Raw genomic sequence first — 65821 nt, 5'->3', positions numbered from 1 at the left:
GCCACAGAATCTACACCTGTTCAGTGTACTCACAGTGCATCAAGCATCTATAATTTACGTGTGAACACTCAATATTAGAAGTTTGTTGAAGAGAGGTTGGAGTTCAAATCATGTCACTCATACAGTCATTCAACACATCTCTATCCAACACTTGCCAGGTGTCACTTGACTACAACCAAAGAGGGTACGAAACTCTAACAGCTCCACAAAGCCCCATATTGGCAGGTCCTCCAACAGGGCAGAGTGGAAAACTAGATAATTCTAGTAAAGAAAAGGAGATTCTTTACCAAAGTGTGGGCAAGGCTATAGGGAAGTCACAGAGGTAATGTAGCATCTCCAGGTTAGTTTCACTTATTTCCAACCCCAGGCCCGCCATCGGGACAAGAGGAAAGAACTGTTACAAAAGCCCAGAGGGTAAGAAATGTTTGCAGAGCGCCACGGGACAGGACCTAGGATACTCAGGACGCCACCAGCCCAACAAGGACCACAAAGGAAAGATCTGGAGAAATAAATACACCTTCCCTCTGATTCCCTGCTGGTATTTTCAATTAAGTGAACAGAGGGGCAAAGAGCAGATTGATATAAACCATACAAGTCAGCATACCCAGGCACACAGCAAGGTGGGGAAGGATGGAGAGTGTTTTGGAGGGATAGATGGAATATACCCAGCACAAACTCAGCACTCCTGAATGTAGGGTTTCCATGGGAAGTGATGTTGGGCCACAACACATGAGCCTGAACATGTAGGGTAAGTTTCCTTTTCTGGCCTCTTAATCTAAACTGCTGGGCAGCAGGACAAATTGCAGTCCACCGAGCTGCCAGCCACATGGACAAGGAGCTGGATCTGGAGTGTGAAGATGGCTGAACTTTTCTTAGAGAAAAGACCTCCTTAAATTATGCCCAGGGAAAGGAAGCAGGGGAAATCTGAGACTTAGAATTTGCTTGAGTAGAGGTTATATGTCTTACTATGTGAGGCTTCCCCCAGAATTCAAAAGGGATGATATCAGAAATTGGGTCTGGATTTCCCCTGTACTCCAGTGGTGAAGAATCCACCTGCCGGTGAGGGGACACAGGTTCAACCCCCGGTCTGGGAAGAGTCTACATGCTCTGGGGCGACTCAGCCCAAGCACTGCAACTACTGAGCCCACGCTCTAGAGCCCGAGGGCTACATCTACTGAAGGCTGTGTGCCTCGAGCCTGTGCTTCACAACAAGAGAAGCCACCGCAGTGAGAAGCCCACGCAACACAATTAGAGAGGAGACCCCACTCGCTGAAACTGGAAACATCAAAGATCCAGCACAGCCAAAAATAAATAGACTTAAAAAAGAGAGAGAGGGAGATTAGGTCTGAGATCTGAAGCCACTGACACCCTCATCATTTGCTGTCTTCACTAGCTTGGACATTACAATTTCCTCATCTTCAGCAGCATGACTTTACCACTCCAAGCAACTTCTGTCCAGGAAGATAAATGGTACAAGCCAATTTAAAAATGCTCAGTTTTTCAACAGACAGCATCAGAAGGCTATTACTCTTCAAGACTCTTTGGAATCCTCATGTTAGAACTCTGTCCTCACAGTGCTCACCGATAGGAAATGCTTGCATCATGACCCTTCTCCAGTTCTAATCAAACCACCTCACTGAGAGCCCACATTAAACCAGACTCCAACACTTCATGAACACCCCGTTTTGCCCTCCCATTGTGAAAGGCTGCAAGTCTCCATCAAGGTAGTACCTCCTTTCACCTGAGTAAGCAATAAACTCAGTTCTTTATCTCACCAACCAGGGGCTATATTGTTTCAGGGAGCCCTTCCCAAGGGACCCTCTCAAGAACCCTCACTCTGCTCCTCACCTGGCTCCCCTGCCCCTCAAATATCTGGCCTCTCTCTCCAGAGCCAAGGGCCACGCAGATGACACCACACTTATGGCAGAAAGCAAAAAGGAATTAAAGAGCCTCTTGATGAAGGTGAAAGAGGAGAATGAAAAAGCTGGCTTAAAACTCAACATTCAAAACACAAAGATCATGCCATCCGGTCCCATCACTTCATGCAAATAGATGGGGAAACAATGGAAACAGTGATAGAAAAGACGTTATTTTCTTGTAGTCCAAAATCACTGTGAATGGTGACTGCAGCCATGAAACTCAAAGACTCTGCTCCTTGGAAGAAAAGCAACGATAAACATAAACAGCATATTAAGAAGCAGAGACATTACTTGGCTGACAAAGGTCTGTACAGTCATAGCTATGGTTTTTCCAGTAGTCATGTATGGATATGAGAGTTGGACCATTAAGAAGGCTGAGCGCCGAAGAACTGATGCTTTCAAACTGTGGTGCTGGAGAAGACTCTTGAGAGTCCCTTGGACAGAAAGGAGATCAAACTAACCAATCCTAAAGGAAATTAACCCTGAACATTCATCGGAAGGACTGATGATGAAGCTTAAGTTCCAGTAATTTGGCCACCTGATGCAAAGAGCCAACTCACTGGAAAAGACCCTGATGCTGGGAAAGACTGAAGGCAGGAGGAGAACGGCATGACAGAGGATGAGATGGTTGAATAGTATCACCAACTCAAGACGTGAGTTTGAGCAAGCTCCGGGAGATGGTGATAGACAGGGAAGCCTGGCGTGCTGCAGTCCATGGGGTCGCAAAGAGTCAGACACAACTGAGAGACTGTACAATAACAACAACCAGCAGCAAAACGGCTTCTATCATTAGACGAGATCCACGTAAAAGGACCTGGCCTGCTTAGTTCCATTCATAATAAGCTTAAAAATATATCTGCAAGGATGACTGTTTTCACATTGTATGTGGAACCCAAAGGTTCATTGCTCACTTTTAGCCCACAGTGACATGAAATTTCAGCATTCCTTTGTGGATTCCAAAAGCAACTCCACTGTCACTGAACTTATTAGTGAACAATGTCATCTTTCCCCAGTGTTTCAGAGGAGGGAAGGAAGGCTGGGTTAACATTCAATGGGAGGGCATCATTTAACTCAAAAGGCCCCTCCGGGCCAGGTCTCTTTCAAAGTGCTTCCTCCTGGCTCCACCTCTTCCCTGTCTCCGACCCCAGAGTGCTCACTCCCACCCTCCTTCTGCCCCACCGTCTATCATGCAAAGTGGATTCTGACTCTAACTGGAGAACACCCAGCAATATATTTTTAGCAAAAATATTCTTTTACCACAAGGAATTACTGTACTAACTGTTAGGAAAATTTTAAGTCACCAAAAATTACATACGTGGTCAGGGCTAACCCAAACCAAAACACCAGAAACAATTTTAATATCTACCCATAGGCTGTCAATGGGCTTCCCAGATGGCTTAGTGGTAAAGAATCCCCCAGCCAATGCAGGAGACTCAGGAGATGGGGGGATTCAACCCCTGGGTCAGGAAGGTCCCCTGGAGGAGAGCATGGCAACCCACTCCAGTGTTCTTGCTTGGATAATCCCACGGACAGGGGAGCCTGGAGAGCTACAGTCCATGGGGTCGCAAAGAGTTGGACACGACTGCAGCGAATGAGCATGCAGGCTGTCAATACTATGAAATCACTGTTATCACGATAACAAGAATGACTTATATGTACTCACACGGAAGGACCTTCCAGACATACTCTTCAGTGTACAAAACAAGTTGCTTACAACTATGTATAACACAATCCCACTTATGTTAAAATTATATATATATAAAACAGGGAGGTTTGTGCACTTGCATGTGTGAGCATGAGTGTACGGAATGAGGAGGCCAACTTGCATGAAGCACTCTTCTCAGACCTGGCAAAATCAGGAATGGCTTCCCTCTGAGGAGCAGACCGCGATTCTTGTGCTGGCAGTGTCATGGGTTGAGGCGTGTCCCCCGCCCCTAAATATAGGTTGAAGCCTTCATCTCTGGTTCCTCAGAGAAGCATTTTCACTCACGAGTCTTCAGTCTGGGCAGGGCTCCAGGAGGACAGCTCACTTCTGCTCCGCTCAGCACTGCTGGGCTGGCTCAAAGGCCCGGAGCTAGAATCATCTGCAGGCTCCATCACACCTGCGGCTTGTGCCTGAACTGCAAAGACTGACTGGCTGGAGCCCGGAACAGCTGAGGGCTCCGTCGGCGTCCCTAGCTTAGTATGGCCTCATCACATGTCTCCCAGAACAGCAGCTTCAGGGCTGCCCAGACTTCTTACAAGGGGTCTCTGGGCTCCTAAAGCATGGCATAGGAGCATACCAGACACTAAATTGTAAACTTTACATGAGTGATCTTAATCAGTCTTTACAATAATCTCTGTCCCGAGAGACAGAGCCGGGCAGAAGCTGTATTACCCGTGATGACCAACCATAAGCTGGTAGTGATCCACCCCACCTCCCGGAGACCAGGCAGACCCCCAGCTCAGCAGATGAGTGTCACGTCACATTGTGAGAAGAGCATAGGCCATGGGACCCTTATGGGTGCAGCCACCTTTGTCAGCTCCAAGAGACAAGGGAGGTCATAAGATCTGCTGTTGCAGACCCAGAACCAGGGACTTCGGTGGGCAGCACAAATGGGGCAAGAAGCCAGGGTCACAAGAGCTCAGGCCCTGTAGATTGTCATTAAGATGGGGGCAGGAGGTTGATGAGGAAGAAAGGAGATGAACACCAAGTAGGGGCGTGATTAGATGACAAAGTTATAGCCAAAGTTGGAATAAAATTGGTTTTGCCTTCAGCCTGAACTGTCAGGGTAAACCTTGGGCCCAAAGACATATGAAGACTTAGCCTGTGTTCAGTAGAAACCAGCTGCTTCTTGATTCTGCTCAACTTATCACGTATCAGACGGCATGGGGAAAGCCAGAGAGGCTATGAGACAATATTAAGGTAGTTAATAAACTAAACTTCTGCTCTTTCCAAAGGAGTGTTGGTAAAGGCTTAACAACTGACTCTCCAGAAAAGAAAGAGAGAAAGGCTGATATGTAACACTTGCCTACTTCAGCGATGCAAACGCTCTCACCATGGCCAACCTGAAGCCACCAGCTGACACCCCGCATGTGTTTTAGAAGACCTGTGCACAGCAGGCTTCAGCACCCATCCTGACTCACTTTCCACATTCTTGACAGAGTTATTCTTAAAGGCCCAGCTCAGTGCCTCGCTCCTCTTCCCAGGACTTGAAAGAAACAGAACAGCTCGTTTCTATCCTTACTGGAGAAGAAGAGGGAACAAGGGCTCCCCGAGACAAGGCACAGCCACATCCTTCACCTCTCTGGGTGTCAGCATCTCGCGTGAAGTTGTGGCCTGAACCCAAGTGTCTGAGCTCCTGAGTCCAGCTTCACGTTTGCTAGCACTGCATCCCCTGGAAAGCCACAGGGAAAAACCGTGGACCGTGGCACATCAAGGAGAAACAACAAAAAGTCTGCGAAGTGTCCTTCTGCCTTTCCAACTATCCGTCCTCCTCCTCGTCACTGTGGGGTCCCAAGACAGTTGCTCCACCTTCAGCATCACTCTGTGATTCAGGCCAAAAAAAAAAGAAAGAGAGAGAGAGATGTGAGAGGCTAAAAGCGTGCACCAACTGAGCCTGACCCCTAATAAAGAGCCAGTGGGAAAGCCCCAGCCAGGACTTCCGCTCACATCCCATGGGCTAGAGCCACGTCTTGGGACCACCCCTCCCTTCAAGAGAGGTTGAGAAATGCAATTTTCAGCTGAGCACAGGTCCACCTCAAACAAAAATCGGGTTCTGTTAGGCAACCACAAGTGTTGGTCACAACGTAAATCACCTGAGGCAAGTCTGAGATACAGAGCAGAAGCACACAGTCCCTCAGATGCCAGGCTCCCAACCATGGTGACAGGATGGGCCATCTGCAAGGCCCTATGACTCCTTCTCCTCCGTCAAGAATTTAAGAAAAGGCCCTCCATAGCAGGTAGCAGGGAGCCCTGGGGTGACTCACATCCATGGGGGACTGGCATCCAGCGGCTGTTTCTAGAGAGTTCCCTCCCAAGGGCAGGTGCGTCCCTCCTCGCCACCAAGGCTGTCCACATGGGCTGGGCTGTGTGGGCCTTTCTTCTTGGCCGGGAGGCTCTCAGCCAGCACCTCAGACTTCCCCTAGAGTCCACAGCAAGCTCCAGAGATTCTCCAGAGCAGTGATCTCTGAAAGTTCGGATCTCACACTTCATCGTTAAAACACGATTCAGTTCAGTTCAGTTCAGTCACTCGGTCGTGTCCAACTCTTTGTGACCCCATGAATCGCAGCACGCCAGGCCTCCCTGTCCATCACCATCTCCTGGAGTTCACTCAAACTCACGACCATCGAGCCAGTGATGCCATCCAGCCATCTTATCCTCTGTCGTCCCTTTCTCCTCCTGCCCCCAATCCCTCCCAGCATCAGAGTCTTTTCCAATGAGTCAACTCTTCGCATGAGGTGGCCAAAGTACTGGAGTTTCAGCTTTAGCATCATTCCTTCCAAAGAAACCCCAGGGCTGATCTCCTTCAGAATGGACTGGTTGGATCTCCTTGCAGTCCAAGGGACTCTCAAGAGTCTTCTCCAACACCACAGTTCAAAAGCATCAGTTCTTTGGCACTCAGCTTTCTTCACAGTCCAACTTTCACATCCATACATGACCACTGGAAAAACCATAGCCTTGACTAGATGGACCTTTGTTGGCAAAGTAATGTCTCTGCTTTTCAATACACTATCTAGGCTGGTCATAACTTTCCTTCCAAGGAGTAAGCGTCTTTTAATTTCATGGCTGCAGTCACCATCTGCAGTGATTTTGGACTTCAAAAACATAAAGTCTGACACTGTTTCCACTGTTTCCCCATCTATTTCCCATGAAGTGATGGGACCGGATGCCATGATCTTCGTTTTCTGAATGTTGAGCTTTAAGCCAGCTTTTTCACTCTCCTCTTTCACTTTCATCAAGAGGCTTTTTAGTTCCTCTTCACTTTCTGCCATAAGGGTGGTGTCATCTGCATATCTGAGGTTATTGATATCTCTTGTGGCAATCTTGATTCCAGCTTGTGCTTCTTCCAGCTCAGCGTTTCTCAGGCATATGTATTTCTGATAGATACATAGCTACTATTTATATAATGTGTGCAGGCTATATGCATGCTAATTTGCTTCAGTTATGTCCGGCTCTTTGCAACCCCATGGACTGTAGCCCACCAGGCTCCTCTGTCCCTGGGACCCTCCAGGTAAGAATACTGGCGTGGGTTGTCATGCCCTCCTCCAGGGGATCTTCCTGACCCCAGGAAACCTGTGTCTCTTATGTCTCCTCCACCGGCAGATGGGTTCTTGACCACAGGCACCACCTGGGAAGCCCATTTATATAATGTATGTATGTAATATTTACTAACACAAAACATATGCAAAAATAGAAATCTTAAAAAGACAAGATTAAAAAAATAAATAAGGAGAAATTCTAATATTTTTCTCCCTACACCCCAGTAGTCCCTGCAACACGTCCCCTTGGGAGACCATGGCTCTACAGTTGCGTGAGAGGGCTTCCCCAGTGGCTCGATGGTAAACACCCACCTGCCAATGCAGGAGACACACCTGGCTGGATCTCTGGTTCGGGAAGATTCCACATGCCAGGGAGCAACTAAGCCCAGGCGCCACAGCTATTGAGCGCGTGCTCTAGAGCCCGAGAAGCACAACCTCTGAGCCCACATGCCGAACTACTGAAGGCCACGCACCCTGGAGTCTGTGCACCGAAACCAGAGAGGCCACAGCAGTGAGAACCCCGCGGACACAACTAGAGAAGAGCCCCCACGAGCTGCGACTAGAGGACAGCCTGCCCCACAGTGAAGAACCAGCACGGCCAAAAATACATTTTTTAAAAAAAATTTAAAAAGCTGTGTGAGAGGAAGAAGTCAGCATACGTTACACTACTTACCAGCCCTTTGGGACCTGAGTCACAACCTTCCCTTGGCTCAGAGTGCACTCTATTCTTCTCTGAGGATGTTACACGTCGGGTAGAACCCGTATCCCTTCTTGTGGCCCTACCAGCTGTCCAGGGACTTTGCCAAGAGCCCACATTCTTCTTCATCAGTGCCCAGCCCAGAGCACGGGGACACACGTGCTGACCTAGTCCCAGGAACCTCCCTTCATTTCTCAAGGGAGGTATGTGAACCAAGCTAACCTGCAACATTAAGGGAAGAGAAAAACACAGCCGTGCTCATCACGCAATGTCTCCAGCAGGTGCGCCTCAGTGTCAGCCTCTCAGCACCCCTGGGTCTCCATCCCACGCAGAGGGTCACCAGTTCACGAAGGATGCCGGGGGAAGTCAGCACACCCCTTACCTGCTGTATTCTCCCCTTCTAGTTGTTAGGCTTTAACTTCATTAACTTCTCTAGTTGGTAGACTGACAAGTTTCCTAGTTAGATTTAAAATATGTCTAAATTCTATAGTTTTTAAAGATGGGGGTGGGAGGTAGGGATGAGGACAGGGCAAACATGAAAAGAAGAGGCAGACGGGAAAAAAAGAGAGAGAAATTTTAAATAAAAGGTGAAATAGGACTTAGAACTACAATGCCCACAGGCAAAAAAAAAAAGAGCCAGGAGAAGCAGATCTCGGCCTGCACAGATCCCAGGACACACAGTGTGAGGATACACTCAGCCAAGAAAGGAGAAGGGAAAATGGATTCCTGAAAAATGAAAGGTACCAAATGAGCACCTGCTGAGTGGGGAGGCTTGGGAGATGGGAGTTTCTGGGAAGGGAGCAAAGGAAACGGAAGTCAAAGGGGAGCACATATTGGCTCATGGCACTACCTGGAACCAAAGCGTGGAAACAGGACAAGTCAAAAGACACACCAGCCAGGACGGAAGCTTGAAGGACCCAAGAAATGGCATTGTTGGCTGACCTGGGACTGTTGGTGGTGGGGGGTGTGGGTGTGCTTTGGGACCTCTCTCATACTGTTCTTGACCAGCCTGTGGCCCCCGAACTCCAGGTAACAAGATGGATGCAAAAGCTACCCCATTCCAAAGCAGCAAAGCAGTCCAACCCAGACTTAAGCTTTCCACGGGCCTCCCTTTTTACAGCCAGGGGCGGCAGCGCCACCCAGTGGCTGAGTGAAGGGCACGGTGGACCACGCGTCACCAGCATTCCTTACCCCCAGCTCCTTGAGCCCAGGTTCGGCTCAAGGGCTACCACCGCTCCTCACCCCGTGCCTTACTTGTGCGTCAGCTCTCAGGGCGATTGAACAGACCCAGAGGAGGCGGGGCGGCACTCGGCCTCCGCTGGGGCCCCCGGGAACCCCGAAGCCTAAGACACCATTGGCCTTCAGCTGGGGGCAACCGGATCTGTTCAATAGCGACAGCTAGCGGTCATCTTCAAAAGCAAGGTGCTCTGAGCCTCCAGGGCAAAGAAACGTCAGATATGTACGGGGAAACTAAGACAAGATTCTTGGCTGTGAGCGGAGGCTGGCGTATATCCAAAGCCACCCTTGGCTAAAATGGAACTGTAGCCCACCAGGCTCCTCTGTCCATGGGGATTCTCCAGGCAAGAATACTGGAGTGGGTTGCCATCTCCTCCTGCAGAGGATCTTCCCAGTCCAAGGATCGGACCCAGGTCTCCCCACACGGCGGACAGATTCTGAGCCACCAGGGAAACCCACGTGGAATGTAGGAAACCTAAACTCTTTAAAGTGATGTGCAAGGAAGGACCCTGGCCACCTGCCCAGACACAACTCAGGTCACCTGCTGGGCTTTTGATTCCCCGAGGGCACAGAACTGTTGGTCCCCTGAAGGCACCCTGCTATTCCCACTGTGCCTATGCCCAGGCCATCTCTTCTGCCCAGAATGCTCTTCACTCTCCCCATAGTCTGCTTAACTCCTGCTCACCCTTTAAGACTCAGCTCAACCGTTACCTCCTCTAGGAAAAGTTTTGTGACTTCCTCCAGAGCCCACCCCTCAAGGCTGGGATGGGTGCTTTCCCACCCGTCTCCCATGCTTCCAACAGCTCCTGTATTTGTCTGTCAGTTGAGTTCATCAACTCTAAATGTGCCTCTTTAACTGCCTCATGTAGTCCCATCCAGGGACTTGCTGTAGTTTGCTTCTCGTTGCAGCCCTAGCGCAGAACACGGACGCTGGCCTGTTGCGCTACACTTGTGTTTAGTCGCTTGGCCGTGTCCGACTGTTTTGCGACCCTATGGACGGTAGCCAGCCAGGCTCCTCTGTCCATAGCGTCTTCCAGGCAAGGATACTGGAGTGGGTTGCCATCTCCTCCCCCAGGGAATCTTCCCAACCCAGGGACGGAACCTGCATCGCCTGTGTATCCTGCATTGCAAGTGGATTCTTTACCCACTGAACACAGATCCTGGCATGTAAAAGGTATTTAATTAACATTTAAGAACTAAAGGACTCTTAGAACCTAATACTGGGAAAGATTTTAGAGGAAACGAGAGCCAAAGCAGCTTTTACAAAGCAGCTTTACATCTCAGGAACAGATGGATCTAAAAGTCATTTCTTCAGATTCCAGACCATTCCTCTTTCACCACGCCCGCCTGGCTCTTCCTCCTGATAGCACCCGGCAGCACTGAGCCATCACGCTGCGGGAAGGCCCCAGCCGCTCCGCGCCCTCCTGACTCTGCCATCTCCAGCAGCGCCTGTGCCCTCGCTGTGTTCCCTCCCGCCCACCTCCTGCAAACCTTTCTCAGAATGAAATCACTTCTTCGTGAGCAAACCCACTCCTAGATTGTTATCCTCAAGGAAGTATTTTAAAAGAAGAAAACACATAGATTCGTGCATGAAGATGCTCACTGGCAACACTGTAGTAAACGCTGTAAGTTAGAAATTACCAAAATCTCCATATAAATAAAGTTCATCCATATAAATCAAATTATCAATCATATCAGGCAAAACTAAAAAGAGTATCAACACTTTGGGATACATTTTCTTCCTTCGTGTATTAGCAAACACTTCCATATACTTACTATGCTCAGGCATTATTCTACGGTATGGATATTAACACATTTGATTGGGTTCAATAGAGATAGACGTCAAATGGCCTACCAGACACTGCTCTGGAGGAACTCTGTGAGATGCCTCAAATAATTTTCTTCCACATAGATTGAAAAGTGAAAGTGATATTCACTCAGTCGTGTTCAACTCTCTGCGCCTCATGGATGGTAGCCTGCCAGTCTCCTCTGTCCATGGAATCATCCCGGCAAGAATACTGGAGTGGGTTGCCATTCCCTTCTCCACCACAGAGATTAGCTCAACACATATTCTTAAAAGAATCCGGTCAGTTGACTTGGATGAGTTTACACTACTATGTGTAAAATAGCTAGTGAGAAGCAGCTGTGTAACACTGGGAGCTCAGTTTGGTGTTCTGTGATGATCTGGAGGGGTGGGATGGGGGTTTTGGGAGGGAGGTTCAAGAGGGAAGGGATACATGTAAACATATGACTGGTTCATGGTGTTGTAAGGCAGAAATCAATACGACACTGTAAAGCAACTATCCTCCAATTAAAAATACAATTTTTTTAAAAGTTACATATTTTAATTTTTGCCATCATTTCATGGATGGACAGGTGTCACGTGTTTATTAACCTTTTGAAGTTTGGTAGTTAACCTTTTGATAGTTTAAACATTAACCTTTTAATGTTTAATTAACCTGATTAACCTTTTGATAGTTTTAAACATTTTTCCCAGTAGATATAATTGGAAATTATATCAGATAATTTAGTGTTTCACTAAAACACTCCTTCATACTCATACAACTGCAGGTCCAAGTGAGGACTCATCGCATCCGTCAATAGGTCACAAGAGCTAAAAGAGTACTGACAGCTAACATTTATGGAGTGTTGGCTTAAAGCTCAACATTCAGAAAACGAAGATCATGGCATCCGGTCCCATCACTTCATGGGAAATAGATGGGGAAACAGTGGAAACAGTGTCAGACTTTATTTTTTGGGCTCCAAAATCACTGCAGATGGTGACTGCAGCCATGAAATTAAAAGACGCTTACTCCTTGGAAGGAAAGTTATGACCAACCTAGATAAAAGCAGAGACATTACTTTGCCAACTAAGGTCCATCTAGTCAAGGCTATGGTTTTTCCTGTGGTCATGTATGGATATGAGAGTTGGACTGTGAAGAAGGCTGAGTGCTGAAGAGTTGATGTTTCTGAACTGTGGTGTTGGGGAAGACTCTTGAGAGTCCCTTGGACTGCAAGGAGATCCAACCAGTCCATTCTGAAGGAGATCAGCCCTGGGATTTCTTTGGAAGGAAAGATGCTAAAGCTGAAACTCCAGTACTTTGGCCACCTCATGCGAAGAGTTGACTCATTGGAAAAGACTGATGCTAGGAGGGATTGGGGGCAGGAGGAGAAGGGGACGACAGAGGATGAGATGGCTGGATGACATCATGGACTCGATGGACGTGAGTCTGAGTGAACTCCAGGAGATGGTGATGAACAGGGAGGCCTGGCGTGCTGCGATTCATGGGGTCGCAAAGAGTTGGACACGACTGAGCGACTGAACTGAACTGAACTGAACATGTTAAGTGTTAGATCATGTAATCCTTGGATAATCCCATCATTACAGTCATTTTACAGAGGAGGAAACTGAGAGGTAAAGGGGTAAAGTAATTCACTACACCGAAACAGGCAGCAAAGGTGAAGCCAGGCTTACAACTCCGGCAGCCCTACCTGGAGTACCCCTGTTGCTGTATTGCCCTGGGCTGCCGTTCAGGGAAAAGTACTTCCCAGTGAGCAACAGCCCTGGAGAGGCGGTGTCAGCTGTGATACACAATCTTGTTCCCAAGTTGAACGTTACCCCAGTTCTGAATTTATCATCGCAATTATAGAAAATTATTATAACTCATGTTTTTTTTCCTTATGTCTATTAAATTGTATTAACCAGTGGTTAATCATTACCCTGAGCAATGCTAGGGAGGCATAGCTACCATCCAATAGTAAGGAAATTATTAAACAGATCGTAGAGCACCAACAACATTATGAAAGATCGTGACAACGCGAAAAAGTAAAAATGTGAAAAAAAGGTAAAAACAGGAAAACTAGTTTTAACACAGTATCAAGTAGAAAGCAAACACATAACTGTAGATCTATGACACAAAATATGTGTTTAAAAAAAAAAAGATGGGTGCATACAGGCCAAAAGTAGAAGGGAATGTGAAAAATATGAAATGAATTTGTTTGGGTTGTAAGATGAGGTCTTTCTTTTAAGGGCTATCAGATTACCACTTTTCTAAAACTGAAAAGAAAATGAAAGGAAATCGGAATGCTTTCAGACCCTTTTATCCACCAACCTGGCTTCATTACTAGTCTTCAGGTTCCTGGAATGCTCTCTGCAGAACAGGCTGACAGCAACGTAACATGTCAGCGCTCTGGTGAGACCAGCCTGGGGTGGTTTTACAGCATCAGCTCAAATATTCTTGGTTATGGATAATAGATTGTGCTGAGTATAAAACAGATCAGAAAGGTAAGGGGAGAAATGTATAGTTCAGATCATTCGCTCAGTTGTGTCCAACTCTTTGCGACCCCATGAATCGCAGCACGCCAGGCCTCCCTGTTCATCACCAACTCCCGGAGTTCACTCAAACTCATGTCCATTGAGTCGGTGATGCCATCCAGCCATCTTATCCTCTGTTGCCCCCTTCTCCTTCTGCCCCCAATCCCTCCTAGCATCAGAGTCTTTTCCAATGAGTCAACTCTTCGCATGAGGTGGCCAAAGTATTGGAGTTCAGCTTTAGCATCATTCCTTCCAAAGAAATCCCAGGACTGATCTTCAGAATGGACTGGTTGGATCTCCTTGCAGTCCAAGGGACTCTCAAGAGTCTTCTCCAACACCACAGTTCAAAAGCATCAATTCTTTGGTGCCCAACTTTCTTCACAGTCCAACTTTCACATCCATACATGACCACTGGAAAAACCATAGCCTTGACTAGACGGACCTTTGTTGGCAAAGAAACGTACAAGGTTTATAGAAAAGGCTCTGGAGCATATTATAGTTTGGAATGTCAGGCCATCTGCAAAATAATTGAGATCATTTAACTGAAGCTGTGGCCAAAAAATAATGACAGTTCAAAAGCAGAGACATTACTTTGCCAACAAAGGTCTGTCTAGTCAAGGGTATGGTTTTTCCAGTGGTCATGTATGGATGTGAGAGTTGGACTGTGAAGGAAGCTGAGCACCAAAAAATTGATGCTTTTGAACTGTGTCATTGGAGAAGACTCTTGAGAGTTCCTTGGACTGCAGGGAGATCCAACCAGTCCATTCTAAAGGAGATCGGTCCTGGGTGTTCTTTGGAAGGACTGATGCTAAAGCTGAAACTCCAGTACTTTGGCCACCTCATGTGAAGAGTTGACTCATTGGAAAAGACTCTGATGCTGGAAGGGATTGGGGGCAGGAGGAGAAGGGGAAGACAGAGGATAAGATGGCTGGATGGCATCACCAACTCGAGGAGTTGGTGATGGACAGGGAAGGCTGGCGTGCTGCAATTCATGAAGTCGCAGAGTCGGACACGACTGAGTGATTGAACTGAACTGAAACCAGGAAGGAAAACTGCCAGTTTCAGAAAGAGGATAACACTATTAAATAACCTAGTTTTATGAGAGAGCAAACGTCTCTGGAATTATAGCACTGGGGAGCGCAGCTACTCTTGCTGAGGCTCTCAGAATTCTTGGCTTAAGACAAAGGTAGGCTATTGTGAAAAAAACAATACATAAATGAAGTAAAGTAAATGAAAGCATGTTTTAAGGAACAGAAGCTTCATATTTCTATTTTTTCTTAAATGACTTTTGGTAGAGGAGCCTGGTGGGCTGCAATCCATGGGGTCGCTAAGAGTCGGACACGACTGAGCGACTTCACTTTCCATTTTCACTTTCATGCATTGAAGAAGGAAATGGCAACCCACTCCAGTGTTCTTGCCTGGAGAATCCCAGGGACGGGGGAGCCTGGTGGGCTGCCATCTATGGGGTCTCACAGAGTTGGACACAACTGAAGCGACTTAGCAGCAGCAGCAGCAGCAGCAGCTCAGTAGTTTACGTTAAGTAGATTGTTTTTTAAAAAGTGGGGTGACTTTCTAGTGATAAGCTAGGAGTTCTCAGAGTCTTGTTACTGGACAACTCCCCCTGGAGAGAGGAGGGCAGTGCTTTTTAATTGAGAAAAGGCAGTACATTTTAAAGTTCAGAACAGGGAATGACATACCTAGGGGGCAAGTCATGGTGATATTTGACTCAGGGATAAGCCTTATTTTCTACTCTGGCAGGCCTAAAGGGATATAATCTGAAGTGGATTATAAAGGGAGAAACTAAATTGCTGTAAAGATTAACACAGTTTTTCCTTCTAGTCTAGAGGTTGGTGTCTGGCAGGCCTTTCTTTTCTGGCCTACCTTCCTCTTTGCTTTTCTATCTGTCCATTCTAACACACACACACACACACACACACAAACACACACACTATCCTATCCCAGGCTTGAAGCTGTATCCTGTCTGGGCCCTTCTAGGTCAAAGCCAGTGACATGGTGCTTCTCTGGAGCCTTGGATGAGTAACTTGTTTCCTGCTCAGCACTTGAACCCACAAGAATGAATCCGCAGTTAGTTGTGTCTTAGGGTTAAGCCTTTCAGATTCCCTATAAAATAGATGAATCTCACACCAGTATTGATCATTTCTTACAGCATAACTTGGAGGTTTTATTGCAGATAAAGGTCCTCTATCAACAATGATAACAGAAAGCAACCAAAGAGGATTGAGAATTCTGTCCTGCCACGAACATGAAGTTGTAACTACTGAAGAGGCAGGCTTGCAAATGGAGGAGTTAAGAAAATATTTATTTTCTCCTGATGACTTTAGACTGTGTCATCTCTGAGAATGAGTATTTGTCCTTGGGACGTCTATATGGACATCTGATTAAACAGGTACCAGCAACAGACTTGGAAGACTAAAGAGGAGAGTCTGCACCGTGGAGGATTTGCATGCGAGCAGACAAGTATGTCCACAGGACTGATCTGCAGGACTTGGAGTTCCAAACTCCCCCCACCACACACTCCAGCCACCTTCTGCAGAATGTGGACTGCCAAGTCCACCAGGTACTATGCTATTCAATGTCCATGACCTTATTCTAAAATGAATAACTTAGACTTGAGGAATGCATTGCTGAGAAATTGTTGGAGGGTGCATGGGGTACAATTCTGAGGCAAGAACCACTTATGAACAAGGTTGCCATTTCCCAAAAAATGAATAGGATGTCATCCAGAAGGGTGGAAGTGGGGGAAAAGATTAGAACTAGCAGCTCCCATGGCGAGGGGTGGGGGGGTGGGGAGGGGGCCTATAGAGGGTTAACTTCTTAGTGCTGTTTCTTGGAGTATGGGAAAAGTCATTAATATACAGTTTAAATTTTTCTCTTTCAAAATTGGGATTCCCTTTTGTTACCCCAATCCTACTATAAAATCTGATAGTCCTACACATTCCCGTGTGATGTTGTGAAGGGTAAAGCAAAGTGTTTTCCTATCCTGTGTTTATCCCTTCAAGGGAGCCCAGAGAGGGCTCAGCATCCATCAAGGAGATCATGTTCCAAAGTTCAGGATTTGACCTTCAACAAAGGGACCTGGAAACAGTGAGGAAAAGCACAGAATGCTGACCAGGAAATGCTAGGTGATCAACTCAACAGGGGCCTGACCTACATCCTCCTCCTCACTAACCCACACCAAAGGAAGGGAACCCTCAGGCAGAGGAGGCTAAAGGTTAGACTATCTATGGATTAGACTATTAAAGTATCTACCTCTGTGTTGTGCTGTGCTTAGCCGCATCTGACTCTTTGTGACCCGATGGACAGTAGCCTGCCAGGTTCCTCTGTCCATGGGATTTCCCAGGCAAGAATACGGGAATCAGTAGCCATTCCCTTCCCCAGCAGATCTTCCCAACCCAGGGATCGAACCCAGGGCTCCTGCTTTGCAGGCAGATTCTTTACTGTCTGAGCCACCAGGGAAGCCCACCCCAGTGCATGCATAGCCCTAAAGGAGATTTCAATCTTCATACTCATTTCTTTCAGTGGAACCCAAAGAGCTGGCCCACAGGAACTCCTACTGCCATCATCTGTCCTCTCTCATGTTCTTATGCCCTAAAATCCCAGAACCTCTCACATTTCTACATCCATAACATTCTCTTATCCTGCTGTCTTGGGCTCCTCAACCCCTCTGTCCTCACTCCCATCTCCATGGGTCAGGCACAGGATCTCAGGCAGTTGTCTCTCCTCCGGAGGAAATGTCAGTCTCCATGCCTGAGAACCCATCCTCAGCACGCTTCTCTGCCTACTCCTTGTTCTTTTTCTCCTCAGAGAGTGGAGGCAGTAGTAGGCGACCAAGAAGGCTGTGATACACTCCCAGCCTGCTGCTAATTGTTACCTTATCACAGCTGCTTAAAAGGCTCATTACGTGCCTCGCATGTGAAGTCTTGGACTTCGTGGGAGCCACATAAATCATGCATTCAGACAGTGAATGGACCATTCAGACACGGTGAATTGCACAAGCCTACAAAGCTACTCAGTTAACTTGTCCCAAGCCGGTCCCCTCTCCATCATGTTACCCTGAACTTCTTGGGAATTTCCTGATTATTGCATTTGTAATAGTTCCCTTTTAAGGCACACAGACAAATTTCTTTTAGTTTTCCCCCAAATTTCCTAGTTCAGGGGACTAGGAAATTCTCATAAGATTCTGCCTGCTATTGCTCCCTTTATTCCCCAATAAATCAACAGTCATCTTTTCACCTTCCCCTATCCCCTGTCTCCGATCCCATTGCTTCAGAAAGAAGCAAATTCAGAGCTGGCCTCATTTCAAGAGTTCTGCAGAAATATCAGTACTTTAGAGGAGCAGAACCTCTTTATGATACCACGATGGAGAAGAGGTAACTAAAGGGAAGAGAAAATCCTTACACAGAAAACTACCTGATACAGACAAAAACCTACACTGGGAACCTCTTTTGTGGATGAAAAAGATCTTTTTCCCCCTTTGTAGAAACTACAAGATTTGAATCCTTTTTTTAATTTAATTGGAGTATAATTGCTTTACAATGTTGTGTTGGTTTCTACTGTACTAAAACATGAATCAGCTCTGTGTTTACATACATTCTCTCCCTCTTGAGGCTCCCTCCCCAACCCACGCCTCCATCCCACCCCTCTAGGTCATCACAGAGCACCAAGCTGAGCTCCCTCTGCTTTACAGCAGGCTCCCACTAGCTAGCTATTTTACATTTGGTAGTGTATATATACCGGAGAAGGCAATGGCACCCCACTCCAGTACTCTTGCCTGGAAAATCCCAGGGACGGGGGAGCCTGGTGGGCTGCCGTCTATGGGGTCACATAGAGACAGACACGACTGAAGTGACTTAGCAGCAGCAGCAGCAGTGTATATATATATATCAATCCCACTTTGTCAATTCGTCCCACGCTCTCCTTTCCACACTGTGTCCATAGGTTGTTCTTTATGTCTGTGTCTCTCTTCTAGCCCTGCAAGTTGCAAGGTTTGTATCTGACCCAGAGATTCATCTTTGTCTAATCCTGGAAAGGGAATTTTGATGTGAAACAGTCCGAGAGTTCAGACCAATCAAATAAGAAGAGAAAGGGCGGTTGGGGTGCCCGCCGGTGGGAGGAGCTCCTGAGCTCGGCCCTGGAGGCCTCAAGGGTTTAGGGGCCCCTCTGATCGTGCCAGAGAGCAAGAGAGAGGAACTGGGGTGAGCAAGTGCTGTGGCTTTGTCTGTTTCCTGTTTCAGCAAGGCTGCTGTGCAAAAAGAAAGACAGTACCAGGAAGGGAAATGCTCAGGGGGCCCCGAGCCATGGATTGAGATCTTGCCCCTTTGGAGACCACAGCCGAGACCTGCCCAGGAGCTGGGATTCTTTCCTGAGCTGCTGGGGTTGGAGCCTGGGACCTCAGGTAACTGAGAAGGAGAAGGCTTCTGCATCCAGGTTGGGGACCTCCAACTCTGGGGTGGGGCGGAAGACGCTGTCTGCCAGCTTCCCTGGGCTGAATGGGGAGACCTTGTCCACTCCGGTGGTCTGAGTGTTTGATGTGGGGAACCAGGGAAGTGTCCCGTGTTGGTCTCCAGAGGCCCGGCTCCCAGCGTCCTCTGCTCCATCCATTGGATGAGACGAGCTGGGAGTCAGACGACTGAGGATGCAGGCGCCCAAGGACAGGCCGTACACTTAACAGCTCCCTCCCCACAGGGACCCCGTAGCACCCAGCTGCCTTCCCAGCGGTGTGGCTGCAGGCCCTTCGCTCCTAGCTCGTGCTGAGAGCTCTGGACTAGGAAGGTCTGACCATTCATTCACGCAGGAGGCCACTCATCACACACGCAGCCGGGAAGTAGGAGCCAAGACCGGGAAGGGCAGCGACAAAGCACTGTCCGGTGAGGGCAGCGCCCTGACCTCCACGGGGGCACCGAGGACAGCCCCCCCGGGCCAGTACCACCTCTTCCCAGAGCTCCAGCTGAGGCCTGTCAAGCTGCCAAGGGCTGCCTGGGCAGTGGCCCAGTGACCTCTCTTTGAACTACACGGGGAGCAGTTCCTTTTTCTCCCACAGCCCATCTCTGTCAGTCAGCCATCCACATGGCTGCCTGTGTTTAGCGCCGATCAGAATAGTTGAGACCTGCCGGAAAGCTGGGATGATTCTACCCAGCTGTGCCACACCAAATCCCCCTGCTGTGAGAGTCTGGGGTCCGGGAGGGTCTCCTCCTTCCCTGAGGAGCCTTTTCTACTGCCACCCCCAGCTTGGGCAACAGGTGTCAACGTCTGCCCCCCAGGAAGTAAAGCAGGGCAGCCACGTGTTTCAACGAACCTGTGCAGGCAAAGCCTGTACACTTATCTCCCCTCCCCAGCCCTCTGCTCTTCACAGCTGGAGGAGGCGGGAGTGTTCTCCCTGGCCTCCTCTATGAAGCCTGAGGGATACCCTGGAACCACACAGGGAGGGGATCTAGCGCCCCATCTTTTAAAGGTGGGAGGCAGGCAGGCCGTACACCAATTCTTCACTCTCTCCTTTGCCTTTCTGCCGGGCCTAACTGAGATGGTGACTGTTTGTAGACCACAAGGCAGCCCTTTCTCTCTGTAGCCCACACCCAGAAATCAGATGAACAGAGCAACAGTAAATATGGTCTCAACCCGGGACCAGCATCCCTTCCGTGGGGTAAACAATACCCCTCAAAGAGGAAGGGGGCGGGGGGGATTGGAGGACTGGGCATTCTGGGTCCTGGAGTGCTAGGTTACCTTGGAATCTCTGTCTTATAGCACTGAGTCTTCAATATCCAAGATCCGGAGAACGGGAGTAATAATAATGTTATTATAAAAAGCTAACATTTATTGTGTGTTATGTCCCTGACGCTTAGCATGCATTTTCTCTTTAAGCCTCATAACCTTAGGAGGCAGGTTCCCACTTTACAAATGAGGAGACAGAGACACAAAGACAATCAATAGTTTTTCAAAAACTGACCACACGAGTGGTCAGCAGCAGGGCCAGGACAGGCATCCACACAGTCTGAGCCCATGGCCAGGGGTCCTCGCTTCCCCTATCTACGGAAGAATAACCAGGGCCGATGGCCTGGGACACCACGAGCATAGCTTCTGAATATGGAGTTTACCTGCACATCCAGTCATTCTTAATGTAATAGGAATGGGCCTCTCAGATCCTTTCCTAAGCTTTAAATGGAGAAACTGGTAGGTGGGACGTGAAGGGGACCCTGCAGAGTAGGAGCGAGGAGGAAAGCCTACAGAAAGGCGAGAGGCACCCAGGGACAGGACGAGCGGACGGGCACTGACAACTTCACAGTTCTGCTGGGGTTCAGCGCTGCCCGAGACCAGAGGATGCCCCCTCCACGCCTGGAGAGTCAGGCACCAGAGAGCGGACAGGGCCTGACCACGAAAGACCCCCCCTCTCAGGGTGTGAGCCTGCCCCACCCATGACCCCCGAGAAGGAATGGCATGATCACAGAGAGAGAGCAAGAATCCTGCAGAGAGTTCCAGACTGAGCTGGGAGGTGCAGAGGTGTGCCAATGATAAGGGCAGAGAAGCTGCTACCTGTTGAGTCTGTCTGACCTATAGACAGACCCAAGGGGCCAGAGCCGGCAAATGCCTGCAGGCTGAAGCTGAGACACCCTTCTCTGATCTATGATGCAGGAACTAGGTTCCTAAGGCAGTGGGGAGTGAGGCCATGGATGGACAGAAGCAGCAGCTGTAAGGGGAAGTCCCCCTCCCTTCGTGAGTTTCTGGGCTGACTCCAGGGACCAGTGGAGACAGGGACCAGAATTTCCAGGGCTCAGAATCCAGCTCAGCCAAAGTGAAAGTTGCTCAGTCATGTCCAGCTCTTTGCGACCTGATAAGACTATGCAGTCCATGAAATTAATTCTTCAGGCCACAATACTGGAGTGGGTAGCCATTTTCTTCTCCAGGGGGATCTTTCCAAACCAGGGATCGAACCCAGGTCTCCCGCACCGCAGGTGGGTTCTTTACCAGCTGAGCCACCAGGGAAGCCCTGAGTCCAGCCCAATTTAGCCAAGCTGCCCGAGGGTTCTGGGAGAACAGACAAAGTGGCACAAGGTAGGCAAGGGAGAGTAGGAAAGAGACAGCAGGGCACAGGGCAGGAAGGAGGGGCGAGGGCTGGGGTGATGTGAGCAAGCAGGTGAGGTGTGAAGGCACAGCAAGTGTGGCCTCTACACCAAGCCCGGTTACCTAGGCACTTCTGGTTACTGAGTTTGCTTGTTTACTTCTGTTTCATTTTTGAAACACAGCCTTATTTAGGTATAACCCACGTGGTTGCAGAAGACACAATCTCTGGACTAAGGAAAGCAGGCATGCCGCCACACTTAGCCCTAACAGAGAGGGGATTCCAGAAAGCAAAGGGACCCTCTGCTTCAAGAGATACGGAGCTGAAAGCTCTGAAATGGCTTTTGGCCGGTAACGGACAGGTGCCCAGCCAATACTGATTTGGGTTGATCTGAACCTGAGAATCAGAGCTCAGTTTATTGGGCCAGGAGTGGAATGTCAAGGGACCGATGTCAGGACCCCACGCCTGGAGGCAATAGTGCAGGGTTTCCCTCCTAAACCATGCCCAGAGCTAGGCTCGAGAGCCAGCTGCTAAAGGTGCTGCTCAAGGCTGCACCTTGCAGGGTCTGGCTGTCTGTCCAGGGCTCGAGAAAAGTCACTCGCCTATTAGTACTTTAGTAACTAGGCCAAGAGAGCATAAAGATGCTGGCCTTCCTTTTAGATTGGGGAAGAGGGAGCCAATTTAACTGCTTCTCTAGAAGTTCCTGGAAAAGGCACACGTCCACATCCGCCATCCAAAGGGCTATAGGCTTTTGGTGATTTTTATCAATTATTTCTCATGTTCCCCTAACTTGGAGGCAGGCTGAGATGTTCGGTCAAGGAAGAAGTGGCAGCCAGAGGAATCTCGCCACTTTACAGAAGGGGAGGCAGAGGCCAGAGAAGAGCAGAGATTAGTCGAGAGACTGGACCCAGAAGTCCCGAATCCCCGCGTGACATCACCCCGCCTCAGTTTTCAACCCACATGTATGGGACACGGTGCTATTTCTGCCCCCTCATCTAGAGAGGTGGTCATTTTCTGCCCATCTCCTGACCCCTCCCCTTTGCCTCCCTCTTGGCACTGGGCAGACCCGGGCAGCTATTCCAGGAACTGGAAGCCAAGCAACAACAGGTGCTCGGGAGGTCATCATGATCGGCCCAGACCCCAGGCCTGCCCCTGGCTTGGCCCGGTGGGCTGAGAGCTACGAGGCTAAGAGCGAGCGCCGGCAGGAGACCCGTGAGAGCCGCCGCTGCCGCCCCAACGTGACCACTTGCCGCCTGGCGGGGAAGGCCCCGAGGACCCAGCAAAGGGAACAGCTCCGGAGAGCGCGCCAGCAGCAGTTTTTCAGACGGAGGAACCTGGAGGTGGAGGAGAAAGGCGAAGCAAAGAGCCCGCCGGCCAGGGAGCCAGGCCCCTCCAGGATAGGCCAGGCCACTGACCTCAAGGAGCCCTTGTCTTGGGCCAACAGGATCTCTTCCCCCAGACAGCAGGTGGGCCATGTTGAGGGACACACTGCCCTGGAGCGGGTGGGCTGCGGGAGCAAGGCAGCAGCAGCCTTGCTGCCTTGGGTGGGCTCAAGGTCACTGAAAGCTGATTTAAATGAAGCCCCTCCTTCCTCAGTCATCATAGAGTCTCCCTTAGCCAGTTACTTGTTCTGATGTTTTTCTTCTTGTGGATTCTTTTGGGGGCGGGGGGGGCGGGGTAAGAGGGGCTTGTTTACCTACTTTTTATTGTTGTTGTTTTGCACTTGCTTTTTAGGAAAGAGAAAAATAATTTCACAGCTAATTCCTAGTATTCATTCCAATTCAGTCTATCTAGATATATCTTCTACAGCAGTCATTCATCATCGTTCAACAAACATTCACTGCATGCTTATTGTGGGCCAGGGACACAAGCCAGATCTTCTTAATGTCCTGCTGGAATCTCACACACACACACACACACACACACACACACACACACACACACACACATTTCTTGTCTCCATTCTTCTATAAGGCAGCTGTATCACCCACCTTCTCTCGGGCCATCCCAATTCTACTAACTTCACTCACCTAAGGCCATGTCTGGTCCAGGAAACCTTAGCTGCCCTAGCTTCTTCAGGCCACCTCTGCTCTCTGTGGTCCTTATGAGGCTATAAATCCTTGAAGACTGTGTAACTCTTATAGGGCCCACCAGTCTGGCCTGGGAAGGAACAGTGTTGACCAAAAAATCTAGGGTATGTTGAAATGAGCTCAGCTAGCAAACCATCTGTGTCTTCCTATCCATGCTGTGAGCACGTGGACAGTGGGGACAGGTCCTCTAATGTCCCTGTAAGTGCCTGATATTGTCCCGTCCCCAGAGTAGTTGTTCTATCAGGCTTTCTTAGCCAGTGCATCTGTTATCCAACACAGGAGGTGCTGTTCAGAAAAAGGATCCTTGAGTCCAACTGTAAAAGAAAACCAGTGGTGTACTTTCTAAGGCAAGAAGGTTTCTGAATCTTTCATGGAAAAAAAATAATAATTTTAAGGAGGAAAAAAAAACAAAAAAACCACAGTTCCCTAAAGAACTCCTCCTGAACCTGTAAGATTATGTAAGATTAATTGAGACTTAATCTGCATGATTAGCTACCACAGGCATTCCTTAGCCTTTTCGTGTTACATTGCAAAGACAGAATTTCTTAGACTTCAGTTTTAGTTTGTAAGAAGAAAATATGTGAGACTAACTGTGGCGACTGCTACATACTCCTCCCTGTTGCTGGCCTACTTTCTCCTCAGCCATCTTCCAGCTGGCGCTGAGAGGAAGGCGGCCCTCTTCCCTGAGAGGAAGGCAGTCCCCTCTAGCATATGGAAGGCACCCTGGTAACCATCTACTCCCAACTCATCGCCACACAGACAGGAGCCTGAGACCAAGGAAAGGCAGGACCTGACCCCGGTCCCCCTCACTCCCTCCTCAGACCAGTTCTCTTTCCACAGCGTCGTGCTGGGGGCTTTGTAAGGGGCTGGGATCATGGTTTTGAGAGAAAGTAACAGGAGACTCAGCTGGTGGCTCAGCTGGTAAAGAATCCGCCTGCAGTGCGGGAGACCTGGGTTCAATCCCTGGGTTGGGAAGACCCCCTGGAGAAGGACATGGCTACCCACTCCACTATTCTTGCCTGGATAATCCTATGGACTGAGGAGTCCATGGCATCTCAAAGAGTCAGACAGGACCGACTAGTCAGACTAGGCCTTTATGCTTTTAACTGGAGACCAGGCCCGCTCCCCATCTGCCTGGCCTGAGGAGGAGCTGATCCCACTAGCCAGGACCAGTGAGGGCAGGAGCAAGGGGAAGCTTGGGGCTGTGAAGGCTAGGACGGGTTCCTTTGGTGTTCTGGACCCGAAACTTAATCACTGGCTCACCTTTCTGCAGTCAGCCGGAGAACCCTGCTCTAAGACGCTCTCTCTAGACTCGCAGCAACACCCCCCTCCCCACTTGCTTTCCAGGTGTCAGGGACCAGTTCTGAGGTCTTTGCAACCCAACACCATCCTCCTTCAGGCGCCTGGAGGGATCCAGCTGGCCACCGCCCCACCCAGGCTAGTGGCCTTCCACCACAGGCCTCTCCCATCAAGAAGGCACCCAAACACCACCGTGGTAAGAGCCTCCCACCCTCACTGGGGCCTGCAGAGAATCCTGCCACAGCTGTCTCAGCTCGCTGGCAGTGAAGAGTCCCTACACCTCCCCACTTCCCTCACTGCCTCTCCCAGGCCTCCTGAATCATCTTATCCCCTCCCTCTCAGGCACTCAGACAAAGGCAGGAGAAACACAGTCAACAATCAAGAATGATGCCAGTCAGCAAACCAAGTGAGTACCTTTCATGTTCCTGGCCCCAGCTCCCCCAGAGCCCATCCATTCCTCTCTTCTAAGCTTTCACTTGAATACCCTCCCCCAGAATTTTGTGGAGTGGAACACAAGGAACTTTCACATCCACCTTAATTAAGAAAAAGGAGGGCCTTCCCACCCTGTTGGCTCTCCAGAAGAGATGAGAGAAGGAATCTACACCCTGCCTCCTGACACGCCTGTTTCTTTAATCCACTGCCATTTTTGTTTTTCTTCTCTTCCAGTTATGGAGTTGCAGTTCTAGATAAGGTAAGAAAATCCTCATGGTGGAGGTGTAGAATCACATGGCATCTAATCTTCTTCAAGGTCCAGAATTCATTGGTAAACTTAGTTGGGATGGATGGGGCATCCTCTCCCTGGATGAGCACAGACAAGGAAGCCTGGAGGGACCCTGAGTCCAGGAAGAAAATTCACTTAGCACAAGCCAATCCTGGCTCAGATTCCATGTTCTAGGATTTCGGGAAAGCCACAATCTTCTTAAACACCCTTTTTCTTTCTCTCTAGGAAATCATCCAGCTTTCTGAGTACCTCAAAGTAAGTAGCATGAACTCTCCCCTTAGCTCCTCCATCTGTCTGCTCACGTCTCCTCCAGGTTAATTTTAACCCACTTGCATTTTGCCCCTCAGGAGGCCCTACAAAGGGAGCTGATTCTAAAACAGAAAATGGTGATTCTCCAAGACCTACTGTCTACCTTGATTCAGGCCTCTGACAGCACTTGGAAGGTAAGGGAAACCTTTGTTTGAACAAAGCTCGGGGGCTTCTATATGTGTCCATCTTGTTCTTCTTTCCATACCATTGCAGCAAGAGAAGACGCCGAAGGTAGGGTTAGACATCCAACATGTCACAGTAGATACATGGGAGAGCTTGGCTGAATCCAGGGTCGTCAGCTGAGGACCATGCTGCCACTCACCCAGGGAAGACCCAGCATCAAAAAAAGGCCCTCCTTTTTTTAATTTGTTGGAAGAAACAAAAGACGGTCTCAATACAGTTCCTGTTACTGACTGTGGTAAATATCAACTGTTTTTGTATGGAATTCATATCAATATTAACGTTCAGCCACCACGCACCTACTTCTCGCCCCAGACATGAATGTGAAAGCAGGAAGGGACCTAGCGATTATCTAGTCTTAATTTTCTCATTTTGCCCATGAGGAAACCGTCAGGGAAGTCAGGTGACTTGCTAAAGTCACAGTGCTAGTCAGAGGCAGAACTGGAACTAAATTGAGACCTCCTGATTTTAGTTCATTCATTCAACAAACATCCACAGATCACGTTCTCTGCACTGAGCACTGGAAATAATGAGATTAATCAGACAGGGTTCCTGCTTTTAGAAAGCTTGTGGCTTTCTCAGGGAGACAAGAGATATGAGAAATAAAAGAAGCGCTTTCAGGATATGGTAGAATACAAGGGGAGAACCAGGGAAGTACTCACAGTTGTATTTCAAGGCACTGACTATCCATATTGTATTTTCTAGGCAAATGTAACAACAAGATCTATATTCTGGTCAGGGGATACGGCACAGGCAAAGAACCAGAGGCATGATATAGTCTCCAGCTTTTTATGATCAGGACACCTCTATATTCTTTTAAAAAAGTATTAACATCCAGGGGCTTCCCTGGTGGTCCACTGGTTAAGAGTCTGCACTTCCAGTGAAAAACGGTACAGTTTCAAAGCCTGGTTGGGGAGCTAAGACCCCACATGTAGCGTTATTATTGAAAAATAATATTAAAATCCAAAGAATTTTTTCATTTACCATTTAGCAGTGAAAACAGGAATTTTAAAATATGCACTAAGTTTAAAATAACAGTAGACAGACTACATGGGAACTTAAATTATAGACTGTTTGGAAAATATTTTTAAATAGTGAGAGAAGCGGCACTGCTTTATACTTATGCGAGTATTTTTAATGTCTGAACAGAGGACAGCTAGACTCCCATGTTTGCATCTGCATTCAATCTGTTGTTAATACATTGTTTTGTTAAAATATATGAGGAAAATCTAACCTTACACAGAAATACAGTTGGAAAAGGGAAGACCTTGCAGATCCTGGATTCCCGGGGGTCCTTGGACGCCACACTGAAATTCCTAGACTGCAGTGTTCAAGCAGTTTGATGCGACCAGAGCAGAAAGCCACAGGTGTACAGATAGAACACACAGGCCTCACAGGCCTCTGTGAGCATCTGATCGTCCACACAGATGGTGTGCTTAGAAAGCCAGCCCACCCGGGACAGGAAGGCGTGGGACAAAACTGCGAAGCCTGCAGTGACGTCAGAGACCTCCAAGGCTCAGCCAGCCCTCTTCCCGTCGGTCACTGTACCTGGCTTTGGGTGTCTGTATTCAGGGCTCCTGCTGCTTAAGGAAGTGGTTTTCGTAGCAGAGTAGTTCCCTGAGACAGACAGCTGTGCATGCCAGGTGCTTTCCGGGGCTGAACTAAACTGAGACTGTCTCATTCGTTTATTCAACAGACGTCTGATAAGTCCCGACTATGTGCTGGGTTGGGTGTGGCAGGCACAGAAGGCAGTAGATTTCCCACAGCAGCCAGCAAGAGAAAGACAAGTCATAAATAAACCCAACTGCCGCGTGCGCAAGCTGTAACAGCACTTTCTACCAAGGGACCCAGTCAGAAGAGAAGGGAGCGATTCTTCTGCCTGTGGAGGAACAGGGTAGGCTTCAGAGGCAAGGGGCCACTTCAGTTGCGTCTAGAAGGACTGAAGAGTTTACAGCTACAGACTGAAAGTCGCTCACTCATGTCCGAGTCTGCGATCCCGTGGACTACACAGTCCATGGAATTCTCCAGGCTATAATACTGGAGTGGGAAACCGTTCCTTTCTCCAGGGGATCTTCCCAACCCAGAGATCGAACCCAGGTCTCCTGCATTGCAGGCCGATTCTTTACCGGCTGAGCCACGAGGGAAGCCCAACAAAGACAGAAGCAGGAATGATGAAGGGGGAGAGAAAGCAGAAAGGATAAGGGTGCTTACGATAAAGCAATCTAAATGACTACAGGCCTGGGAGTAACAGAGCGTGGGGCAGGGCCGAGGGTGACGGAAATGAAGGGATTGTGTCAGAGGAGCTTCAGAGAGAGGACCTCTCTAGTATTACGGCTCTTAAATATTTTCTGCTGAATAGGGTATGTCGAACTTAAATAGTCATGGATTCCCTTTTAAAGGACAAGTGTGTGTGTGTGTGTGTGTGTGTGTCTGTGTGTGTCTGTGTGTCTGTGTGTGTGTGTCTGTGTGTGTGTGTCATGAGAATGCATCCTACACTTTAGCAATGTCCGCCCCATCCTGAGAAGGAGCTTGTGCAGTAGGTGTGGAGCTGTGCTCGCTTAGCAGCATATGTACCAGGGACTTCCCCTGCAGGTCCGGTGGTTAAGACTTTGTGCTGCTAAGGCAGGGGGGCGAGGGCTCGATCCCTGGTCAGGGAAGCAAGACCCCACACGGCCAATAAATAAGTAACACAGCCGCTGAACTGAGTTGAAAGCGATGGATCAGCTCTGCATTTTAAATGGTTCTCTGACAACAGCGAGCACTCGGGCTCCGAGGGGGTGCAGGGGTGGGGAAAGCTCTCCTAATATCCCAGGTAGGATACAAGACTTGGAAAGCAGTTTCTGCTCCACTCCACACTCCAACAGCAGGGGAGGGTGCAGGGCTTCCTCCAGGGCTGTGGTTTACTCCCTTCCTCCTTCCTCCCCAACTAATACTCACTCTTCTTGTCTTCTTCCTCCCCACCAACCCTCAGCTTCCTGTTTTTAAGAAAAATCACCTCAGATTTTCAGTTAACTGCTCTTGCTTCCCCCCAAACAATTCACCCCCTTTCTTCAGCAGAAAGAAAGTCTCAGACTGCAGTACTGGGGAAAAGTAACGAGAAGCGTGTGGCCAGAACAGGGTCTCTGACATTCAGCTACATTCAGGCCTTCGTTTCCATTTGGCCTCCCTAATTTAAATGCCCAGCTTCACAGGTAGCTCCCTGCAAACTCTGTTAGAACACTAGGGACCAGCTCCCTCTAGTGCCTCCAGCCTCCAAGCTGACGCTGGGCCTTTTGGATGCGACAGGCCCTGGGGCACTGCAGCGACTCCTGAGCTGGGTCCAAGCTTCAAAGCAGAAATGGTTCGGGTGGTAGAGAAAGCGAGCCCACAGTATTGGGCAATACAGGCCCGGAGCAGGGCACGCTTGGGTTTTTAGTTCTGCAAACTGAAACTGAGATCTTCAGATGACAGTGCAGCGGGGGATTGGCCCTAAGCAACCTCTGCTGGAACACAGAGACGAGAAGTGGGCTGGTGCTTCTGCGGTGAGGTGGTGGTATTTCTGGAGAGCAGGTCAGAGGCAGGGGAAGCCAAGCAGAAGCAGCAGGAGCTGAAGCCCGCAGACCGGCACCCAGGTGCGTATGGCCTCCACCTCGTTCCCTTCTACACCCGGGGCTACTCTGCTCTCTGAAACCCAGGTTCCTGGGATGCAAAGCCCACAGTTGGCCTGTAAAAAGTGCTTTTCCCCCATACTGTTACCACTGGGCTTCATACAGGGAAACCTAGGGCTCAGACCAGGAAATTGCACACCCCATTTGCAACAACTTGGCTGCAACTTTCCTGCCTGACTTGGGGAGTCAAGGAAGGCAGAGCTGAGGGCCAGAGATGTGTTCAAACCTCAGACTTGGGTGGCCCTTCATCCCCACCAAAGAAGCTAGCCTGAATTGTCTTCTATTGCAACGTGAATGGAAAAGTAATCTGGGGTGTGGCTAACATACAAACGCAGCTGGAAGAGGCAAAAAATATTGGATTAAAACCATACTAAGAAAGGAGAAAGGAGCTACCCAGAAAGAGTAGGAGCCTGGGGGAAATGTAAGAATATCGCCACGGACTTGTTTTCTTCCCAAACTATTGCAAGATAAACCTTCAAGCTCAGTGGGTTTGACTGCATCCTGCACAGTAAGAGTTTGTTGCTCAGTCACTCAGTCGTGTCTGACTCTGCGATCCCACGGACTGCAGCACACCAGGCTTCCCTGTCCTTCACTGTCTCTCAGAGTTTGCACAAACTCGTGTCCACTGGGTAGAGAAAAACAGTCTGACAACCTGAAGTGTGGAGAAGGAGCTGGGGTGCCGAGTGGAGGGAGTCGATTTCAGGACCCTCGGATTAACAATGAACAGGCCACTGAGGGGAGTGACTTTTCCTAGTCCCTCCAAAGCCAGGAACAGTGGAAGTCTTTGTCCATCTCTTTTATTGGTCCCAAAGCCCTGTGGTTTATTGTAGATGCCAAATCCCTGACTCTCAGCTCTCACACGAGACGTTTCAAAAAACAGTAATAGCAGAAGGCAGTTTGAAAAATTATTTTTGGCAAAGCCTTCTTGCTTTTGCAAGACCCAGCTGAGGAATACAGGAAGCAAAACGGCGGTGGTGCGGCGGGGGGTGGGGGGGGGGTCGCCCCTTGGCTCCCTGGGTTAGAGGAATCAGCCAAAAGATCAAAACAGGAGCTGTGAGATACCACTTCCTGCCCCTCCCCCACAGGTGCCCTGAAACTCGCTGAGGGGACAGACCACAGAAGTCTCCTCTGGCAAGTAACAGACCAAAAATGGTCCGAGAGCGGGAAATGGCCAAGCCGCACGGCTGAGGGGCCCTGGCGACTCAGGCCTGAGGAGAAATGCAATTTCTAGACCTCACAAGTGTCCCACCGGGCCTGGCTGGAACAGCCCAGGGAAAGGCTATGAAAACCAGTTACCCCTAACGAGACCCACGGCCTTTTCTCTGGGAAATTGGCATCCACGGCATGCCCCCTCCTCTCTACACACACACACACACACAGACACACACACACACATACCACACCCCCACCCCTCTTAAATCATACTGTTAGCTGCTCAGCAGAAATACTGAGAAACAGAAACAGGTAACGGGCCTTCCCGCCTGCCTTTCTCCGCGCTGGCCCTTGAGATTAGCATCCCTCTTGGTGTGTCCAACATGCCACCAGACAGATCCAGCTCGTCAACAAATAAAGTGTGGCTTTCTTGGAATTCCTCTTACCATTGGAACCACACAGGCGTACAAAACCTGCCTTAACACCCTTTCTCCCTTTCCTGCTTTCTTAAAAGAATTTCTCATCTTCAGGGGTGTGGGTGTGGGTATGTGCGTGTGTGCATGTGTGTGTGTCCAGGAGAGGACAGTATTCACTTGCTAGGGCTGGTGTGTGTGTGGGGTGTGTGTGTTGGGGTGTGTGTGTGTGTGTGTGTGTGTGTGTGGCCAGGATAGGACAATATTCACTTGCTAGGGCTGCTATAACAAAATGTCACAGGCTGGGTGGCTTCACCGACAAGAATGTGTTTCCACAGTCCTGGAGGCTGCCAGTGCTAGATTAAGCTGTTGACAGGGCAGATTTCTTCCGAGGCCTCCCCTTGGCCTGCAGATGGCCATCTTCTCCCCGTGTCCTCACGTGGCCTGCCCCCTGTGCATCCTGAGGTTCGAATCTCCTCTTTTTCTGAGGACACCAGTCATACTGGATATGGGCCCACCCTAATGACCTCATTTTACCTGAATTACCTCTTTAAGGACCTTGTCTGCAAATAGTCACCTTCTGAGGTACTGGGGGTTAGGATGTCAACATATGAATTCTGGGGGGGGGTGGACAGGGGCGCACAATTCAGACCATGTCGGGGGTAAGGGAGGGAATGCATGTCCCCTGCGGGAGGAGAGACCCCTTTAGTCTCACTGGCCTTTAGAAGTAAAGGACAATGCACTAGACGGAGAGGAGGTGAGGAGTAGAGGTGCCTAGACAGACGGGGAGAGAGGTGATGAGGGAAGGAAAGGGGAGCTTAGCAGCTTTCCTTCAAACAGGCCCCTGCAATGATACCCTCAGCCATGTGATAGAAAACCTTGAGGTACACAGGTGACTTTGGGGAGCAGTCTGATCCTTCCTTCACCTATTCCAGAGAAAGAGGAAAAGATGCTCTTCTTTCCAAACATCCCTTGCCATCTTCCCCCCTCCCTACCTCCTAAAGGAGCTCAGTTCCACAAACACTGTTTATTATAGGCAGTAGGCTGGGAATACACAGCAAAAGTCTCTGCATGCTATATTTTGGCCCAAACTCACTAACTCACTCCATTTGTTCCAGGGCCAGCTTAATGAAGACAAATTAAAGGGCAAACTGAGATCCTTAGAAAACCAACTGTATGCCTGTACCCAGGTAAGCGTTCCGGAGGGCGCCTCTAGCTCAGGAATCTGAAATTAAGGGAGACAGTGCTTGAACCTCAAGCCTACTCTAGAAACGTCACGTGCTAGAGATTAATGCACACATCCTATTCACCCAGTTCTGGCCTTTACCATTTTCACTTTGGTCTCCAACTCACTCTATCTTCCTCTCCCTTTTTCCCGCTGTCCTTCCCTTTGCACCCTGGGAAAGGAAGCCCAGCACCAGCGCTTTGCCAGCTCCAGGGAAACCTTGAGAATACCTGGAAAAGCAGGAAGAGGCCCTTGGTAAAGATTCAGCTTATCTGGGCAGCACTCCACAGGCCCTAACTTTAGAAGAGATGAATTAGATATTACAGTGAAGTCTCGCAAAATGATTTTCATCCCATGGGCAACTTCTATCTAGCACCAATCCCTGGGAGCAAGCAAAAGACTGAGACTCCTGGCTTTCTGTGGCATTGTTATCCACTTCCAGTAATCTCTTGATTGCCCTGCTCTTGGATTATAGGAGATAGAAAAAAATAAATCAGTTTTCACACTCAAGAAATGATAGATTTCTGACAGGTTAAGAGAATGAGGTGGACTAACTAGACTGCTCCCACTTGATGTTTGGAAAATAAGGTGGCCGTGTAGTTAGAATTTTTCAGGGGAACAGTTTTTCTAGTCTATAGGTTTGCTGATTCACTGCTTTCATTTTTGCAGCATGACCTACTTTGTCAGACTCTTAACTAAATAATGCCAAACAAGCTCGTAAGAAACTGACATACAATCCGGGATGCCAGTCTACTCATGTTCAATGGGGAATAACGCTGGCCAGTGACCAGCACGGTTAAGCCCAATAACCTGGACATAGGATCTCAATCAATAACTTCTGTATCTGGCTTCTAGTGACAATTCCAAGAAAAGACCCACTCAATATTTAAATCCAGTGGAAATGATTTCATAATGAACTCTAAATTTGCATTATCTAGACTATCTCTTACCCACTTGGGTAAGCCAGAATCAACAGTAAAAGCTTCTGGCTTTCCCAAAATCACAGGGCATAAAAATGAAAACCATGGGAAGGGCAAGTGAATCTGCAAAGCTGCTCTGGTGTCTTTTTGATCTTGAAGCCAGGAGAAATTTTTAAAATGCTAGGGTATTAATGTTTAAAATTTGAGATTACTGAAGATTGTTCAGATCACTGAGGCTATAAAAACAATTTTATTTTTTAAAAAATCCTCCCTGCCTCAAAGGAGTTTACAATCCCTTAAAAGAGGCAAATAAGTCAACGGATTAGAAATATAGATACTATGTGAACACCAATAAAACTACCTAATCCATAAAGAGTTGGGGGATAGACCTGGTTAGCCAAATTTATCAGAATTTTTATGATTCTTGGGCTGAATCTTGCATAAGCAGAAGTTAACCAGGTGGAAAGGGTGGGTCAGGATACTCTAAGTAGAAGCTTTATGGGCAAAAGCAGAGGCTGAGAAGCACAGTGCTTAGGGGACCTACAAGCAGTCCAGCTTGGTTGGAGCAGCATGGAATGAAAGTCTCGGCTTATAAGTAAGAGCCATGCCAAGGAGTTTGAACTTGAACTTTAGAACACTGGAAACCAATGAGATTGAAGCAGGTTGTGACATGATCAGATAGAAGTTGTAGAAAGAAACCTCTAGCTGCAGGACTGAAAAGAGTTTAAAGGGAGGCAAGACTTGAAGATAGGGAGACTATATAACCCATATAATAGTATTACTAGAGTCTGAACTAAGGAGGTGGCAGTCGATAGAGGATACAGGCACAAGCTGTTAGAGAGGCTGACTTGACAAAGCTTGATAACCAACTGATTCCTTGGAGAAGGTGAGAGAGAAATCAAGCATGACTCCCTGCTTTTGGGTTTGGGGGACTGGGTAGATGATGCTGCTGCCCACCGAGAAAGGAGCAGGTTCAGAAAGATGATTTCCTCTGGGAAACGCTGGATGTCAAGTGCCTGTGGAAGGCCCCGGGGAGAATGCTCAGCGTGCCTGAGGCAGCTTATCATCCCCACTCACTTCTCACATCACCTGAGGGACTCTCCCTGCCCGCCTCCAGCTTGGAAGGCAGTCCACCAGATTACTGACATCTCTGCCTTGTGGGCAAGGACCGATTTCTTTTCACTTCTGCATCCCTGCTCAGGGCTTGGAACACATTAGCTCCATGTGTCTTTGTTGAATTGCATCCAATTTACAGAAATACTCCCCTTGGGGAATGAAAAAGGTGCTATTAGAGATGGAAGACCAGAAAAACAGCTATGAGCAGAAGGCCAAGGAATCACTGCAGAAGGTGCTGGAGGAGAAAATAAGTGCAGAACAGCAACTGCAGAGCACACAGGTGTGGGGATGCCCCGTGGTCCTTGGGGCTGGGAGCCTGGGGCGGTCGGGCCGCAAGGGAGCAGTGGCACGACTCCCTGGAACCCCTGACGCACCTCCCTCTCCTCTGGTCTCCCTCAGCGGTCCCTAGCTCTAGCCGAGCAGAAGTGTGAACAGTGGAAGAGCCAGTATGAGGCTCTGAAGGAGGACTGGAAGACCCTGGGCACTCAGCACAGAGAGCTGGAGAGCCAGCTCCATGTGCTTCAGTCCAAACTGCAGGTACCAGGCCCTGGGGGCAGGGAGCAGGGGAGGGAAGGCAGGATTTAGGGGAGGGAGGTGTCAATAGCAGTGACAAGAGAAGATTCTGCTCAGCTGGGAGCCCCAAATCTGGGTTTAGCGAGGATGTCTACACTGCTCATGCAAACCACCTAAGTGTTCATTGGAATGACAGCATCCAAATGCAAAGGGCTGGATTGGAATATTCCTCAGCCCACTGCCACACCCCAATCCACTCTCTGCACCCCATCCCAGGAGGGCATCCAGTTCAGAAATGCCCGCTGTTGGCACAGAACAAAAGTCACCAGTTTACTTACAGGTTGAGTATCAACTCACACATCTTGCCAATGTGTTTTTTAAGCCATTATAGTGGATTCTTGGCATCCTCAAGGGTTTCACCATTTCCAATCTGTGTTACCTTGGAGAAGTTAACTAACCACCTAAGCCTCGGTTTCCTCATCTTTAAATGAGGATAATAATAGTATTCTATCATAGGACTGTTGTGAGGATTAAGTGAGGTAATCCATGCAAAGCACTTAGCACAATGCCTTGCATATATAAGCCCTCAATAAACATTAGCTGTTGTTTTTCATCAATTTTACTTAGTTGGATTGGAATTCTGAGGACCCACCTTTACTGAAGCACGGATCTAGGCAACCTATTTGGTAAGCGACAAGTAAATCGTCTTATCACAGGAGAGAACCTCACTGGCCACTGCCTTCGCTGTTCTCTTCCTCAAATCACCTACAAGGAAACTCTCACGAAGTCCGTTTCCTTTTCAGCCTTAATTCTTTGTGAAAAATGAGCCTACCCACTCCGCCTTGAAAAAATCGATAGCCTGAGAATGAGAAGTAAAGACAAAGTGAAGTTGTCTAGAAAAGCGATGATTCGGTATTCCTGAATGTGGGCATTTATCCAAAGGAATCCCTTGTGAATATCAAAAATCTCATCCCTTACTGGTTGTTAAGCATGAGGAATAGAGCACACTGAAGAATTTTAAAACTCTTCCTATTTTTTCCACTTCCCTCAGACTCCGTCTCTGTTACTCTACAATCTCCCCAGTTTTCTTCCTCCTTGGGATCTGCCCACTGCCTCCACCCTAGCTAGCGCTGACCTGCCTGTCTGCCCCTCCTCCTCCCACCAGGGAGCAGACAGCAGAGACTCACAGATGAACCAGGCCCTGCGACTTCTGGAGAACGAGCACCAAGAGCTGCAGGCCAGGATTGAATGCCTGCAGGAGGACAGAGACCTGTGCAGCTCGGACACCCAGCACCTACAAGGTACCCATCCCCCTGGAGGCTTTGGAGGCCTCTGGGAGCCCAGAGGAAGGGGGCTTGGCTGGAAAGGGGTCAGTCTTTCATTTGTTTGTTTGGTTGACTTGGTGATTTCATTTTACTGACAAAAAGGCAGGGTTGTTTTAATCATCCAAGACCAAGACAGAAAAGATCCAGCCTATCCGTCTAAGCCAGAGCACAGTTACTCCCATAGCAGTCACGTGCCAAGACGGCATTCCTAATTTAAAGGGAAAGGTCAGCAAAAACACCAAGCATAGAGGTTTCCCAGTCAACGGCCCCTGTCAGCTGAGAGGGGACCAAATTACACACACATGCTGCTGTGCTGTGCTGGGTTACTCATTCGTATCCGACTCTTTTGCAACCCCATGGACTGTGGCCCACCAGGCTCCTCTGTCCATGGGATTCTCCAGGCAAGAGTACTGCAGCAGGGCAGAGGGGCTGGAAAAGAATACTGGAGCAGGTTGCTGTTTCCTACTCCGGTATTGTTCCGGACAACACTAGGAATGTTCCTGACCAGAGATCGAGTTGGCATCTCTTGTATCTCCTGCACTGACAGGCAGATTCTTTACCAATGGGCCACTTGGAAAACCCTATATACACAAACAACCCGTAACTCAGCCCACTGTCGATCCAGATGAAATCCAAGGCAGCAGGGTTCTGGTTTACCTCTTCAGAACTGGGACAAGCAGAAGAAAGAGCAACTTCCACTTGACACTGGTCAGAGGCCATGGGCTAGACAGCATCTGTTACTAATTTCCAGCCTCAGGGGTGAGCTCTTTACGTCTTAGGTTCTTCTATTTTGGTTTGTTTTGTTTGATTCTCAGATCAACTAAAGAGGTCAGAGGAGGAGAAACTCGCCCTGGTGACCAAAGTACAGCAGCTGCAGAGTAAGTCCCTTTCCAGATTCTCAAAGTAGCGCAGGTGGCTTTTTGGCATTCCTGGGGCTCCTGCCCCACAAAAGGCATCCAGAGAAGCAACAGGAAGCCCAGTCCTTGGCATATCCTCTACCTCTGCTTGTCCAGACCCTCTTCCTGGGCGGTGAGGTCACGGACAATTCTTCACAAGTTCCACATTAGCCTCTGGCATTTTTCGTTTGTTTCTACTTTTCTCCTCCTTGCCCACAACCACCACCTGCATTTCCCCCAGAATTGGAGATTTCAGAGTGTTTTCTAAGGTCCTTCTTATTTTATATATTCTAATTTATTATGTACGTTTGTCACACAGATCTCTGCCACTGGGAATGGTTCAGAAAATAAGCTCAGTCTGCTTCCCAATTACATGTTGAGGCCAAAGAGGAAAAGGGGTGTTTCCAAAGAAAAGCTGGCAATTTCTGAAAAGCCAGAGAATCTGAAACAATGCACAGCTCTGCTGGTTGCCTCCCACCTTAACCTCTGATGCCCCCGACAGAGAAGTTTCATGCAGAGAGCAATGAGTATAAGAAGAGCCAGGCAGCCTCAGGGGTCAGGGAGGGAGGACACCAGCAAAAGCTGGGCTCCCATACAGTCGGGGCTGAATGGGCAAGTCACTTCAAAATCATGCCTTTATTTATTCAGCGCTTATTTACTGAGCCCCTACCAAGTCCCAGGCACCGAGACACACTCTGAGGATATGGTAATGAACAGAACTGGCATGGTTTCCTCCCTAATGAAGCTTACATTCTAAATAAACACTATAGTGCAGTATGGAGTTTCTATGAACAAATACGCGTTAGGTATTAACAACTGCTATAGAGGAAAAAACACAGCAGGTTAAACAGAAAACAGTTGCTATTTCACACAGGGGCAACTGGGAATGTCCTTCTTCTAGGGTAACATTTACACAGAGATTTAAAGGTACATGGTAGGAAGAGATATAAGGAGGGTGTGTTCGTAACAAAGCACCACAAGCTGGGTGACTTAAAGAACAGACATTGGTTTTCTCATAGCTCCAGAGGCTGGAAGTCTCAGATCAAGGAAGCGGGCAGGGTTGGTTTCTTCTGAGGGCTCTGGGGGAAGGATCCATTCTAGACTGCTTTCCTTGGTTTGGAGAAGGAAATGGCCCTCTTCTCCATCCAAGAAGATGGAAATGGACACCTTCTCCATCTCTTCACGTCTTCCATCCATCCGCGTCTGGGTCCAAATTTCCCCTTCTTGTAAGGACACTAGTCAATATTAAAATAGGACTCTAATGTCCTATTTTAACTTGATTAAAAGAACCTATCTCCAAATAGGGTCACATTCTGAAGTACTGGAAATCAGGGTTTCAACATAAGAATTTGGGGTGGGGGGGAGTGACACAATTCAACTACAGATGGGAACAGAATATTTAAGGTCTCAGCAAAGTTCTGAGAAGACACTCTGCAGCAAATGCGCTAGCACAGACAAGTTCCTTGTGTTTTCCAACAGGTCTGCTTCAGAATCAATCCTTACAGCTTCAAAAACAGGAGAAACTCTTAACAAAGAAAGGTCAGCAAACTTCTTTCCACAAATTCTAAGATATTGCTCTTTCCTTGCCCTCCTAGAGGCAGAGGGATGGACTATATGACCCTGTGTCGGGGACTCTTAGGTCAGGGAGCTAAAGGAGCACTTTAAGGACTGACTCATCATTGGCTCTGAGAACACTTTAGCTAGTTAACCTCCTATCCTGAGAGGTATATAAACTATGGAAAGGATTTCTATTCCCTCTGAAAACATACATCTGTACTGAACATTTCAATAAATTGATTTTGAACTCAGGGTTTTATGTCAATTTTTACCCTTCCAAACCAGATCCAACTCCCCAGGTAGAAACTGTGTCACATACAACAGTCACCTCACTCTCAGCCCTCAAGTCTGCTGCCTCAGCTTTCTGAGAACTCACCAAACATCTGGAGAGGGCGAAAGCTCCTCCCTTACTCCCTGCATGTGGCCATTTGTTTTCTCATCACAATCACTGGGTAAAACATAAAGCAGGAAGTATTATGCCCACATAGAATGGGTAAGAAAATGAAGGTAAACGAAGGTAGCTGGTCGTACACATTAAGGCTACAGCTATGACAACAATCCAGAATTTCTGACTCCCAGTCCAGGGCTCTCTTCACCAAGATGCAGACTGCCAAGGGGCTGAACAACCAGCTTTAATAACATGAAGATGAATTCTAGGCTATGATTGCCATTCTCGCCATTTTGAAACAAGGACAGAAGGAAAATGGAGTTATACTGGAGCATCCAGCAAACCCACCAGACTAAAAGATGTGACATGCAACCAAAGAAACGAAAAAAGCATTGTCTAAAAGTATCCGGCATTACACAGGGCTAACGATGCAGAGAAAAGATACCAACCTTGCCCTCCAGGGGCTCCAATTCCAGCTCTCTGTCCAGGCTGAGCATGATCCCAATGAGAGTTCTTTAAAAATCAGAGCACTGCCAGCCACGCAGCGTGGCCAGCGACACGCTCTTCCTTGTTCCCCCAGTCCTCTTCCCTCTCCCCAGAAGGTTCTCTCGGTGTCAGGACCCTTCCTCAGAGGTGTGGGCCTCACTGTCATTGAGAATCTGGCTGCTTTTTTAGATCAGGCTTTGCCTGTGAGGAGCCCAAAGCCCTCCCATAACGAAGTGGAGCCAGAAGGTCCAGGGAAGGAGCAAGACTTGGATTTCAGAGACGAGCTCCAGAAGAAAACGCTGCAGCTTCTGGCCAAGGAAAAGGAGGTGAGGTGGTGACCTCAGACAGGAGGGACTCATCCTCCAGTGACAGGGAAACTGCTGGAAGTCAGTCAGACAGCAGGTATTTCAGAGCTGAAGTTGTGATTAGATGCCTGTAGGTATTCCTTTGCCTGTATAAACACGTCTTCACTTTCAGCTTGTCAATCTTTTCCTTCTTTATACCAATCTTTATTCGAAGTTTTACTAAAGAGGTACTTTTCAGAAAGTCAACCTAAACTCAAACACATTTAATAAAACACATTAACTCCTCAAACTCTGTTGTACAATGAGTATCTTAAAACTTTATACAGGGTTTTAGTTTTGTTTTAGTTTAGTTTTAGTTTTGTCTTTTAAATAACAAAACTCTTCCTACCTACATACTCACAGAATACATACGTCCGGAAGTATTCACACGCAACTCGTTCCCCTCAAAAGAGGCCTGCACTAAGAGCACTTCCAGGTCATCTGTGCCGTAGGAACTTCCCTTCTGTGTGTTCCTATTTAGAAAGCACTTGCACAACTATCACACACAACTATCACATGTACTTACACATATAGTACATAATATAATGTGCATTATATATGACATATAATATGCATTAATGTAAAATATGCATTTAAATGAACACATTATGGATAAGCTAGGCAAGACTGTCGAAAGCCAAACTGAAAGCTCTGACACAGGCTGGGATGGGAGGATGGCGGTGAAAATGACCAATGACTGACAAGGTAGCTTACACAGGGCCTTCTCCCCTACCGGGGCTCTGTCCCCGCCAGAACTGTGGTGATGACCTTGTGTGACACTGTGGTGTTCTCCCCCACAGTGCAGAGAACTGCATTCGGAACTAGACAACCTCAGTGACGAGTACCTCTCCTGCCTGCGTAAGCTGCAGCACTGTCGAGAAGAGCTCAGTCAGAGCCGACAGCCGCCCCCCAGAGTAAGAGTCTAACCTCCCACAGAGCCCGAGATGATGGCGGGATGCTCCCTCCCTCCCCCAAACCTTGCCCGTAAAATTGCCCAGCCCCTGCCAACATCTGACCAGCCTGCTCCGTTCAGCTTGGTTTACACTGTACTGACAGTATAGCAACCATGAATAGAAACACTGGCTCATGCCTCCAAGCCCAATTTTCATGGAACTCTTGAGCCTGAAGGGAAAAACTTACTACTCGCTAAAGTATGAAATGGTGTACTTTCAGTCTATTTTGAGCGCAGTGGCAAGAACAGAGTGAAGAAAGCAAGAGGAATATAAACAGAGAATAATATAATTTTGCTCAATTGTTCTCCACTTTTGACTTCTATCAGTTTTTAAGTACCTGGCCCCTGCTGGCTGTAGTCTGCTGGTGCACTGACCTTTGGTAAAGTGATTTTATCCCAAGAGAAGTGGCAAAGTGACAGACAGTGATATAAAAAGCTTTCTCTCCTCCACCAACCCAAGGTTTCCTACTGGGCTAGAAGGGGAAGGAGGAAGATTATTTTCACCTGTATCTTCTCTGACCAACCCATGTCCTCTTTCTCTTTTCTCCCCCTCCCTCCTCACAGAGACAATGCGGCCAATGGCTCCTGATGCTGATGGCGCTGATTGCTATAGCAGTGGCAGTGATGCTGGCCAATAAGGACAGCTTGATGCTCTAACTGGTGACAGCTGCCCTGGGTGAAAATCAGGAACAAAGAACTCAAAAAAAAAAAAAAAAAAAAAAAAAAAAACCCAAAGAACTCAGGTTTGGGTACTTTAAGGTCTGGGTTTTCCCAACACAACTAAGATTTTTGACTATTTTTTTAACCTGCTGTAAAAATAAACAAATAAATTTCACCTGATGGTCTGTCCCGAAGAACTCTGTTTATTCCTGAAGCATCCCGGTCTACTCTCCCTAGTACAGTTCAGCACAGAAATGATAAGTGGATTACAGTATTCTTCCCTAGTGTCCTCGAGATACTCACAATTGGCACTTGAAATGATTCCCAGTTGCCATCCCTGACCTACAGCTGATCATTTACCAAGCACCTTCCACACGGGAAAAGTTAAAGTCAGAGGGTCACGGCCGGCAGTGTGACTATCTCAGAAGAGATGCTGAGGTCAACAAAGTCATTTTGAGTCCTACATCGAGTTCTAAGGTCCTTCTCCCAAGTATTTAAAATGTCCCTCAAGGACAGGAACAGGCTCTCTGGCACACTAAAGGAATACAGCAAGACTGGTGGTTGACAGCACAACCATGAGATCCGGGCAGTGAACACTCGTAGTGGAATCTGGGCTAAACAGTTGTCCTCTACTTGGTTCTCGTGAAAAGTATAGGGGACAGGATAGCCCAGGAGGATCCCAAACACAGTACAGAGATTCCAGGCCGAGGAACAAAGCCTGCTGCAGGAGACTGCCAGGGATCGGTCCCTCTGTAGCCCCTGCAAATGTGTGATGATCTCCGCCACGAGGGCCTTCAAGTCCTGAAGCTGGTCCAGGGAGCAGACGGAAGGGTAAGGTTGAGAGCCAGAAACATCCACAAAGGCTACACTACCAAGCAGCACCTGCTCCAAATGTCGACGCACATGCTCAGGATGGACAATCAGGCTGTTCTCTGCAATCTCAAGGACGTGAAGCCCCTCAGTCGGGAAACCCAGGCCCCGCAGCTTCTCCAGGTAGCTCTGGATTTTGGCTGCCCCTGCAGAGCTGCAATCGTACAGCAGAGCTGGCTTCAGTCCCCTGGCCACAGCCAGCACCTCTCCAGCGAGATGAAGACAGACGGCTCTGGGAGGGCCCCGTCTCTTTCCCATGCCCAGGGTCTGCTGAGCAGCTGCCACCAGCAGCTGAGGACTTGGTGTTGACATGAGATCTGGTAGCGACAGTAAGCAGGGCCTTCTTAACTAGTCACAGTTCCCTCCCCTCAGCTGCTTCTCTGACCTCCAGACACTTGAAGAAGGGCCTAAAAACAAAGCAGGGGATAATTAACACCAGCCAGTGACACGGCAGGAAACCTGCCAACAACTTTTCCTTAAGTCTTAGAGCATCTTCCAGAGGTCATTTTCCCCTCTGCTTTGGAATGCTAACCCCGCCCAGACAAGACAGGGTCACCAGTGCTACTTGATTTACTCATTGACTTGAGTCTCCATCAGTCCCAAATTCCTGCGTCTTTCTGGCCTATCGTTAGATTTATATTGTAACTGCTGTCCACCCTAAGTTTGACTTGCTGTAATTTTACTTTCTCTGCTTCAAACTTAAGGGAGCTTGGGGCAGAGAAGAGAGAGAGCAGATTTGAGAAAAATTCTGAGCATTTCACCCAAAACTGCTTTCTGAGGAAAGCTCTGGGTTTCAAAGGCACTCTTTTTCATTTCCAACTCCTCCTTCTCTTCCAGCCAAGAGCAGCTGTAAGAAAAGCAATCTAATTAATCTGTTTAATTAAACACACACTAGAATGTGGCCTACCAACCATCTCGCTGCGTGCCTGCTCCGTCCGGTCCGACTCTTTTGACCCCATGGACTGTAGCCCGCCAGGTTCCTCTGTGCATGGGATTCTCCTAACAAGAACACTGGAGTGGCTTGCCCTGCCCTCCTCCAGGCATTGGCAGCCAACTGGGAAGCCACCAAGCATCTCACCGAGACATAAAAGTAAACAAATGAAACCAGCTAGAATTGCAAGAAGGTTGTAATTTAACTTCTGACGGTCCCGCCTTCCCCTACTAATGGACATTTTCGGACTCCGGGACGATGGGCTCACCTCAACCCCCACGCCGTTTCGTGAATATAGCATCCTGACTGGTTAAATGAGGCAGAGTTGTCTCACACATACTGATACCTACGTTCTTCTACTTCCGCTGCAGGCTCGCGGGCTCAGGAACTCCTTCCAGTTTCCAGCCCCTTGGCAGGAAGGCCGTGAGGCCCGAGCCCTCAGCAGCAACAAAACTGGAAATTCTTCTCAGCATGTGTTTGTCCTTCACTGCCTGGGGGGGGCCCAAGTCGGAGAAGTCGGCCTATTGCGCATGCCCGACACAACTCTAGCTCCGCCCCTTCCCTGACGTCACCCAGTCGGCTCCCGCGCCTCGCGTTAGAACCACCCAGCCGGAAGTGTGGGCGCCTGAGGCCCAGCCCTTTCCGGCCAGAGAGGCGTTGGCCCCACCCGTCAGCGTAGGAACGGAAAGGGGAGGAGTGAAGCAAAGCAGGCGCGTCTTGCTGGTTGTCCGCCGCCTCTCACAGCGCCCCGCCGCTTCCCCACGTTGTGTATGATTAAGTCCAGTGTCCCACCTGATCCGGAGGACAGAAGCGGAGCACGCGCGCCGGAACACCGTTTGATTTGTTTATGGAGAAATTCACTTTCCAAACGAAACATCTCAAGATTAGCGACGTGCTTTACAGATGTTTACTTAGGTGGTGCTGTGCTGCAGAGCTTTTTTCACTCTGACCTGCGTAAGCCCTGAATCTGAAAGGCTGAATTCCGAGAAGTGGGTGGACAAGTGTCCTGGCCAGGGTTCGTCATCTCTAAATAGGGCGTGAAGGGCTTGAGTGTTTTCGCTCCAAACAGCTGTGTGCTATGTATGCTTCTAGGCCCTGGAGGCATTGGCAGCTAAAGAAACAGACCAAGAAGCCCACCTTCGTGGAGCCCAGGCTGTAGGAATTCCGTTTGCTGACTTCACATGAGAAATGAGAGAGATGGAGAAGCTTTTCAATCAGGTCGTTAAGAAGAAAACGTTATTTCACTGAAAGGTTTACCAGCGATATGACCCATACCACAAAGGGGAATAATTTCTTGGGAAAAATTCATATCTAAAGAGATGGCCCAAACTTGTTGATACATGAGCACAGCAGAGGCTAAAGGGAACTGCGGGCACCTACCCTGGAAGTTTCACTCCTGGCTGTACCTTGGGTCTTCAGAAGAGAAGACCACTGTGGAGTGGAGGCGTGGCCAGCTTGGAAGGAGGACCGGCTTATAGGGCTCCCATTTTAATGTTCTTAGCTCAGAGGGAGTCAGAAGCAGAGTAGAAACTAATTTTAGAATTTTTTCCCTCCCTGCGTTTATTTTCCCGTAGTAGTTAGCAATCAATCTCTAGAAGGAGAGACTTATGTAGTTCATTCATTTATTCTAACATATTTGAGAACATACTATGTATCAGCTACTGTGCTGGGACTGGCATCACAGTCCAAGACACCCAGTCCTTACCTCCAGCAAGTTTGCAGTCATGCAGGACACAGATACTGAGCAATTACAAGGGAATTGATTATTCTGAAAGATAAGTGTAGGGTACTCTGAGGACATAGAGCCAGGGACCTAGTTATATGACAAGGGACCAGCCCACATCCAACATTTGACCCCTCATTTATACCTACAACTAGTTTTGGGGGCTTTTCCCCCAGTGAGACGCCATGACAAATCTTCATGCACCATTTCACCTCAAGGTTAGGAGGGAAGAAATGTTCTTTTTTTTGTTTTGCTTATCAATATGATGTGGTTCGTGTCCCAGACCACATTCAGGAAGTTCCAGAGTCTGCTTTTGAACAGGACGTGCAGATCCAGACTGTGGCCAACCCAATGGGGAGAAGGGTGGACAGTGAAGAAAGCAAAACGCTGGTGACAGCGCCTGAAGGCACGGAAGTAGAAAACACCAAGGGAGCATGTGGTGGAGCAACCAAAGAGATAGCGGGCTGAGTCTCCAAGAAGGGACACCTGGCAACAGCACCAGAGAGGGAACACTGAGGGAGACCAGTGGCAAGCCCTGCGCGCACTCTCCCAGCCTTCTGCAAAGGATCAACAACCAACTCTGCTACTGGGTTAAGGCCTCATAAAACCACTCATTCATTCCTCTGACATATTCATAAGCTTTTCATTACAGTCACATACTAAAAGTTCAGTCTTTCTTGGCACCTAAACACTATGCTCTACACCCTTTGCCAGCTCACATTTTCTGGGCCCTCATCCAGATAGGCAGCCTGTAAGCATCACATAGAAAAAGGGGACAGGCCCGGCCCAGATCCAACAGTTGTCCTCCCAATGTATTTACTGTGGATTTTTTTTTAACTTTGAATTATGCAGACACAGAGGCAGCCAGATGTCAATTCCAAATCCCTCACTTCACCCACTCAAATGCTCCCAAAGTATAAAATTTCTATACCTTGCATATTTCCTGGTCTCTAGAAGCCCAACTTCTGCTTTCAATTGAGCACTCAGATTTCTCTTGGTCATACTTTAGTAACGGTAGACCTACTAGGTCCCTTAGAGACCCGAAAACCACAGCTTAAGCATTCCGAATAAACAAGTACCATTGCTACTTGTAATTGAGGGGAGCTTATGGTTTTTGAAATAAAGCTAGCCCAACTTTTTAGCTAGCTCGACTTCAGTAGCAAGTAGGAGGTGGCTTTAAGGATAGCAGGGCAGACATGGACTTGCTTAATACGATATGGCCCAAAACAGGCATCAGCATTCAGGAGGATTGGGGCCTGCAACCAGAGACTAGCCTCTTGTTTTCCATTTGGGGCGTGGAGTTTAAATTATGTAGAATTTCACCGTAAAAAGAGTAAAAGGGTCAAGGACAAAGTAAAAGCGAATACCAGTTTGTGGCAGCCGCGGCTGCAATGTTCTGCACCACTCTTCGCCTTGATTGTTCAAACCCACCTACCTCCACCCAGGAGGGAAACGTGCAGGTTTGTACTACGTGAATGTTTTCCAGAAAAGCACTGCCCAGGCCTTCATGCTGCCCTTAACATATTCAACACCCTGTTTTTCCCAACTGCAAAAATGCCAAATGAGAGGAAAACATCTCCATGCACAGAGGAACTGTCATTGTCTCTTCTGTAGTCAGAGGCATTTGAGGGCCAGTCTCAGGTCTTCCTCAAAGAAGGGAAAGAAAAACAAGGGAGCTTTATCCTCTCTGAAGGCTCTCACTGAGTCATAGACTCTCATCTCTCTCTCTCACACACACACAGAGTGGTACAGACATACCTCATTTTATTACTGTGCTTTTGCTTTATTGCACTTTGCAGATACTGTGTTTTACAAATCGAAGGTTTGTGGCAACCCTGCATCAAACAAGACTAGTGGCACCATTTTCCAACAGTATTTGCTCACTTCATGACTATGTGTGATGTTTTGGTAATTCTCACAATACTTCTCTCTTTTGTTACGGTGATCTGTGATAAGTGATCTTCAATGTAACGACTGCAAAAACTTTATGACTCACTGGAGACTCAGATGATGGTTACCATTTTTTAACAATCTACTTTTAGTTAAGGTACGCACGTTTGTATTTTTAGATATACTGCTATGCTATTGCACACTTATACTGTGGCATAATGTAAACATAACTTTTATATGCCTTGGGAAACCAAAAGATCTGTATGACTTGCTTTATGGCAATATTCACCTTATTGTGGTGGTTTGGAACTAGCCTGGCAATACCGCCAAGGTATGCCTGTATTTCAGTGGTAGCAAGTTGAACACCTGACCACAGAATCCCTAACCTTTTTCTATGTCAACAGCTTCCTTTGAGAAGCTCAATTTGTGAGCTTTTACTCCACAGGCTGGGTGACTTTCAGACTTTGGCACCTATTTCTATTTAGATATCAAGTTTAGTTCCTAAGCAACCAGCTGGCACTCCTCCCTCCCTCTTCCCCCATCAGTGAACCAGCCTACTATACTAGCATAACAGGTCAAACGGAGATCAATCCTGGACAAATCAGTGCTTCAGGGGACTTTAATGAAAGCAAAAAAAAAAAAAAAAAAGGCGCAAGAACAAGGCAGAAGGGTTCTGTTCCAAGCAGTTTTGCCTTGTACAAATAGAATGAAGTCATCAAGTCAGAGTCTTAAAGCTGGCATTATTTCAGGCATCATTCTCCTTCACTTTACAGTAACAAATATGAAGCCCAGAGGTTAAATGACTGGGTTCAAGCTCATCCCACTGGAAGCAAAGCTGCAGTTAGAACCCTGTTGTCCAGACTCCAGGCTAAATCTCCTTCTATTGATACTACATTACACTACCTTGGGAGGTTTAAAGAAGAAGAGGAAAGTATGAAGCATGATTTTTTTCATAAATTAAATCAACTTTAAAAGCTAGACATACTTGGAGAGTCAGAGACTACTAATATTGTTAGAAGAAAGGCTTGAAAGCTGGTTAAATCTGAAAAGTAAAAAATATTCATATGTACAATATTGTAAAAAAAAAAAAAAGGGAAGATGGTATTCATGATTACTGGGTTGGCAGGGCAGCGGGCAGTTGCATGCTGGGGGCAGGCTGCATAGGCTGCCAGCTTTCCTGGGTTTGCAGGATGCGGTACAGCTGCTTCAGCTGAGCAACGATGTTATCCTTGATGTCTGGAGTTGAGATCTGCAGGCGGACACTGCCACTGTCAAAGGATCGTGTGAAGTCACCGGAAAACATCTCATAGATCATCCGAGCCACCACCGGAATGACCTGCTCAGGACACGGAGCACACAGGTATCCTCTGAGAAAAAAGTTCACAGAAAGAAAGAAAAACAAACCAGCAGGAGGGACCCAAGATTGAAGGAAGGACTAGTGAGGCCATAGGGACGTCCCCAACTTTAATGTCTAGACACAGAATATGCTTTCATCTCTCTGGACTATCCTGCCAAGGTTCACTTTAGAATTTGGTTCAGATGAAGGTAAAGAACCAAGAGGCAGCATCACATCACATACCTAAATAAATAGCTGCTTATTGACAAAGACTCTTACTCAGATTTCATCTGTTGCCTATCCTGTTGCACAATCCACAGCCGAACCCAAGTGGTCTTGCTGCCACTTTCCAGAATATGTCCTTAAAGTAGCTCAAAAGACTTCTAAAAGAGCTGCAAAGAGTCATATCCTATTAGGCTCTGCAAGACTCTAAAGTCAGTGAGAAAACAAAGTCTCCCGTGAATCAGTAATTTGCCTTGAGGACCCTCTATACTCCAGCCTGGTTCTACTGTACAATATACAAAACTTTGTTGCTATTCCGTCTAATGGGATTAAAATCCACACAGGCTGATGGATACCTCAACTCAGGGCTCAACCCCAGACCTACGGGCTAAAGCATTGACAAAAAGGCAAAGAGTTGTTGACAATTATCTCCTCACCTGAACCAAGATGAGTTTCCTTTCCTGGGGTTTCCCATCTGGCCATTCTTCCCCAAAGCATAAGTAGATCTCAAATGGTGGCTGCTTCTCTATCTGTCCTTTCTGGTGGGCAATGAGATCTGTAGAATATGGAAGGGCAGTTTGGTGTACTGGGTCATTCCATATCCACTCAGTAAATACCAGCTTTTATGTTATGTTGTCTGGTATAGTAGCCACTTGCCACATGTGGCTACTGCATTTTGGTTCCTTAGTCACGTTAGTAACATCTACATACTCAACAGCCACATGTGGCTAGTGACTAACATACCAAACAACACAAACATAGAAGATTTTCATCATTTCAGAGGGTTTTATCGGACACCACTTAAACTAGACTTGGGGTTCAAATCACATTGGAAGATTTACATCTCATTCCTCTCCTTAAATACACCTGCTTGAATTTGCCACTCAAATATGTCCCAAACGAGAAGACTATATGTTTAACCAATTATGATGAGTAGCGTCACCTTCTAAAGTGAAGGATAAATAAGTTGGTGGACTCTGGGGAGCAATGAAAGGCTATCTCCCTCTTCTGCCAACAAAGGTACCACAACCAACCTAAAACTGGCTTCACATATATAGCTTTGGAGTGGAACATCCTTCTGCCCCGGTCACCTTTATTTTTCAGAATCAAGGTTCTCTTCTACCTTGACTTCTTGCTGAAGAAACTGTTTCCTTAAGATCTTTGCAGAGCCAGGAGAGGCGGGGCAGGAAGGAGGAAGACATACTTGGAGGGAGCTGTTCCCACCCATCAATCCTCTGAAAAAAGACTCACCACTCAGGAACGTTTCCAGACAAAACAGTTTGACCTTCTTCTGTCTCTCAATCAGGTTGGGGGCAACAAGGGATGGGGCACATGGCCCAGACCAGTACACCTTGCACTGGCACAGCCTGATGGCATAGATGGCGTGCCCGCTGACCTCCAGAATCAGTCCTCTATCCATGACGTCTAGCAGCTTGCTGGTGAACAGCTTCTGCTTCTCATTGGTGATGTGCTCCGGCCCCGGGAACTTGACCTGTTCCAGGCTGACGGGACCAAAGAGCTCCTCCTGGTCAGGCATGGGACCCAGGTCCCCATAGAAGAGCCGGCAGCCTTGGGGGTTGCTCACGGTCATGGTCTGCCCGTACTCCTTCCCACGGTACTGAAACTTGATGTCCAGGTCAGTCACTGCAACGTAAGACGGGACAGTGAGAGTCCTGCTCCACTGCTCTGTCTGTCCATACCTAAGACTCGTGCAAGTCCATTAGGATCAAGCCACCTTTCAGCCAGCATCCAGGAAGGCCACTGGCATAGTTATCCTTCCTGCCACACAGGGAGACATCAACATATCCTGGGAGTATTCCCTCGAAAGGCTGCCTTGAAGCAAACAGTTCAAAGTCCATCTGTACTATCTAGGTTCAATCTCCACTCCCTAAGAGCTAGAATTCCTCCAACCAAAGTTTCGGGTCCTAGTCTCCCCATTTTGTACTGAGTCTTTACATCAATAGGCGTTGGAAGGAGCTGAAAAAACTAAGGCAGCATCTGGTTTGTGTTATCATTTTTGACTCACTGTTTAAAGAAACCAGAGACAATAAAAAGTACCAAGCCATCTTTCTGAAAAGTACACAGATGAGCACACACGGTCGACCTGTTCTAATAACACATCACAAAAGGACGCAGTTCACAGCAAAGTAAATTTGCACTCAGTAAATGTCTATTGAAAGCTACCGGTCTTATCAAAGCTATCAGCCTCTTGGACAAAATGATAGTCCCCCCGCCCCCCACCCCCACCGTGTGTATTGTGAAAGGGAGAGGGAGGACATTGATTCTTCACTGAGATGGATTTGTGCGCAATTCAGAAAGAGATATTCTCTGGATCCTAAAGCCCCTCGGAACCCAAGAGCCTCCTTGACCAAATCCACAGTCGTTAACCTCCCTATCCTACAACTAACCTGGTCCCCAAATACCCTAGGCAAACTGATAAACCCAGGCCTTCCACCCACCTAAGAGGTGAGTAACGCAGAGCTGCACAGCAGCCAATCAGAGCATCTCTTTGGGCAAGCAAGTATGGGCTAATGTTTCTTTACTTCTTCCCCAGTGACTCATCAGCCAGCCAGGAACCAGACACAGAGGCTGCCTGGGGGACTATTCTATACAAGGCAAAGAAATGGAGGCAGAAGGTGGGGCAGGAAATGGACTATAATAGGAGCTGAAGATCCAGTTAGGAAACCAAGGCTTACTTACTTGGGAGTGAGCTGATCCACAGCTCTGGAGAGCTATAGAAAGGCTGTATAGGTGCCTGGGGCACTTCCATCTCCAGAGGTTCTGTTTTGGGCCACACTGCTTCAGGGCTGCAGTTGCCCACACTGCAGTTGCCCACACTGCCTGGTGCTATGGGAGAACCTAAAACAGAAGGCTGTGGGTGAGCTGGCAGGGTCCCTCTCATGCATACCACCTGGGTCGGAGGCTTTAAAACCTTAAAGGTCCAAAACTAGACCACAACTCATTGTAGCAGCCCATCAATAATTTCCCCAACAAACACCAAAGAGAAACAAGGTTCTCCTGTTTCTGCTTCCTAATCTTGTTATTTCTGCATCCGACTCATAATTCTGACAACGTACATTTGCTGATGACTAACAGACAAGTGGGCTTCCCTGGTGGCTCAGAGGTTAAAGCGTCTGCCAGCAATGCGGGAGACCTGGGTTCGATCCCTGGGTCAGGAAGATCCCCTGCAGAAGGAAATGGCAACCCACTCCAGTATTCTTGCCTGGAGAATCCCATGGACGGAGTAGCCTAGTGGGCTACAGTCCACGGGGTTGCAAAGAGTCGGACACGACTGAGCAACTTCACTTCACTTCAAAAGACAAGTGAGTTTTCTCTGGGATTAAATTAGAATGGGTATGAATGTGAGGTTCCCTGTTGCAAAATTTGGGCCCAGCAATTAAATAGAAGCTGGTTGTCTTCTGTAAAATGAACTCAACTAAACTGGTTGATTAACTTTGAGTGTTAATATACAGAAATTCATTTAAAAACAAACACTTTATATGCATGAAACTTCTAAAAGGATACTCAAGAAACTGGTAAGATCTGTCTCCTCCAGGAAAGGAACTGTTTAGAGAAAGGATGGAAGGAAAATCTTTCAGCTGATTTCCTTTTTGTATCATTATGAATTTAAACCATGTAAGAGTATTATTTATTCCAAAGTATCCAATTAAAGAAACTGAGGCTCAAAAGGTCAAAGGACTTAATTTTAAGTCCCATAGTAGCAAAGTGAAAAGAACTTGAGAGAATGAAAAACCCATCCTATTTCCCTGCTATTGTCAAAGTTGGCTCACTCCAAAGTTTTCAGATTTCTCCTTCTAACCTCACCTTTTATGCATCTAATTCTTCAACAATTCTTCTTTCTCTGCCCAACAGCTCTGAAATCACAGAGGCTAATGTTTCTTTGATCCTTTGTGTACAAGTCTGGTTATATCTATGTACCCGTTTTACTTTTGTTTTTAATATATGTTCACGTTTCCATAAAGGATCCAAGGTGGCCCGTAACATAGGGCCACAAAACAGTATCTTTAATAAGACATGAAAAGAAATAGGAAATCAGGAAAATAATTTTTTTAATAGTAAAAAAAAAAGTATATATATATCCAGGAAATGAGTTGTATCCTTTTAAGGGGTGAGAAGAACAGAATGAGTCAGCCAAGGATTTGGGAAAGGATCTCACGTTTCCAAATGTCCAAATCTTAAAATTTCACTAAATGGGAATGTATCTGTGGCAATATTAGCTTGAGCGAGCTCTATGATGACTGTCTTTACTCATCACTTGGCTGCAAAGTTATAAATGACAGGGTAAGTGAAGGAAGACAAGTAGATATTTCTTGACTCTCCAAGGAAGGGGCATCATCTAGAGTAGGGTATTCCAAAATCCTAAAGGAATCATCTTGCTATACTGAATTTTTTAGGTGGCAAAATTATCTCATTTGACCCATAGCAGCCAGGTAGCACTAGTGGTAAAAAAACAAACAAACAAACAAACTTGCCTGCCAATGCAGGACACATAAGAGATTCGGGTTCAATCCCTGGATTGGGAAGATCGCCTGGAGGAGGCATGGCAACCCACTCCAGTATTCTTGTCTGGAGAATCCCATGGACAGAGGAGCCTGGTGGGCTACAGTCCATGGAGTCTCGAACACAGCCAGATGGAACTTAGAAAGGCAGTGAAAAGCTGCTCAACTGAATGCAAGTCACATGTCTAGGAGCATGTCAGTGGAAAGTTCAAGTGCAGCGGCTACAGAAGAGCAATTCACCCTGTGTTTGAGAATCCTCAGTACAACAGAAAATGCAGTACCTGCTCTGTCAAGCAGTGACCCTCAGACCTCTCAACTCATTTTTCATGGGAAGCTGAATTCAAAAGGTTAAAAAAAAAAGATAAAAGTCTCTCTAGTAGATAAATTTTATCAGAGCCTAGTATTAAGAGCTGTAGAAGCCACAAGGGTCCCATGATATAGTCTTAGCAGAGTCCCATGATACAGTCTTAGACCCTGTTAAGGGAGTAACAGAAAATTTATACCAAGACAAACAGCAGAAGAATTGGCCTACAATTCATGAAAAGGATGTCTGCACTTTGACCTGAAGGAAATCAGCAAAAGTTATAACAGCTGGTGTATTTGTATGTGTGATTGAGAATGAATTTCATTTTTTAATTTCTCTGAATTATCACTTGACTCAGAAGATGCTCTCTATGCCTAGAAGCCACCCCAATGGGATAACCAGGCCTAGGAATTCCTTTGCCTATGACCCCTACTTGCTAACAGACTGGCGACCTGGCCACAGGGTCCGGTCACTGTTCCCGGGGCAGCAGTGGATATACTGTCAACAGTTGCAAAATGAAAGCCCCTTACCTCCTCTTCCTCCTCCGCACCCCTCCATCACCCCTCTCACCATTGATGTTCAGGAAGGGGAAGGTGTCCTGAATGGGGACGTGGTGCTGTGACTGGTCCAGCTCATCTTCCTCATCTTCTTCATCCACATCATTGTCTTTCTCATCCCAAGGAGCAGACCCAGTGGATCCTTCCCGAAAAACAGACACACAAGCCCACAAGCGAGCCGCTCACTCTTCACCGTCATCCTGGTAGCTGACCCACTGTTCAAGCTAGCCACTGCCAGCACAGAGGCTCCTGGGGTTCAGCGTGCATCTCCAATGCCCTAGCCAAAGTGGGGGGACTGAAGTCGTTCACCCCGCCTTCCACCTCCTTCTCTAGAACCCTAGTGTAAGCTCTCATCCCCTCCCCTACCCAGGAGCTGCACACCCTATTCCCGTCCAGAAAACTTTTAACTTCTACTCTAAACTTACTTTGATGCATTAATATCCCTTTTAAGGACTCAAGGACCACAGCTTCTCTCCTGTGTAAACGTAATGTGAGGACAGAAACTTCCCTCATGGCAGGGCCTCCCTAGATTCACTGGAGGTCAAGTCTAAATTATCTGGCTCTTAGTTGGATCTTACCCTACAAATTCAATGACATTCAACCATCATTTATAAAGAGAACTTATCTAAAGAGAGCTTTTAGAATGTCATGTTAATTGATTCTTAGAACAGCCTTTGAAATAGGCAAGAAAGATGAGAGCCCGGGTTTTCTAATGAAAGAAACTGAGGCTCAAAAGGTCAAAGGACTTGATTCAAAGTCCCATGGTAGCGAAGTGAAAAGAACTAGGTTTAGAACTCAGACCTTCCAAGTTTTAATCCCTCCTCCTTCTAAACTATCTGGCCTCTCTTCTCAGCGTTGAGCCCAGAGAGAAGCTATTTTTACAGAACTCTATGCTCCCTCCATTTTCTAATGCTTTAGTGTTCCAACAAGTGAGTAGGAACACCTTGCTGAGTTTATATCTTTTGTTCTCTGAGCCTTTCTAGGGACAAGATTTCTTGTTCAGCAGTCATAAACATTCTAAGCGAGGCAATTTTCAAGTCAACTATCTCTTGAAGGGTCTAGCCAGGAACCCAGCACACTGTCCACCTTCTCCGCAGCAGCTGGGGCCTTACCTGGGTTAATGATCGAGCCCTGGGGCTGGGGGATGTCACACACTTGATATATCTTCACTGGGTTCATGGGCACCTCCTTGGTGCCATCATACATGAGGTTGAACTCTCTGCTCTTGTTGAGAGCACAGCGGAGCTGGGCCTTCCATTTAGCTGGGTCGGGGTCATCCACCCCTTCCTGGTACTTCCCTGTCTCCACAGCCCAGGCCTGAAGGACAGGAAACTGCAGTGAATGCCTGCTGTTACCCAGACACGCTGCAAAGCGCGCCCACCCTCCCGCAGGCAGACACAGACACACATGGCCCCGCGTGGCCGCCCCATCGTCCCAACCCCAGTATACAGAGGCTGCAGCAGGAAACACCACCTTGGAGGACCAGGCGAAGGAGGGCCGGAGTGAGATTAAACCAGATGCAAATATAATCTTGTGAAAAGAGGAGCCTTATCTCAAGCGTTGGTGCCAGTTGGTGACTACAATGGCCATAATGAAGGGCTGAAAATAAATAAACATCTGAAACAAATGTACACTAAGATACTAATGGTAACTCTGAAAGCAGGATTGCATATAATTTTTTTTGTTTTGTTTTACTTTTTTTTTTTTGACATGAGTTGCTTATATAACAAGAAAAAGGAAGATGGCGTATGATTTGAAGAGTGTGGTCTTGCTGTTCCCTCCCCTTCCATCTTCAATCTGATGCACAAATAACTGCAGAAACCAAGTGCCTTTAGGACTAAAATAGCCTGCAGGAGGGCAGGACACGCACTCTGAGAATTCAACTCGCTTCAGCGGGCGGCGGAGGGCCTCAAGTCCTAATAAACTCACACTGCCTGCCTTTCCCTACTTCCCCAAACTCCCACATTGGGAACATTTCTCTGGAAACCCCAGTGGCTGGTGGCCTGGGCCAAAACCCCTGTGGCCTCGCCGCTCTGGTTTTCAGTTTCCAGGTCTAACAGGCATCAGCGTGTCTGCTTCATGGGCTCTCCACCCTTCCCCACCGCGAACATATTCTCCATGTCCGCGCTTTCTCAGGGCTGTGTAGTACGTCCTGGTACAGAAAAGGGGGGTGTCATCTGCCAAGGACTCAAGATCGGGAAGCACATGGCAGCCTGTTCAAGCTGACCGGGCCCGTTGCTCGTCCAGTCCCACCTCCCCGCCTCTGATCCTGACTGTGGACTTCTTCCTCAAGCCCAGACGGAGTTTTTCTGCCCCGTCCTCTGAGCACTCTGGTCTCTCCCTGCAGAGCCTCACAGTCACAAGGAAGCTTCTTCCAATGGCCAACCTGAATCCTTCTCCTCCAATTCACTCATTTCTTCCTACCCTCTTCTGGGGCCAGAGGGGGCTCCCCTCCTTGCTGTGCGGTATGGAGTGAAGAGGGCTGACAAGGCTGCAGCCCTCAGCGTAGCAGGCTCCATTGCGTCCAGCCCCCGGTAGGAAAGCTCCACCTCACTGGCCCCCAGTGTCCAGAGAGTCCTATCTCCAGTTGCGCCTGGCAGTGCCTGGCGGCTGTCTCTCCCTGTTTTCTCCTCCATTTGTTTGACCTCCAGGTCCACTCACCCTCTGGCCCCACTCAGCTGGCTTGGGCAGTGCTGACTTTGGCACAGGTCTGCAAATCTCTGTGGTTCCCTGAATCCCTGCCCCTCCAGGGAGAGCAGCCAGACTAACCCAGAGCCCTTTCTGCTCACAGCACAGCCACCCCCCAGGGCCCATTCAGACTCTGTGGAGGACCTGAGGCTGATGCAACAGAGGGTGGTATCCACCACGTGACAGCCATTGTCTTCATGAACAACCCGTGTTCAAACCCATTCTGAGATTCTGGTCACCGGGCAGGTCCCTATTTCTCTTCCAAAAATGGACACAGTCTCTGCATTTTTACAGCAATTTATGAGTCCCTTTCTAGACGTTTATTTCACTCAATTCTCACAACCATCTCGTGGGACAGGCAAGACTGGTTTTATCCCGATTTTACTGAAGGGGAAGTTAAAGCCTAAAGAGATTATGTGACTTGTTCAAGACCACACATGCGAGTGACGGTAGTAGGATCTGAAGCCAGGACTCATAGTTCCTGGTCAGAAGGGGCTGTCTGATAATGGAGGGGGCAGCAGATAGGCCTGGGTTCAAATCCTGGCCCCACCACTTATTGGCTATGTGATTTGGACAAGTTACATAGCCCCTGTGAGATTCAGCTTTTACATCTACAATAGGAGGGTAATGTCCTCCTTCCAGCATCGTCGAGACCTAAATGAGATAATGCGCCTAGAGTGTGGAGCAGACACCCTCTTAATTCTGGTCATCACCTCGACACCCTTATCCTGCCAAAGGCCTGCCAGAGCTTGGGATCTGTGAAGGCACACTCATTCTCCTCCTGACACCCAGACTTCCCCTTAGCATGCCACAAACAGATGCACAGATGTAGCCAGGACAAAGCAGCTGCCCACAGCTACCTTTTCCTCAAGCCCTAAGGATTCAGAACATTCTCGTGAGTGGAACCTTCGGGAACCAGCCTCTTTCCCCATGGCCAGCCACCACCAGGCACTTCAACAGCAAGTCTGGCTGCAAGCCAAGGAAAGAGGCCATACCAGGCCCATCCTCCTCTGATGGCAGCTCCAATAATTGGTGCTGGTTTCCAGATGGTTTCCTTACCACTTGTATATCATTATTAAATTTTTAAATTAAAAGCACTGATTTACTTTGTAAGTATTCACAGGCCAATTTTTTCTCTACCTCTTTTCTCTACACCCAATAGAACAGTTCTGGGATGGCTCTCCTTTGAGGTATGAGTTCACCTCTCCTGGCCCAATCTCAGCCAGAACCTGACGCATCAGTCTTGAGAAGTTCAGGATAGACACTGGATTTCACTTGACTTCCAGCTGCTAGTCAGGGAAAAAATGGAGAAACTCATTTCTCCGTGTTTTGGAGGTGCAGGAACTAAAGTTACTCAAGAGAGAGAAGACTGACCAGCACAGAGAAGTCGGTCTGGAGTGGAGGCACAGGTTCCAGAGTTACAAACCACATAACAGCTTCCTACAGCTACCTTCTCACTGACTTCCGTCTTAGATTTTGGTTTCACTCACATTTTATACCATGCCACGTGATTCAATCTTGTTTTCCGTTAAGCGAAATAACTCTCACATCTGAGCTATTCTTTAGTTAAGAAAACATTTGTAGAATAAAAACCTGCAATTAAATCACCTTTCATTTTTTAAGATGGCTCAAGGGTAAAGAACCTGCCTGCCAGTGAAGGAGACGGGGGTTTGATCTCTGGGTTGGGAAGATCCCCTGGAAGAGGAAATGGTGACCTACTCCAATACTCTTGCCTGGAAAAAATCCCATAAACAGAGGTGCCTGGAGGGCTATAGTCCATGAGGTCGCAAAAAGTCAGACACAACAGAGCATGCATGCATAGATGGATGAGTCAAAATGTTTTAATTTCAAAGGAAACTTGCAGAGGCCCTCAACACCCATTCTACAGGCTGTTAGGAGCCTGCTGCCACTCAGTAGTTCTGCCTGGGTCTGGATAGCCATTTCCAGGCCAGAGCAAGAGCCTTGAGTGAACGAAAGACTGACTGCTGGCTGACCCTCCAAAGCTCTAGAAACAGCCTCAGCATAAAAGCAATTAACAGTATAGCCAGTCACACGTGCCATCCCTTGGGATGTGAGCTGAGTACCTTCCACCGATTAGAAAGAATAAACGGCCTCAACCATAATAACAGACGTGCCCCAACAAGAGAAATCACTACGCCTGCTAAGTCTGTCCCCCCACCCGCATCAACAACATTCTGCTGCCTCAGCATCTTGCATCTAGTACCTTCTTCACGCCAAAACTGAAAACAAGACAACAAAAACCCAAAAAGGCCTGAGAACTGGAAAACGTTTTGAGTGAGATGGTAAAAGAAGACCTTTACCTTGAAAATGGTGTTTTCCTCCTCTTGCTGGGGGCTGTGCCGGGTGGCATGTTTCCAGGGGATCTGGAAGCGTTTGGAGTCCCTGTGTAGCCAGATGAGCCCTGGGTACAGGCCACTATCCACTTGGGCCACCAGCCAGGGCTTCAGCCGAACTCTGCGGGGGTGGAGGGCCATGATCTCGCTTGAGGGGAGAAGTGGGGAAAGGAGAATTAGGCCAGCCCCTGGGAAAAGTTCCCAGCCACTGTTCCCGTATGACAGAGCTACAGTTTCATTAGATTACAGCAAAGAAACTAAATATGGGAATAAACTGTGCCAGGTGGGGAAGAAAAGAAAAGAGGTTAAAAGGTTCTTTTGATTCTTATTTCAAAGCCATTTATTTTTCATGCTCCAGCCAAATCAGACTTATCATGTAAGTAGATCACATTTCTTCTATTTAAATCCTGAGGCAGAAAAATAAAAAGATGATGTCATCCCTGCTGGAACACAGTTCTTCCTGAAGTACCAAGGGAACAGAAGGGAAATTGCCCTTTTCAATCTCATCTCAGGAGAGGGAAGAAAAAAGTTATGGAAACAGCAAAGCATAGACAAGAACTTGAAGCGCGCACTCTTTTTAGACAACTACGGAATGACAGCATCGTGATGAGAGAGAAGTAGGCAAAGGGGTGGGTCCTGGTTGCAAAGTCCTCACTCACATAGATGAACAGGCAGTGTATCCACAGGAATCCGAGAGCTGGGCCTCAAGTCAGGTTTCCTTTCTCTGGGCCACCCAAAGGTTCTGTACAGGGGAGAAAAACAAGGGAAGGGGAGTATGAGCTGGTTATCCCTAGAACAATCCCGTGCTCTGTAACTGAGTCTGGTAAAGCTCAGAAGCCCCAGAATAATCAAATATCACAGCGCCTAACCCTAAAGTCCGAAAAACAGTCATGAGACACGCTCCCTGCTGTTAGGACAGCCTCCTCACCTGGGTCTGTTTATCTCCCCCACAAAGGGTGAGTGGAACTGATTGGCTACAGGAGCCAGCCTGGGTAAAGTCTGCAATTGATCCTCATAAAAATAGAAGGGCTCAGCACAGCCTAGCAGATAACATTTGGTGCCAGCGGGGGAAACAAAGGCCTGTCCCAACTGGGTGTCTACAGGAAAGAGCAATCCCTGGAGAACTGCTTGCCTGGGATGTTGCATTTAGAGTCTTTTTTTTTTTTTCCGGTGTTCTTATCTCACTTTGTTTTTATTTTCAGGTGAGAAAGAGATGCCTGCAAAACAACGTTCATTCAACAAATGTTTGTTCATCAGCTACTGTGTGACAAGCACGAGGTCAATAACTAAACACAATGTTTTCATCAGACTGCCTGAAGAAATCCACGCTGGAATTGCTCAAACCCCACAAGAACCTGAGAAAAGGAAGATAAATAAGTCACCTTCCCACCCAGAAAGATTCCCACTGGGGTTGCGGTTCAGAAATCAAACCAGTTGAGTCAGCTTAAGTCTCCCCCTCGGAGGAGCTTAGCTGAGGGGGTGGCCCCTAATGCGTCACTTCTTTCCCCTGGCCAGCCTGACAGCAAACGGGAAAACGCAAACCCAGCTGGGTCACCGGCACTTTAAGAGAAAAGCAGCACCTGCCCTCACCTGAGCCTTCTGACCCAATTACCAAGCCGTGCAACTGAAACCTGCCCCCCCCCCCCCCCGCAGCAGAGCTCCCCGTGGGCAGGAGAGGTGGCATGGGGTGTTTAAGTGCCCTCTACCCCCAAGTTCTTGGCCTTGGTGTAGGTTGCTCCATAGGGCAGCAAACCAAGCTATCAAACCCCGGAAAACATTTACCTTACAAGGAGGGAATGCATATCCTCCGCAGGGCAAGTTCTAGCCTTCCGTTCCTCAGTCCTGGCCTGTGGTGATGGGGGGGATGGGTCGAAGGAAGAACCAAGAGAACTGGAAATGGGTGGCAAACGGGTCCAACCTAGTGAGGGGCTTTTGAGAAGATCTATTGCAATACGGTCAGCCTTCCTATACTGTTCCCTGGTGGCTCAGGAGATAAAGAATCTGCATGCAACATGGGAGACCCAGGTTCGATCCCTGGGTCAAGAAGATCCCCTGGAGATGGGAATGGCAACCCACTCCAGTATCCTTGCCTGGGAAATCTCATGGGCAGAGGAGCCTGGCGGGCTAGAGTCCGTGGGGTCACAAAGAGCTGGACACAACTGAGCGACTAACACACTTATTACAATATGGCCAGTCCTGTGTCTAGGCCTGGCAGACATGTGAAATCCACCCCTTGAAGGATTGCGGGCTTTGAAGAAGAGAGTTCCTCCTAGTTGATCCACGGCACATCAAGAAAAAAATTAAGGCAACCAAGCCAACACAAGGAACTGCACACACAGTGATGGGGAGGGAGAAGTAGCCACCCATAGAGATCAATGATTAAGATCTAGAGCCCTGTGTTCTCAGCATTCTTGCAAGATGGCAGCACGCAGGGGCAACCCTGCCCAGCCTCCTCCTCCCTACCCCACCTCCATCACAGCTAACCCTCCCCATCTTCTCAAAGCCGACCAGTAACTCCACCTGCCACCCAGTAACTAAGACTACAAAAACAGGCAGAAAGGGAAAATTGGGAAGCAACCGAAATAACAGGGGAAAACAGCTAATCAGACATTCATAGGCTGCAGTATCAAGCAGCTATTAACATCGAGGCATCTGAAGAATTTTTATTGGATTTGGGGAAATGTTTACATGTGCTTAAGAGGGAAAAGGCATCATACAATATTGACTGGATAGTATCTCTTCCATCTTGTAACATAACATGCACTTGGGTAGAAATAAAATATCGATGCAACAAGAAGTTCTTAGTCATTACCTAAGTAGTTACCTTAGTGATGGTTAGATTGTGGGTGACTTTCATGCTTCCCTACATACTTTTATATGATTCACATTTTCCTACAATGACATGTTTTGATTCATAACTTAAAAACAGAACACTACAAGTAATATATATATATTTTTTTTTAACCACAGGAAGCTAAGGCATTTCTTGGCCACTGGGAGGTAAAAAAGATGATGGCCTTCAGCTAATATAAACCATGGTAACAACAATCCTCTATATCTACATAGGCTTTATAGTTTTCACGTACGCTTTTACTTAATGTGCCTGACCTCATCCTCATGATCTACAAGTAGTATTGTTATCATCCCCATTTTACAGCTGGGTTAACTGAGGCACAGCAAAGTGTTTTACCTGGGACCTGGACCCAATACTTTTGAATCAGAGTGTGCTGTACCATAACCTGCCACTGCACCCAGCCCTCCAAGTCTCTCCCTTCTTCTGTACACCAAGAGAGTAAACCAAAAACATCGACAAAGATCCAAGCAGCACAGAGGGCCAACAAAGTGCTTAGGGAGGAGACTGCATGACACCCACCCTTAAACACACCTAAACCAAAGTTTTCTTTCAAAACACTCTTGCCACCCAAATCCCAAGGCCCACAGAACAACCCTAGCCTAGTTGAATTCAGCTCTGGTTATCTCTAGCCGCCATTATAGAGGCTAGAGAATTCAAGGCCTGAGTCTTCAACAGGTATTCAACCAGCCACAGAACAAAGATGCTAACCCAATCATTCCCCTCACACTGGGCCCTGAGCACAGATGCTTTCAACCTCCCCAGGGCATGAACTGTCCTCTCTCACACCCTCAATCCAGGGAACAGGCCCCCTAGAAACACCCACACTGCCATCTCTGCAGCCCCTGCCCAGACTACTTTCCAGGAACACGGCCTCCCCGAAGCTGAGACTCAGCTGTCAATGATTTTGCTCAGAGTAAAACACAAGCACCCTCATTTCTTACAGACAGGCCTCAGGGAATGGTCCTGCTTTTCTTCTCCCTCCTGGAGGGCCCTGAAATGCCATCTTCCAAGTTCCCCAGTCTTTCCTCCATTTAGTTCAGCCCTGTTTATGGGTAAATTCTGAGCCTCTAGCCATAATTCCTATGCCCTTCCTCCCTGCTTGATTGAAGCTGGGGGCTGGAGAGAGCTAGCGACCCTGTATAGGGTGCTGGTGTCAAGTGTTATACAAACATCTAAGCCTAAAGTACTGTCCTGGGTCGGCACCCCGCCTTCACCAACCCCGGCTCAAACGCGCCTTCATCTCCCTTCCTGGCTTCCACTTTTGACAGCCACCAAGACAGCAGGGTCGCGTTGGGATGACCCCTTTACCACACAGCAGGCTCCCCGTGAACAGTGGCACCCCGGGCCTGCTTTCCAGCCCGGCCTGGAAGACTTTCCCCACTTCTCCACACCCGCCCTCCAGCCCCTTCAGGCGAAGAGAGCCTCACCCCCAGAGCAGCCACACCCGGCGCCACCCTCCCCAGCACCTCGTTTGGCTACTTGGAAATCCACGGGTGTCTCCCAGGCCCAGGGCGAGGGGTCTGACGGTGCTAAACAAATTCCAGGACAGAAAACAAACTGGCCGAAGCTACTGATTGCCCCGACCCGCAATTTCCCAAAACACCCACCAAGACCGAGGGCCGGCCGGCCGGCCTGGGAAATCCCCTCTTTGGGCAGCGAGGGCCGGCGGAGCGGCGAGCCGGTAGGACCAGAGGGGTGGAGGCGCCTTAGCGCGCCCCGACGGTGGGTGGGTGGAGGCTGGGAGCCGCGCTCTCCCGCTGGGCGGGGAGGGAAAGGAGGTGGACTGAAGCGAGGGGTCGGGAAGGGTCCGGCGATCCCAAGCTGGGACTGACCATCCAGGAGCCACCTGGGTCACAGGGACAGGCATCCAGCCCTAGAGGACATCGCCCGACGCACAGATGTCCCTAAGCAAGCTCTCCTCGCCCCTGCAGGCTCTGGAGGGGACCCTTCACCAGCGGGCGTGCCCTCCCTTCCCCAAGCTAGTCTCCGGACTTTGGCGTTCCCACCTGTCTTCAATCCGGCTGCCAGAAGCGAACGTCCCTCCGAACCAAGCCCCCAGGCACGATCACCCGCCGCCACCGCGCTCCTCGATCCGTAGGGCGAGCAACGCCTGGCTGCGCGCTGGTAGGGACTGCGGGCTCCTCTCCCCGCCCCGCGCCGGCCCTCACCTGCCCGGCCCAGGTGAGCCAGGCTCACGTCAGCGCCTCGCCCCGGGACGCCGCGGCCCCCACCTCCGCCGTCCGGCCCCGCCTCCCAGGTGTGGCCCCGCCTCCCAGGTGTGGGCCCGCCCCCACGTCCGTGATTGGCGGGTCGTGAGAAATATGATACTCTGTGTTCCTGGGAGGCCCAGGCCCTCGCAGCGCCTTCCCCACCGCCCTGCCCTGCTTCTCGTTCAGGCTGAGAAAGTAAACGCCAGGATTCAGGTCTAGACCTGACCCCTCGGGGCTCGTGGGCTTGTGCACTGGAAGCCACTGCGAGGAAATCTAAGTCGAGATTTAGCTCTAAATCGAGAAGGGGCCTCCCTTCCCTTCTGCCCAATAATCACCCCTTCGGTATGGAAGTGGTGCTGGTAGTAAAGAACCTGCTTGCCAAGGCAGGAGACATAAGAGACATGGCTTCAGTCCCTGGGTCGGGAAGATCCCCTGGAGGAGGGCATGGCAACCCACTCCAGTATCCTTGCCTGGAGAATCCCATGGACAGAGGAGCCTGGCTGGCTACAGTCCGTGGGGTCACAGAGAGTCAGACACATCTGAAGCGACTTAGCATGCACGGCTGGAGACAGTTAACTACAAATAAGGGTTTAGAGATTGTGGGTTGGCCTTATTACCTGTGGGTCTGTGTAAGTGGAGCAGGGTGTGGGGAAGGGACCCAGGAGGAAAGCCCTGTGGCTTCCAGGGCAGGAATTCTGCTTCTACTCTGCCCCTTACCCCTGTGACCCTGAGTGAGTTCCTTAGCTGCTTGGTTTCAATTTCCTCATCTAGTCAATGAGAATAACTCTCCTGCCTTTTCCAAATACTATCTGGTAATGATTACAAGCATGGCCTTTGCAGCCAACTATTGGGATTCAAATCCAACTCCATCAGTTACTATAGACTTGGGGAAGTTTTCCTAAGCTGTCCGTGCTTCAGTGTCTTATCTGTGAAAAGTGAGAGTCATTGAGTTGTTTCCTACTCTTTGTTACCCCATAGACTATATAGTCCATGGAATTCTCCAGGCCAGAATACTGGAGCGGGTAGCCTTTCCCTTCTACAGGGGATCTTCCCAACCCAGAGATCAAACCCCAGGTCTCCCACATTGCAGGCGGATTCTCTACCAGCTGAGCCACCAGGGAAGCCCATCTGTAGAAGGATGTAAATAATCATATCTACCTCAAAAGGGTATTGTGAGTATTCAAAAAATTACTTCATATAAAGTGCTTGGAATGATACTTGGCACTTCCCAACTGCAGTTGGGAATAACATTTTTATTGATATGAAGATAAAAAGTGCCATAGGGGCAGTGTCTCACTGAATAAACAGACACCTCCTACTATTAATTTTTATTTATTCATTCATTTTTAAATACATATTTTCGCTTATTTATTATGAATGATTCTTATAAGCTGTTATAAATGGGTCATTTATAATGAATTGTTTATTTTATCCATTTGCAGCCCTGGGTCCTCTTTGCTGCATGTGGGCTTTCTCTAGTTGCGAGCAGGGGCTACTCTTCGTTCAGCGTGGTGGCTTCTCACTGTGGCGGCCTCTCTTGTTGAAGAGCATAGGCCCTGGAGCACAGGCTTCAGTAACTGCGGTGCATGGGCTCAATAGAGTTGGCATCCGGGCTTAGTTACTCCAGGGCGTGTGGGATCTCCCCAGACCAGGGCTCAAAGCCGTGTCTCCTGCATTGGCAGGTGGA

General features: G+C 48.3%; 3 protein-coding genes across 6 annotated transcripts; 1 reads left to right on the top strand and 2 right to left on the bottom strand.

Annotated features, from left to right (window-relative positions):
- TRAF3IP3 (TRAF3 interacting protein 3) lies at positions 18305-41853 on the top strand. 3 transcript variants are annotated; one of them, XM_005691037.3, is made up of 16 exons: positions 18311-18824; positions 22547-22948; positions 24920-25067; positions 25214-25277; positions 25538-25562; positions 25818-25847; positions 25940-26035; positions 32412-32483; positions 34694-34834; positions 34954-35091; positions 36233-36368; positions 37208-37270; positions 38768-38827; positions 39909-40045; positions 40864-40977; positions 41580-41853. In XM_005691037.3, the coding sequence occupies exons 2-16, from the start codon at positions 22607-22609 to the stop codon at positions 41670-41672; spliced, it is 1659 nt and encodes a 552-aa protein (XP_005691094.1). In that variant the 5' UTR covers positions 18311-18824; positions 22547-22606; the 3' UTR covers positions 41673-41853. The 3 variants fall into 3 exon arrangements, with proteins under 3 accessions (XP_017916265.1, XP_005691095.1, XP_005691094.1); XM_005691038.3 differs by lacking the exon at positions 38768-38827 and having other exon boundaries at positions 18309-18824; XM_018060776.1 differs by lacking the exons at positions 34694-34834; positions 34954-35091 and having other exon boundaries at positions 18305-18824.
- Positions 41858-44015, bottom strand: C16H1orf74 (chromosome 16 C1orf74 homolog). Of its 2 annotated transcripts, none has more exons than XM_005691040.3 (2): positions 43827-44015; positions 41858-42952 (listed from the first exon to the last, which is right to left on the bottom strand). In XM_005691040.3, exon 2 carries the CDS (start codon positions 42855-42857, stop codon positions 42066-42068), a length of 792 nt encoding a protein of 263 aa, XP_005691097.2. In that variant the 5' UTR covers positions 42858-42952; positions 43827-44015; the 3' UTR covers positions 41858-42065. The 2 variants fall into 2 exon arrangements, with proteins under 2 accessions (XP_005691097.2, XP_005691098.2); XM_005691041.3 differs by having other exon boundaries at positions 43745-44001.
- Positions 47691-64118, bottom strand: IRF6 (interferon regulatory factor 6). Its single transcript, XM_018060775.1, has 9 exons — positions 63931-64118; positions 59730-59812; positions 59038-59218; positions 55141-55345; positions 54042-54170; positions 51348-51506; positions 49899-50291; positions 49085-49203; positions 47691-48425 (listed from the first exon to the last, which is right to left on the bottom strand). The coding sequence occupies exons 3-9, from the start codon at positions 59209-59211 to the stop codon at positions 48201-48203; spliced, it is 1404 nt and encodes a 467-aa protein (XP_017916264.1). The 5' UTR covers positions 59212-59218; positions 59730-59812; positions 63931-64118; the 3' UTR covers positions 47691-48200.

The sequence above is a fragment of the Capra hircus genome, chromosome 16, assembly GCF_001704415.2.
Source record: "Capra hircus breed San Clemente chromosome 16, ASM170441v1, whole genome shotgun sequence".
Lineage (NCBI taxonomy): Eukaryota > Metazoa > Chordata > Mammalia > Artiodactyla > Bovidae > Capra > Capra hircus.
The sequence above is the reverse complement of the archived record's forward strand: the minus strand, read 5'-3'. Positions and strand labels throughout refer to the sequence as shown.

Coding starts and splice junctions, on each gene's coding strand:
- IRF6 (XM_018060775.1), bottom strand. CDS start 59,211: ATGGCCCTCCACCCCCGCAGAGTTCGGCTGAAGCCCTGGCTGGTGGCC. Junction 49,204..49,898: donor TCTGGAAACGTTCCTGAGTG/GTGAGTCTTTTT, acceptor CATATTCTACAG/ATCTCATTGCCCACCAGAAA. Junction 48,426..49,084: donor GGAAACTCATCTTGGTTCAG/GTGAGGAGATAA, acceptor TGTCCTGAGCAG/GTCATTCCGGTGGTGGCTCG.
- TRAF3IP3 (XM_005691037.3), top strand. CDS start 22,607: ATGATCGGCCCAGACCCCAGGCCTGCCCCTGGCTTGGCCCGGTGGGCT. Junction 26,036..32,411: donor CCTCTGACAGCACTTGGAAG/GTAAGGGAAACC, acceptor CATTTGTTCCAG/GGCCAGCTTAATGAAGACAA. Junction 32,484..34,693: donor AACTGTATGCCTGTACCCAG/GTAAGCGTTCCG, acceptor TCCAATTTACAG/AAATACTCCCCTTGGGGAAT.
- C16H1orf74 (XM_005691040.3), bottom strand. CDS start 42,857: ATGTCAACACCAAGTCCTCAGCTGCTGGTGGCAGCTGCTCAGCAGACC.